The sequence below is a fragment of the Chiloscyllium plagiosum genome, unplaced genomic scaffold (assembly GCF_037043375.1).
Source record: "Chiloscyllium plagiosum isolate Xiang-an unplaced genomic scaffold, Cpla_swu_hap1 HiC_scaffold_13, whole genome shotgun sequence".
Classification (NCBI taxonomy): Eukaryota; Metazoa; Chordata; class Chondrichthyes; order Orectolobiformes; family Hemiscylliidae; genus Chiloscyllium; species Chiloscyllium plagiosum.
Genome location: NW_028270151.1, coordinates 72,256,905 through 72,328,993, shown reverse-complemented (window position 1 = coordinate 72,328,993; position 72,089 = coordinate 72,256,905). Strand labels below are relative to the sequence as shown.

General features: G+C 42.8%; 1 protein-coding gene across 1 annotated transcript; it reads left to right on the top strand.

Moving 5' to 3' along the window:
• The first annotated feature begins 33,551 nt into the window (after nucleotides 1–33,551).
• Nucleotides 33,552–59,392, top strand: LOC148148339 (uncharacterized). The gene is made up of 3 exons (XM_087993197.1): nucleotides 33,552–34,106; nucleotides 45,540–45,591; nucleotides 59,121–59,392. The coding sequence occupies exons 1-3, from the start codon at nucleotides 33,552–33,554 to the stop codon at nucleotides 59,390–59,392; spliced, it is 879 nt and encodes a 292-aa protein (XP_087849323.1).
• Nucleotides 59,393–72,089: the final 12,697 nt, after the last annotated feature.

The window sequence follows — 72,089 nt, the reverse complement described above, 5'->3', positions numbered from 1 at the left end:
CAGAACAAGTATTGACAGTAGATTTCTTTCCCCAAAAGACACTATTGAAGCATTTTTAAAAAAACAACAATTGACAGTGGTTGCTTGATCATCATTACACTAGCTTTTAATTGCAGGTTTTATTGAATTGAAATTGCCCCATCTGCCGTGGTGGGATTGAAGGCTATTTGTCAACCTGCACTTCTGGGATGACGCTGGTCTGTAGCTACCTCTGTGAGATGGAAACTCTTCATGAGAGCCTTACTTTTTCAGCTTTGTGGTTACAGAGCATCGAGCAGGCAGGAAGAAACCTCACGGAAGATTTGGGAAATTGAAAAAGGTTGAGCTAATAAATCGTTGCTGGAGATATGCATTTTTCTGAGTCCCTTCTTCAACTGATTCTGCTTTGTGAACTGCAGAGCAAGTGGGTGAAAAATGACAGTATTTATACCTGGCAACAAATGGTGTGAGCAGGATCGCTGAGTAAGGTCTAAGGCTTTTGCAATATACCACATGACTCCCAATTGATCTGGAATCAAAATTCAGCATCTAGGCTGGAATTTTAGGATTTTAGAATTTAGGAATCATACCAGTGACTCCCTCTTTCCAATGTACAAACAATGCAAAGTGTATACAATGCTGCGCCTGAGTCACTCATGTATGCTGATACTGTCAAAGAACCATGAATGCTGGAGATCTGAAACAGACAAAAACAGAAATCGCATGAGAAACCCAGCAGGTTTGGCAGCAGCTGTGCGGAGAAAACGCTTTTGAGTTACATTCTGAAGAAAGGTCACTGGACTCGAAAATATAACTCTTTTCTCTCCACAGATGTATGTCAGACTTGCTGAGTTTCTCCAGCAATTTCTGTGGTTGTTTGTACAGCTGTCCTACATTATTTCAAACCTGGTCCAGCCCTGAACAGGCTGTGACCTAGCCCCAGAGGATCATGGTCATTGTTCTGCCATATTGTCAAGGGGTTCTCATTCAGTCTCAGCAGCCATACTCCAATTTTGCCGCTAGTAACAGACAGGACAGATGACAGCTGGTATGACCACCAGGGCCAACAGTCTCATCTTCACTCGATCAGTATCAGTGATAATTTAGCAACTTGAGCAAGACCTTCCTGACCTCAGTAGTAGTCTGTTAACATCAGCGCAATGCCACCAACCTCAGTGATAATAGACTGTGAGTGAGGTTATTAAGCTAACTTCCATATAACTCCATTAAATTCAGTGACAAGTTACTAACCTGAGTGGCCACACTGTCAATCTGTCATGCTCAAAGACAGTTGATTAACTTTAGTATAACTCAGCCAACCTTCGCAACGATCTGATAAATCCATCAGAAGCGAGCTAGGTTGGATGCTGAGTTTAACTTGTGAATGTACTTGTTGAGGAGATGTTTGGTAGAATTGTTATTAAAAGTCTTTAACAAGGTTTCACAATAGAGTCATAGATCTTTACAGAATGGAAACAGACCCTTTGTTCTAAATCATCCATGCTGACCAGATATCCTAAATTAATCTAGTCCCATTTGCCAGCATTTGGCCCATATCACTTGGAACCTTTTCTATTCATACACCCATCCAGATGCCTTTTAAATGTTGCAATTGTACCAGCCTCCACCTCTTCCTCTGGCAGCTCACACACCACCCTCGATGTGAAAAAGTTGTCTCTTAGGTTCCTTTTATGTCTTTCCTTCTTACCTTAAATCTATGCCCTCTTGCTTTGGATTCCCCTACCCAGAGAAAAGACCTTGGCTATTCATCTTAACCAGGCCCCTCATGATTTTATAAACCAAGTAAATCCTCAGCCTCTGACACTCCAGGAGAAACAGCCCCATCCTATTCAGCCTCTCTCTATAGTACAAACCCTCCAATCCTAGCAACATCCTTGTGAATCTTATCAGAACCCTTTCAGGTTTCACAATATCCTTCCTATAGCAAGGAAAACAGAATTGAACGCAGTATTCCAAAAGTGGCCTAACCAATGGCCTATACAGCCACAACATGACATCCTAACTCCTATACTCAATGCACTGACTAATAAAGATCAGTGCACCAAACACCTTCTTCACTATCCTGTCTACCTGGGCCTCCACCTTCAAGGAGCTGTGAACCTGCATTCCAAGGTCTCTTTGTTTGGCATCACTCCCGAAGACCGTGTCGTTAAGTGTGTAAGTCCTGTTCTGATTTGCCTTACCAAAATGCAACACCTCAAATTTATCTGAATTAAACTCCATCTGCCACTCCTCAGCTCATTGGCCCATCTGATCAAGATCCTGTTGTACTCTGAGATAACCTTCTTTATCGTCCAATACACCACCTATTTTTGTGTCATCTGCAAACTTACACCCATTCCTCCTATATTGACACCCAAATCATTTATATAAATTACGAAAAATAGTGGACCCAGCACCAATCCTTGTCACACGTCACACAGATCTCTAGTCTGAAAAACAATCCTCCACCACCACCCTCTGTCTTCTATCCTAAAGCCAATTTTATATCCAATTGGCTAGCTCTCCCTGGATTCCAGTGCTCTAACCTTGCTAACTAGTCTACCAAACGGAACCTTTTCAAACACTTTGCAGAGGTCCATTTGACAATATCTGCTGCTCTGCCCTCATCAATCTTGTCACTTCTTCAAAAAACTCAATCAAGTTAGAAAGACACAATTTCCCATGCACAAAGCCGTGTTGACTATGCCTAATCAGTTCTGCCTTTCTAAATACATGTAAATCCCATCTCTCAGAATCCCCTGCAACAACTTACCCACCACTGATGTAAGGCTCACAGGTCTATAGTTCCCTGGCTTTTCATTACCACCTTTCTTAAATAAAGGCACCATTTAACCATCCTCCAATCTTCCAGCACTTCACCCATGGTTATTGATAATACAAAATATCTCAGCAAAGGGCCCAGCAATTACTTCCTGAGCTTCCCACAAAGTTCTGAGGTTCACCTGGTCAGGCCCTGGGGATTTATCCACCTTTATGTGTTTTAAAACGTCCAGCATCTCCTCCTCTGCAATATGGATTCTATTCCAGATATCACTATTTATTTCTTCAAATTCTCTCACTTCTTTATCCTTCCCCACAATAAATATTGGCACAAAATGCTCATTTATTATTTCAACCATCTCCATACATAGACAGCCATGTTGATCTTAAAGAGGCCCTATCTCTTCTTAGCTACATCAGAAATTCCTTGGTGCTTCCATTCCATTGGAAAGTCCTTCATCAGAAGGATACTGGAAAACACTCTCCTCCTGCCAGGAGTCATTGGCTAAACCAAATCAGTCAACATCATAAACACACTACAGCATCAAGTGAAGTAGTTTTGTCTTGGTTGATCCTTTAAAAACGCAGTTAGAAACATACGTTGACCTCACACCACGTTATTAAACTACACTGTGCAGCTCCAAATACCAATACTACGAAGTTTTCTATTGAAGATTAAAATGAAATGGAATTGATAATTAATTATCAATCCAATGAATCTAAATCATGGTTCACCCACAATGAAGTATCATTTTAAGCATCATTTTGGATTTTGGAGTCATTTTGACAGCTTTTAACAGTACAACAATTGTAACAAATGCTGTACTTTGAAAAAGCTTGTATTTGCGAGGTCTCTTTAAACCAAAAAGAAATTAAGATAATTCTGAAAAGGGGATGATTTTGTTTCCTAAACATTTCATAATTTCTGAGAAATTAGTCTCTTTCTATGGAGTCGATTTTCTTTTAGAAAGAGGTAATTAAAAATATTAAGATGGTGTTATGTTTCAGCCTGTTCTGGCATAGCTAGGTATGTTATAGTACACAGAATTCACGTAAGAAGCAAGCGAACCTCTCTATCAAAATGTTAGTTTTCTGTTTAACAGTAGGAAGAAACTAGAACTTCAGAAACACTTAGAGTCATAGAGTCCTACAGCAAAGAGGCAGGCCCTTTGCTCCAACCTGATCCATGCCATCCTTGCTAAACCCACTTCTCTGGCACTTGGCCCTTTTAGTCCTTTCCCATCCATGTATTTGTCCAAATGCCTTTTAATTGTCATTAATGTCGCCCACTTCAACCACTTCCATTGGCAACTCATTCTACGTGTACACCACCCTATGTGTAAAAAACGTTCCCCCTCAGGTTCCCTTTTATTCTTTCCTCTCTCGCCTGATGTCCTCTAGTTCTTGATTCACCAACTCTGGGAAAAAGACTGAGTGCATTCACCTTATCCATGTCTCCCACCATCTTATACACTTCTATGATACCCCCTCAGTCTCCTATGCTCTAATGAAAGAAAATCTAGTTTGTCTACCCTCTCCCAATAACTCAGACCCCTGAGTCCTGGCAACATTCTTGTAAACTTCTTCTGCATTCTTTCTGGTTTAATAACATGTTCCCCATAGCAAGGTGACCAAAATTGAACACAATACTACAAGTACAACCTCACCAATGTCCTGTAAAACTACAACATAACTTCCCAACTTCTATACTCAGTGCCCTAACTGATGAAGACCAGTGTGCCAAAAGCCTTCTTCACTGTCTTATCTTCCTGTGACTCTACTTACATAGAACTGTACATCTGAACACCATGGTACCTCCACTTTCACAACACTCCTTAAGGCCCTACCATTCACTATGAAACCCTTACCTTGATTTGACTTTCCAAAATGCAAGACCTCACACTTTTCTGTATTAAAATCCATTTGCTATTTCTCAGCCCACTTCCCCAGCTGTTCAAGATCTTGCTGCAATTTCTGATAACCTTTCTCACTGTCCGCAATACCTTCTATTTTGGTGTAATCTGAAAACTTACTAATCATGCCTTGTACATTCTTATCCACATCATTGATATAGACAACAAACAGCAATGGGCCCAGTGCCAATCCCTGAGGAACTCCACCACTCATAGGCATCCAGTCTGACAAGCATCCTTCCACAGTTATCCTCTGCTTCCTACCATTAAACCAATTGAGTACTCAGTACCCCTTGGATTTCATGGAATCTAACCCTCCAGAGCAGCCCATGATGTGGAACCTTATCTAAGGCCTTACTGAAATCCCTATCCACTATGTCTGCTGCCCTGCCCTCGTCAACCTTCCTGGTCACCTCATCAAGGAACTCTAACAAACTTGGTGAGACAATGTGCAAGCAAACCGAACCAAATCTCGTTTTAGTGAATAGCTTATGCATGTTAAAATTTTGAATGTTTATATCAGAGGACTACACCTTTGTCATCACAAAGCGAAACAAGATAGAAGAGACATTTAACATCATCAACAACACCCTCACAGGCATAAAGTTCACCAAGGAGGAAGAAACTGACAACAAACTCGCATTCCTGGACGTCACAGTCGAAAGAACGGACAACGGAGAACTACAAACCTGCGTATACAGAAAACCGACAAACACTGACCAAATACTTAACTACACCAGCAACCATCCCAACACACACAAACGAAGCTGTATCAGAACACTATTCCAATGAGCCACCTCACACTGCAGCACAGACAAACTTCGGAAAACAGAGGTGAACCACCTATACAACATATTCAAAAAATACAGTCCGCAGATTCCTCAAGGACAAGCCATGACAAGCAGACCAAACACAGCCAGAAACCCTAACCACCTTACCATACATCAAAGAAGTTTCAGAAATGACAGCCAGACTACTAAGACCCCTCGGAATCCTAGTAGCACACAAACCCACCAACACTCTCAAACAAAAACTAACAAACTTAAAAGCCCCAGTACAACCCATGGATAAAACCAACGTCATCTACAAAATTCTATGCAAGGACTGCAACAAACACTACGTAGGACAAACAGGAAGAAGGTTAGCCACCAGGATACACGAACGCCAACTAGCCACAAAAAGACACGACCCTCTCTCCCTCGTAGCCCTACACACGGAGGAAAAAAAAACACCATTTCGACTGGGACAACACATCTATCCTGGGACAGGCTAAGCAAAGACATGCCAGAGAATTCCTTGAGGCCTGGCACTCCAACCACAACGCCATAAACAAACACATAGATCTAGATACCATCTATCAACCCCTCAGAAAACGAACAGGAAATGACATCACCACAAACCCCAGGAACCCACTCCAGGACAAACATATAAATAGAAAGCAGGAGACAACAGCTTCGCTTCACATGGAGGTCGCCACTGATGATGTTACCTAGCCAGGTAATGAAACGTCTGGATATCAAACCTACAGCTCAGCGAGCAAACCTACACCTTAAATTCATTATATAATTAATAGGCTTCTATTTTGAGTTTGACCTTTGGTAGAGTGAGCAAACATTACACAAATTCTAAAATAAGACAAAAAACTGTGAATGCTGAAGATCTGAGCCAAAACCAGAAACAGAGATTGCTGGAGAAATTCAGCAGGTCTGGCAGCATCTGTGGAGAGAAAGCAAAATTTGGTGGCCCTTCTTCAGACACTGCCAGACTTGCTCAGTTTCTCCATCAATTTCTGCCTATATGCATTCTTCTGTTTAACAGCTGCCCATAGTTTTGCATGGTTATTCATTCCTCAGTGATGATCAATGTTCAGCTCTATGATATATCAGTAGTGAATCGTCAGCTCTGCTCATCATTATCTTTCATCAGTTATTATCTTCCCTTCCTGATCCGCTAATCCTGCATGCACAATAAGTTGTCAGTTGGCTATTACATAGTCCTTTCTCTAGGCACAGAAGTTTAGGTTTTGAACAAACTGAATGCACTCCCTGGGCTGTAAATTGAACCTTAATTTAAGGAGTGTGCTTGGAATGCTGCTGAAACTGGAGGGTTGACTCATCCAAGGCCTTGGACCTCACCAGCATAATTCTGGTCACCAACACACCAAACAGATATCCAGAGTTGCTCATCAGTTTCCTCCTCACCAATTTAGCCCAGTACTCAATTGATGGTGATAGTAGCTCATTTCTGCTCATAGACACTTCAGATAAAATTTTTAAATTCATATTCATCAATTGTGATTCCTTTCTTCCCAATATCTAAGTAAACTGAAAGCAAGCCAAAGTATTAAATAGAAAGCACGTGGCTACACTTCAGCAAGCTGAAGTTACCTTACATAATCCTGTTGACCTTACGAAGTGGTCACTATGCCTCAGGCAATGAACTGTGAAATACAATTATTCACCAATAATTGGACAATATGACAGAAAAAATGAGCCACTTTACATTTGCAGTCATTTGAATGTCTCTCTGTAGATGATAGACAATAATGTACCAATATATCTGCTGTTTGAATTCATATATCACTGGACATCCGAGTCCGTCTGGGAAAATTAACAAACAGTGAAATTCACAACTAATCTTAGAGGAACCTGTTTGGACGAAGTTCACAGCACAGAATCAGATAAGTTAATCATTATTTTAAGTCTGCCCAATAGAAAGGCTGCAGTAGTGGGCACAGTAGGTTATTTCTTGATTATATGTTTTTGGAGATAAGTCTATTGATTAAACTTAAAATACAAGCCATAGCTATTAATTTAACCTGGTGCAGTGTTCTGTAGAGGAATAAGACGGTGTTATTTTTTGGGTCTGTAGATTGTGAAGGAGCAAAAATGGCCTTTGCAGTGATATGTACTTCTTGTCAGATGTGGGAGTTTAAAGAGAGTTTAAGGGTTACTGCGGATTATATCTGCCATAAATGCAGTTGGATGGGAATCTTATCAGATCAAATGGATCGGTTGGAGAGACAGATAGAAGCGATGAGGAATTTGCAACAGCAACAGTACGTGGTGGATGGCAGTTATAGGAAGGGGGAAAAGTCTCAGATACAGTCACATAGATGGGTTAACTCCAGGAAGGTTAAGAGAGGTAGGCACCTAGGGCAGGAGTCTTTTGTGGATATACCCATTTCAAACAGGTATGCTGTTTTGGAAAATGTAGGGGGTGATGGATTTTCAGGGGAACGTAGTACGAACAGCCAATTTTCTGGTATTGAGACTGGCTCTAATGCAACGAGGGGTACATCGGCTTCCAAGAGATCAATTGTGTTAGGGGATTCTGTAGTCCAAGGTACAGACAGACATTTCTGTGGCCAGCAGAGAAAAAGCAGAATGGTGTGTTGTTTCCCTGGTGCCTGGATCAAGGATGTCTTAGAGAGGGTGCAGAATGTTCTCACGGGGGAGAGGGGCCAGCAAGAGGTCATTGTACACATTGGAACCAACGACATAGGAAAGGAAAAGGTTGAGATTCTGAAGGGAGATTACAGAGAGTTAAGTAGAAATTTAAAAAGGAGGTCCTCAAGGGTAGTAATATCTGGGTTACTCCAAGTGCTATGAGCTAGTGAGGGCAGGAATAGGAGGATAGAGCAGATGAATGCATGGCTGAGGAGCTGGTGTATGGGAGAAGGATTCACATTTTTGGATCATTGGAATCTCCTTTGGGGTAGAAGGGCCCTCTTCAAGAAGGATGGATTGCACCTAAATTGGAAGGGGACTAATATACTGGCAGGGAGATTTGCAAGAACTGCTCGGGAGGATTTAAACTAGTAAGGTCGGGGTGTGGGATTCAGGGAGATAGTGAGGAAAGACATCAGTCTGAGACGGGTACAGCTGAGAACAGAAGTGAGTCAAACAGTCAGGGCAGGCAGGGACAAGGTCGGACTAATAAATTAAACTGCATTTATTTCAATGCAAGGGGCCTAACAGGGAAGGCAGATTAACTCAGGGCATGGTTAGGAACATGGGAATGGGATATCATAGCAATTACGGAAACATGGCTCAGGGATGGGCAGGACTGGCACTTAATGTTCCAGGATACAAATGCTACAGGAAGGATAGAAAGGGAGGCAAAAGAGGAGGGAGAGTGGCATTTTTGATAAGGGATAGCATTACAGCTGTGCTGAGAGATGATATTCCCAGGAATATATCCAGGGAAGTTATTTGGGTGGAACTGAGAAATAAGAAAGGGATGATCACCTTATTGGGATTGAATTATAGAACCCCTAATAGTCAGAGGGAAATTGAGAAACAAACTTGTAAGGAGATCTCAGCTATCTGTAAGAATAATAGGATAGTTATGGTCGGGGATTTTAACTTTCCAAACATAGACTGGGACTGCCATAGTGTTAAAGGTTTAGATGGAGAGGAATTTGTTAAGTGTGTACAAGACAATTTTCTGATTCAGTATGTGGATGTACCTACTAGAGAAGATTAGATTACTTACAGTGTGGAAACAGGCCCTTCGGCCCAACAAGTCCACACCGACCCACCGAAGCGCAACCCACCCAGACCCATTCCCCTACATTTACCCCTTCCCCTAACACTATGGGTAATTTAGCATGGCCAATTCACCTAATCTGCACATTTTTGGATTGTAGGAGGAAACCGGAGCACCCAGAGGAAACCCACGAAGACACGGGGAGACTGTGCAAACTCCACACAAAGAGTTGCCTAAGACGGGAATTGAACCTGTGTCTCTGAGGCTGTGAGGCAGCAGTGCTAACCACTGTGTCACCGTGCCGCCCGTAAAGGTGCAAAACTTGACCTACTCTTGGGAAACAAGGCAGGGCAGGTGACTAAGGTGTCAGTTGGGGAGCACTTTGGGGCCACTGACCATAATTCTATTCGTTTTAAAATAGTGATGGAAAAGGATAGACCAGATCTAAAAGTTGAAGTTCTAAATTGGAGAAAGGCCAATTTTGACAGTATTAGGCAAGAACTTTTGAATGCTGATTCGAGGCAGATGTTCGCAGGTAAAGGGATGGCTGGAAAATGGGAAGCCTTCAGAAATGAGATAACAAGAATCCAGAGAAAGTATATTCCTGTCAGGGTGAAAGGGAAGGCTGGTAGGTATAGGGAATGCTGGATGAATACAGAAAATGTGGGTTTGTTTAAGAAAAAGAAGGAAGCATATGTCAGGTATAGACAGGACAGATCGAGTGAATCTTTAGAAGAGTATAAAGGAAGTAGGAGTATACTTAAGAGGGAAATCAGGAGGGCAAAAAGAGGACATGAGATAGCTTTGGCAAATAGAACTAAGGAGAATCCAAAGGGTTTTTACAAATATATTAAGGACAAAAGGGTAACTAGGGAGAGAATAGGGCCCCTCAAAGATCAGCAAGGCGGCCTTTGTGTGGAGCCAGATACTAAAATGAATATTTTGCATCAGTATTTACTGTGGAATAGGATATGGAAGATAAAGACTGTAGGGAAATAGATGGTGACATCTTGCAAAATGTCCATATCACAGAGGAGGAAGTGCTGGATGTCTTGAAACAGGTAAAGGTGGATAAATCCCCAGGGCCTGAGCAGGTGTACGCGAGAACTCTGTGAGAAGCTAGAGAAGTGATTGCTGGGCCTCTTGCTGAGATATTTGTATCATCAATAGTCACAGGTGAAGTGCCGGAAGACTGGAGTTTGGCAAATGTGGTGCCACTGTTTAAGAAGGGTGGTAAAGACAAGCCAGGGAACTATAGACTGGTGAGCCTGACCTCAGTGGTGGGAAAGTTGTTGAGGAGGGAATCCTGAGGGACAGGATGTACAAGTATTTGGAAAGGCAAGGACTGATTAGGGATAGTCAACATGGCTTTGTGCATGGGAAATCATGTCTCACACATCTTGATTGAGTTTGTTGAAGAAAGAACAAAGAGGATTGATGAGGGCAGAGCAGTAGATGTGATTATATGGACTTCAGTAATGCATTCGACGAGGTTCCCGATGGGAGACTGATTAGCAAGGTTAGATCTCATGGAATACAGGGAGAACTAACCATTTAGATACATAACTGGCTCAAAGGTAGAAGACAGAGGGTGATGGTGGAGGGTTGTTTTTCAGACTGGAGGCCTGTGACCAGTGGAGTACCACAAGGATCGGTGCTGGGTCCTCTAGTTTTTTCATTTACATAAATGATTTGGATGTGAATATAAGAGGTACAGTTAGTAAGTTTGCAGATGACGCCAAAATTGTACCTCTTATGCTCGGAATAGGATGTGACTTTTTTCCCTAGAGCATACGAGGTTGAGGGGCGACTTTGCAGAGCTTTATAAAGTGCATAACAAGAAGTTGGCATACAACTGATGCAGTGTTCATTACAATAGTGTGATCTATAAGTTCCCTCCTTGGTAGCTCCTGAATTTTTGCAGTTTAATTTAGAGACTCTACATTAATTTGCAAGGAATTCATTACCTGATGTTTCCTGGTCCCAGTTAGCTGAGTATTATGTTGTAGTAAAGTATAAAACTGCTTCTCTCCTTTGCAGCTTCTCTCTGTCCCACTTCCCAATTTACAGCACTTTACTCTCCTTTTGCAACAATAAACTACCACGTCCCCACTTTGCAGCGCCTCTTTCCCCATATTGAATGCTTACCTCCACCCTCGCCTGCAGGCCTGTGACCTCCCTTCCATCCTCAGCATCCTCATGCCCCCAAACCTTGCTGGCTTTGCACCTCAGCCTTGGCCCATTGCCCCATTGGGCTCAGTCCCATACTCAGCAGCTTCACTTCCTGTTTGCATTAGAGCTTCATCCTTTCTCCCTTCTGAGCCTATCTGTGGCAATTGCAAGAGAGAACCAGCCTGTGTTTGGAGCCTCAGCACCTCACTGGTTCTGTCCACTCGAGTACCCAGGCGATTTGGAGACAGATTTGCACTTCTGCCCAGTCTGTTTTGGATCCTGGGATTGCATATTAATTGGATAGCCAGGATGTTCCAGATACTTGAATGCGGGGCAGGTCTCTCTGGAAGCTTGTCTTTTCCTCCTCTTAAAGTTTTTGCACATTCGCATTTACGTTAATCAGAGAAATCCCAAAACACTAAGAAGCTCCAAATGAGATCCAAAATGATATTTAACATTGTTGTGTGACTGTACTCTTGATGAATTCCCAATTTAAAACCAGGAACTAGATGATACTGTGAACCGAATAGGTGTTTTTTTGTTTCAAGCTTGTTGAGTTTAGTGTGTGTGTGTTTTTTTAAAACCTGTGTTTAATTTTGTCGCAATGCACAAAAAAATCTTATAAATGTAAAACTACCACATACTAAGAACTGATCAAAAGCATATCCTGTCTAATGCAATGTGAACTCATAGAATCAACCACCATTTGGTCTTCCTGAACCTGACTGAATAGCTTCTCAAGGTTTTGAGTTGTTTTTAAAAGAATATACCTACCTGGTTAAAAATCGTACAACACCAGGTTATAGTCCAACAGGCTTATTTGGAAGCACTAGCTTTCGGAGCGCTGCTCCTTCATCAGGTGGTTGTGGAGAATAAGATTATAAGACACATACCTGTTGTTCATGTTTTCAAATGCTAACAATATTCTGCTTTGAAAAGGTGCAGAAAATTATTTTTTCAGACATTGGTTGAAAGTGAGAATGCATGTATTTTAAAAGCCACAAAGGGCTTTCAGTTTTCAGAGTGTAAAGAGAAGGAAATCACCTTCCAACAACACACTCTCCATATCTTTGCTTTCCCGATGAGGGTTGACTAATATTTGGAGTATTGTTTCAAAAGCTGCAGTAACCCTATGGTTGAGCCATTCTTTGCGACAATTATGACAGTCGATATTGACTTTATTTAGCATGGGAAGGCTTCGGAATATGTGGCAAATATTCACCAGTCAGTTATCTATAGAGAACAGTATGCTTAGACTGAATTTATGCATGTTTGTAGTCATTGCAGCATCTTAAACCTTTTATAACAACACCAAATCTCATTTCCATGGAGACCCTGACAATTCCGTATATAGGACTTAGTTAATACAAGTTGCTATAAATACTTGGCAGTGCAGAGCGTTTAGTCCTCCTAATTTTCCATGATTTGGAGATGCCGGTGTTGGACTGGGGTGTACAAAGTTAAAAATCACACAACACCAGGTTATAGTCCACCAGGTTTAATTGGAAGCACTAGCTTTCGGAGCGGTGCTCCTTCATCAGGTGGTAGTCACACTCGCTCTGAAAGCTAGTGTGCTTCCAATTAAACCTGGTGGACTATAACCTGGAGTTGTGTGGTTTTTAATTTTCCATTGTTTGCATTGTTGCGTTGTTCCTCTTTTAACTCCATGTTGCAAACTCACACCATGACAATATTGGACACTTTGTAATGCACTGCCACAATTTTACAAATTCTAAGTTGAAGAACGACAGAATGTAATTGGGGGTGGGGATTAAGTGGGTGGATACTCCTCTCTGCAACTGAGGGCATGAAGTCCCAAAGGTTGTGTAGCCTGCTTTGACCAGGGTCTGGAAAGCAGAGGAATTTATCGAGGTCATTGGGAGGATCCATTAGTTGTGGTTCTGCATGGACGTCAAAGGCACATGGCTAGGAAATGACTTCTTCTTGGAACCGATGAGTAGCTATGGCCTAAATTGAAAAACAGACTTACTGCTACGATCTTAACCATGAGCAAACTGGTGAAGGATAAATAAGATCAGGGGATTACATGTCTTTAAAGATTGGTGTGGGAGGAATAGTTTTCCATTCATGCCACACTACCACTAGTACTGATGAGTGAGTAAGCTTTTCCTTTAGGACTGTCTTGACCTGAACCAAGCTGTTTTTCAATGTCATATGCACTGTGGATCAAGAGCTGTGGAGTGGGCATTAAAAGAAAATTGTGGGTGTGGGGCATTGGGTGGAGGAGAATGTGGAGAAGGATCACAGAAAGAGACTTTTGCTAAGTTTTACAAAAAGGATAAAGCAATACAGCAAGGTGATGATATAGGATAGAATAACTGGAGTGTGATAACAAGGACAGAGTGTAGAAAGTTAAGAGTGTACCAGCAGATAAAGTTCACATGGAATGATGGCTAAAAAATTGAATTCAAGTCTCTGTAACTAAATGTACACAGCAATTGTAACAAAACAGATACAGACAGTTATTCTATTATGTGATGGTTGCGATCTTGTGCCTCCCCGCGTTATATAAAAGTCACACTTTAGAGACAGTGTTTAAAGTATTGACAATGGAATTGCATTACAGCCAGCACTCATTTTAAAAGTTTACACTTTCCAAGTAGCATCCCCAATTCATCAATCGTGTTACAGCGAATTTGTGGCAAATAACCGTATGTTATAACAGAATGATCTGTATACGAATGTGCAAATAGAAATCAGTAAGCAGTAATCAGTTGATCTGATAGGCAATACAAAGGCAAGGTTGCCAGGTGACCTCAGCTGGTATCTGAATATTAAAGGATATTTTGCAGTCCTGAAGGACAAGAGAAAAGTAAGAGGTAGTGGACTAACATTTTAATTTAAACTCTGAGATTAATGTAGCAGTGACAGATGATCTTGGATCAGGAGAGCAAGGTGCACAATTAGTTTGTGGAAGATAAGACATAGCAAAGGAAACAAGTCATTTTATAGGTTCACGAGCTGTGGTTTTACTTTGCAACAAAATATTCATGGAAAAGGGCTTATAAGAAATGTAATATGAGAGGTATGGGCGATTTTAATCTTTATATAGATTGGCCAAATTAATTTGGTAAATGCAGTAAGAAGGATGAGTTCATAACGTACTTAAGACAATTGTTGAGGGCAATATACTCTCAATGTCCCACTAGGTCACAAGCTGTTTTGATCTTGTGACATATAATGAGAAGGCATTAAATATTGATCTCATAATTGAAGATTCTCTAGGCAGCAGTAATCATAACATTATCACATTTCATTCAATATATGGATGTGAAATGTCAATCTAAGATTAATTTTAAGATTATGGAAGGAAATTACAATGGTTTGAAAACAGAGTTGACTAAAATAAACTGGGCCAAGTTTGGTCAATAGAGAATCAGCAGCAAGCATTTTGACAACAAAGGTGAGAAAGAAAAGATCTATGAAAAGGATGCATGCTCTGGCCAGCTGAGGAAGTTTAAGGATAGCTTCCAATTGAAAGAAAACATATACAATACTCTGAAGGTTAAATTTAAGTCAGAAGATTAGACTAATTTTAGAAACCTGATAAGATGATTAAATAAAATATGAATTAAGTAATGACAGAAAGCTAGCTGGAATATATAAAAAGACAGTACGTATGGGTATGCAAAAGAGAAAGAGGAACTCAAAGTGAATGTTGATCCCTTAGCACATGAGCCTCAGAAATTATTAATAGGAGACAAAGAAATATAAGGAGTGTTGAGCAAGTATTCTTTCTCAGTCTTCTCTGTAGAAGGCACAAAAAGCATCCTAAATATAGTTGAAAATCAAGAGAGAAAAGAGGGAAGAATTTTAAGCCAATTATGATCAATGGGGAAGATATTTCTGGAAAACAGAAGAATGTCAAGTTACCTGATGGCTTGTGTCCAAAGGTGTTAAGAGGACTGCCTTCCTAGTGGAAGCATTGATGATCATCTTCCACAATTCCCTGGATTCATGAAAGATCTCGATGCATTTAAAAATGCAAATATAGGATTTCTGTTCAGGAAAAGAGTGAGACAGATGCAGGAAGCTATGATCCAGTTAGTCTAACATCTATCTTAAAGAAAATCCTTGAATCCATTTTTGGTGAATTAATAGTGGGATATTTAGAAAATTATGACAGAGTCAGGATGAGTCAACATGGCTTTGTGAAAAGGAAAGCATCTTTGAGAAAACTATTGGATTTTCTTCAGCAAGGATAATGGATTCTCAATTGGCATGGTGCATTTGGATTTCTAAAGGCATTCAATAATGTGCCAAATAAGTAGTTACTTCACAAAAATGAGACCTTATATTATTACTGATAATTTATTATTTTGCTGCCCAAGAATGACCGTTAAAATGTAACACTTTTATACTTTATGAACATTAATAATGACGTATTCCTTAATCTATTGATGGCCTCATGTATTTAGAAGCAATAATGTTCTTCACCCTGCAACCCCATCAATTTGATTAAGAAAAGCCTCCATGATGCAATGGAGATTTTAGTTTATCTCTTTAATTGAGCAATACAACACGCAACAATGTGGCTTCCTCACAAATTACCATTACAGACATTGGAGGAGGCTTGTTCTATCAACGTTAAAGCAATTGGGCAGTTCTGAATTGCAGATCGTAAAAAAGCTAGCTTTCACTCTGTGGTATCAGTGTTGCCTCTGAGATAGAAGATCATGAGTTTAAATGCCACATAAACCAGACTGACACTTCACTGCAGTATTTGGGGAATCCTGCACTTTCAAAGGTGTCATCTTACAGAAGGTTTTTAAAACCAAGCTTTCATCTGCCATCTGAAGTAGATGTAAACCTACTGAGAAACAGTGAGGTGGTTCTCCCCAGCACTTATTCCTTAACTGATATTACTGAAAACCAAACCAGACTGTTTGATAGTTACTTACGAGTGTTGGTGAAACAGAGCAGAAATTCTCTTCCACATTTCTCTAGCTGTTACTTGTGCCTACTCTTCAGAAATTCCTCATTTGGTCTAAAGTGATGTGGGGCATTCTAAAGTTATGAGAAATACTATGAAAAGGCAAGTCCTACTTTCGCTGGCAGATCTGCTTTACTTTTATTACTTTTACTAATGCCTACCTACATGCACTGTACAGCAGTCTGTTCCATTATGCCCAGTTAGCCAGCTGAATTGAAAGGAACCCATTGTCTATGAAATTACATGTTGCAAGTTATGTGTACGCATTCACTCAGACAGTCTTTGTACTCTCCTGATCCACTCTGATATTCCCACCAGTGCCTTTGACATTTATTTCCTTAGGCAAGAAATTCCTTGTTACTGTCAATCCTGTACTAATATTTCATACCTCTGCCCTTCACTAAACACACAAAAATAAAGCCAGTCATGGATTAAAATCCCTTTTTACTAGATGTTACATTAGACTTGCTAAATACTTTAGTAATACATCAAGAAAGGTATAAAACTTGGGGAGAGTGTGCAGAATTTGATAGCAGAACCACACTAACAGATTTATTCTGCTTCTTTCCTAGCTATTGTCAAAGTCCTTAAGTTAAATTAGTCTTTTTTTAATCATTCCTTTTTACCATCTTTTTTGTCCAATTTAGCCAAAGGTTGGAATGGCCAATGCTATGTTAAATAAGGATCAATCATCTGCTGGCATTTTACTCCAATACTAAACTGCATTTTGGGCCAGTTTGTTTTTCTCGAAAGATTAGTACATGCTAGAATGTAGCCTTTTAACTGGTAATAGGTTTTGTTTTAGATCAGCTTATTGGAAATTAAGTAAAATATACATTGAATATTTTGAAGAGATGGTAGGGTCTTGCTAATATCACGAGGCTAGTATTCCAGATGTCCAGGCTTATTTTCTGGGAACATGGGTTCCAACCGTGGAAGATGATGGAATTTATGAATTAATAAATGTGAAATAGTGTTGTTGTGGTTCTGTTCGCCGAGCTGGAAGTTTTTGTTGCAAACGTTTCGTCCCCTGGCTAGGCGACATCATCAGTGCTTGGGAGCCTCCTGCGAAGCGCTTCTTTGATGTTTCCTCCGGTGTTTATAGTGGTCTGTCCCTGCCGCTTCCGGTTGTCAGTTTCAGCTGTCCGCTGTAATGGTTGGTATATTGGGTCCAGGTCGATGTGTTTGTTGATGGAGTTTGTGGATGAATGCCATGCCTCTAGGAATTCCCTGGCTGTTCTCTGTCTGGCTTGCCCTATGATAGTAGTGTTGTCCCAGTCGAATTCATGTTGCTTGTTGTCTGCGTGTGTGGCTACTAAGGATAGCTGGTCGTGTCGTTTCGTGGCTAGTTGATGTTCATGTATGCGGATTGTTAGCTGTCTTCCTGTTTGTCCTATATAGTGTTTTGTGCAGTCCTTGTATGGTATTTTGTACACTACATTCGTTTTGCTCATGTTGGGTATTGGGTCCTTCGTTCTGGTGAGTTGTTGTCTGAGCGTGGCTGTTGGTTGTGTGCCGTTATGAGTCCTAGGGGTCGCAGTAGTCTGGCAGTCAGTTCCGAGATGCTCCTGATGTATGGTAGTATGGCTAGTCCTTTTGGTTGTGGTATGTCCTCCTTCTGTGGTCTTTCTCTTAGGCATCTGTTGATGAAGTTGCGCGGGCATCCGTTTTTGGCGAATACCTTGTATAGGTGTTCCTCTTCTTCTTTTTGCAGTTCTGGTGTGCTGCAGTGTGTTGTGGCCCTTCTGAATAGTGTCCTGATGCAGCTTCGTTTGTGTGTGTTGGGGTGGTTACTTTTATAGTTTAGGACTTGGTCTGTGTGTGTGGCTTTCCTGTATACCCTTGTAGTGAATTCTCCGTTCGGTGTTCTCTGTACCATCACGTCTAGGAATGGGAGTTGGCTATCCTTTTCTTCTTCTCTCATGAATCGGATTCCTGTGAGTGTGGTGTTGATGATCCGGTGTGTTTTTTCTATTTCCATGTTTTTAATGATTACAAACGTGTAATCGACATATCTGACCCAGAGTTTGGGTTGAATTTGTGGTAGGACTGTTTGTTCTAACCTTTGCATAACTGCCTCTGCTATGAGTCCCGAGATTGGTGATCCCATGGGTGTTCCGTTGATTTGTTCGTATATCTGGTTGTTGAATGTGAAGTGTGTTGTGAGGCACAAGTCCAGTAGTTTAAGTATGCCGTCTTTGTTGATAGGTTCAGCGTCCTGTTTTCTGTTCTGTATGTCCAGTAGGTTGGCTATTGTTTCTCTGGCTAGGGTTTTGTCAATCGAAGTGAACAGTGCCGTCACGTCGAATGATATCATGGTTTCTTCTTTGTCTATGTGTATATTTCTGATGATGTCCAAGAATTCCTGTGTTGATTGTATAGAGTGTTTGGATCCGCTGACCAGGTGTTTCAGTTTCTGTTGTAGTTCTTTGGCCAGTTTGTATGATGGTGTCCCTGGTAGTGATACTATGGGTCTGAGTGGGATGTCTGGTTTGTGTACTTTAGGTAATCCATAGAATCTGGGGGTGTTGTTGCTTTCCGGTTTCATTCTTTGTAGGTCAGCTCTGGTTATCTGTCCGTTTTTTTGTAGATTCCTTAGTGTGTTATTTATCCTATTGGTGAGTTGTGGTGTGGGGTCAAATTCCTTCATTTGGTAGGTGTTGATATCTGCAAGTAGTTGTTGTGACCAGCTATCCTTAGTAGCCACACACGCAGACAACAAGCAACATGAATTCGACTGGGACAACACTACTATCATAGGGCAAGCCAGACAGAGAACAGCCAGGGAATTCCTAGAGGCATGGCATTCATCCACAAACTCCATCAACAAACACATCGACCTGGACCCAATATACCAACCACTACAGCGGACAGCTGAAACTGACAACCGGAAGCGGCAGGGACAGACCACTATAAACACCGGAGGAAACATCAAAGAAGTGCTTCGCAGGAGGCTCCCAAGCACTGATGATGTCGCCTAGCCAGGGGACGAAACGTTTGCAACAAAAACTTCCAGCTCGGCGAACAGAACCACAACAACGAGCACCCGAGCTACAAATCTTCGCACAAACTGTGAAATAATGTCCCAGACATCACCATCACCATCCCTGGATATGTCCTGTCTCACTGGCAGGACTTACCCTGGAGAGATAGCGACACAGTGGTATACAGTTGGGAGGGAGTTGTTCTGGGAGTCTTCAACATTGACTCTGGTCCCCATGAAGTCTTGTGGCTTCAGATTAAACATGAGCAAGGAAACCACACACCATCCTCCCCCAGCAGATGAATTTGCACTCCTCCACGTTGAACAACACTTGGAGTAAGCACAGAAAATAGCAAGGCAGAAAATGTCCTCTGGGTGGGTGGGTGATTTCAATGCCTACCACTAAGAGTGGCTCAGACCATGAATAAGAGACAATCTTACCACTGGCCCTTGGTATTCAATGGTGTTACCATCATTGAATCCCCATGATCAACATCCTGGCAGTTATCATTGATTAGAAGCTCAACTGGACTCACCACCTAAACATAATGGCTACAAGAGCAAATCAGAACCTAGGAATAATGTGGCAAATAACACACCTCCTGACTCCTGAAAGCCTGTCCACCATCTACAAGGTACAAGTCAGGAGGGGATAGAATACTCCTCATGTGCCTGGATGAGTGCAGCCCCAGCAACAGTCAAGAAGCTTGACGCCATCCAGGACAAAGCAGCCACTTGATTGGCACCACATCCACAAGCATCCACCCCCTCCACCATCAGTTCTCAATAGCAGCAGTGTGTACTATCTACAAGATGCACTGCAGAACCTCACTGAAGATCCTCAGACAGCACCTTCCAAACCACGACCACTTCCATCTCGTAGGACTAGGGCAACGGGTATATGGGAGCACTATTTCCAAGTTCCTCTCCAAACCACTCATTATCCCTGACTTGGAAATATATCGTCATTCCTTCACTATTACTGGGTCAAAATTCTGGAATTTCCTCCATAACGGCATTGTGGGTCAACCTACAGCTGGTGGTAGCTCACCACCACCTTCTCAAGAGCAACTAGGTAATAAATTCTGGCCAGTCAGCAATGCCGACGTCCACAAAAGGAATACATTTAAACAAAAAAGTTAAAATTCACACAACGCCAAGTTATAGTCCAAAAGGTTTATTTGGAAGCACGCTAGCTTTCAGAGCGCTTCTCTTTAACCACCTGATGAAAGAGTAGTGCTCCAAAACCTAGTGCTTCCAAATAAACCTGTTGGACTATAACCTGGTGTTGTGTGATTTTTTAGCTTTGTCCACCCCAGTCCAACACTGGCACCTCCAAATCAAAAAAAGAAGAAAGCTAATCTTAGTAATAGTGACCTCGACATTTTCATTGATTGTTGTAACAATTCAATTGGTTCAATGATGCTCTGTAAGGAAGAAAATCTGCTGTCTATTTGACCTGGCCTAAATGTGATTGCAGACCCACAGCAATGTGATTGACTCTTAAGTGTTCTCTGAAAAGACCAAGAAAGCCATCCAGCTCATGGGCGCTGGGGACAAAAATTACATGCTGACTTAACAGCAATGGTCACATCTCTTGAAAGAATAACAAAAAATGTGAAAAAATTGCTATGTGATAAAGTTCCTCTCAGCAATTTGGAAATAAAAGAACATAGGAATACACCTAATCAATTTGTGCTTTCACAACTGTTCATTTAGATTATTATTGTTCCGTAGCTCAGGAATGTTTTGACAGCTTTTGTGCTCTTGCCTAGCAATAACCTAACAATTTCAGTTTCAAAATTTTCAGTTGTCTGGTGCTTAATACAGTTAGGGGAGAGTGTATCAAACATACAAGAAATTTGTTCCTTGATATCACTAATGAATGGCAGGCGAATCGACGTTTCGGGCAAAAGCCCTTCCTGATGAAGGGCATTTGCCCGAAACATCGAATCTCCTGCCCCTTGGATACTGCCTGACCAGCTGTGCTTTTCCAGCACCACACTCTCAACTCTAATCTCCAGCATCGGCAGTACTCACTTTCGTCATCACTAATGAATGGCCTAGCAATGTCAACATGTAAGATTCTGTACTTCTTTGGGCTATACCCCTTCACTTCACCAACACCGACTAATACCAAAGTGAACAGATTCTGTTTTCCTTTGATTATTTTAGGTTAGGTAATCTTTTCATATATTCAAAGAGAATATACACCCTGTCTACTCTGTCTGTCTTTACCCCAAGCAAATGAGTTCAATGTTCAACCAGAACAGAATCTCTAATCCGTTTCACAGATCAACACATTTGTGCAAGTGTTAACTGGATACTTTTCAAAAACCCTCAACGCTTCTGTTCAAAATACTGTTGCACACAACTCCTCTAACTACTGTCTCCAATTTGGAGTTACAGTGTTTTGAAATGAAAAAGAAAAGTTTATTAATAATTCACCTTATTAAGCTAAAAATAAAAAAAAAACATTTTGGTGAAATGCTCCATAAAACATTTAAAGCTGAAAAGATGTTTTCAGATGGACAATTTATGGGTTTCACATTAATTAAAAAATGCCTTACTTGTTTCTTGAAAGGCATAAGGTATTGTTCTACGAGAGATGTACATTTTGATTTTGATTCATTACGGTGCAAGCATGTTGTTTTGTAAGTAAATGTAGTAATGCAAAAGTTTATTCTTCTTGCCCACATCAGGTACAGCAACATCACTCTGTTGTACAATTATAGAAACAATTTCCTGTGTTGCTCTGTGACCACACACAAAGGTTGCATTTTGCAGGATCTGCTGTCTAAAATTGTTCCCTGCGATACAATATTTGTTGGTTGCTACCAAGCAGCAGTCACAGTTTCTATGACGCTCCCATGGAGAAAGATCGCGTGTAGTTTCGAGTGGTCACAATTGAATGAATCATTATGATTGTGTGTGAAAGTGTTTTTGCCTCAAGTATTAGCAATCTTTATTCATACACATCATGTACATGACAGTTCAGATGAATACTGACTTGAAGACCATATTTGATTCGTCTTCTATTCAGTTCCTCCAAAGCAAGTGTCAGAACTTTTAAGAAATTGGTGGAATGTTGGTTGAGATAATTGCCTATCAGCCCTGGGCCCTATGTTCAAATCTTGTCCACAGCAATGGGATTTCTCTTGGTGATACGTGGGCCTTATGTAAAATGGGCTTTTTTGTATTTTCAAACCAGCTCCAAGTGGGAATGGGTTTACACATCAAAACTGTTCTTGCGTTCACTAATCTATGTCCAAAGTGTTTAATCTGTGGTCTGTGCTGAGGGATGCCACCTCAGCCTACACAGTATTGGAAAACTGAAATTGGGCGAGAGACAAAAATCAACTGCCATTCCTACTGCTGATTTTTATTGAGTATGTTCTACTCACTGCTGACAACAGGAGAGGTCATTCTTAAAAATCCATTTCCAGGTGATTTTGGCAAGGTTGGTATTTGTTATCCATCCCTGAGAAGGAGGTGATGAACCTCCTGCTTGTGTAGTTTGATATAACTGAATTGTTTTCTGTTTCATTTCAAAGAAGATTAAAGAAGAATCCAGAAATGAGTTAACACCATCAGGAAAATGACAGATGGGAAGAACTTGGAGAAACAATATATGTCGTTGACTAAATCTGGCCTCAGACTATTTTAGTGATGTGATTGATGACGGCAAAGTGACATTCATTGCTCATCTCTACAAAGGTGGTCGGTAGGATTAATTCCCCTTGAACCACTGCAGTCTGTGTACAAATGACCTTCTCACAATGGTGCCAGGTTACACAGTTACTGGTGTGTTCATATCAATTTCTGATACATTATTCAACATCAAACAAAGACAGCTGCCAGAAAAAGAGCACAATCAGCTCCAACTGAAAGCTGTTGGATTGCCTTCTTCCTATAACAAATGAGAAAGGGCAAACCGAGTGGCACAGAGGCTCAGTGATTAGCAGTGCTGCCTCACAGTGCCCGGGATCTGGGTTCGATTCTGTCCTCAGGTGATTCTCTGTGTGGAGTTTGTACATTCTTCCTCCGTTGACATGTGTTTCCTCTGGGTGCTCTGGTTTCCTCCCCGAATCCAAAGGTGTGTAGGTCAGGTGGATTGGCCATGCTAAATTGCCCGTAGTGTCCAGGGATGTGGAGGATAGGTGGATTAGTCATGGGAGATGCGGGGTTACAGAGGTAGGGTAGTGGGGGGTGGGGGTGGGGGTGGTCTAGGTGGGATACTCTACAGAGGATCAGTGCAATTTTGATGGGCCATATGCCTTGCTTCCACACTGTAGGGATTTCCTGACTTGCTTTTACGCAGTATTTTTGATGAACTCAGGATATTCCATAGTTTACAGCTTATGAAGTACATTTGAAGTGCATTCACTGTTGGAATATATTAAAATTGTGCATGTTATCGAAGGGTTAATTCCATCAACAGGTCTCACTGAATGCAGAATAAAGAGCACGCAAGAATCACGAGAGGGCATCTTTTAAGGTGTTTGCACAACAAGTGCATAAATGTTTCATAACTGTCAACTTTATTACAAGACCTTCAGATCTTTCTTATGTATATGTTAATTTTTAAATCATGTGTATTGTGAAGCCTATCAAGCAATTTTGTTGCAGACTTCATCTCATAATTTTACTGTCAGAGCCCCACAGTAGATAACTGCAGCAAAAGAACAACTCCATGTAATTGAAGTGCAAAGCTGCTTGGTGGATCAACCACTGATAGCACATTACCACAGTAGTTAGCAGGGTAATGACCCCCTTAGTCGGCAGGCAGTTAGAGACAACAGGAAATACATCAGGAAGTTTTACTGAGTGATTTCTGGCCACATGAAATTTGAGATGAAACATTTTGCTGAATGAAACATGGGAAAGGTTTATATCAAGGCCTGGTTGTAATAATGTGGGGTTGTGCTCACTCTGGGCCCAGTTATGTTGAGTCAAACATCTTTTCGCATTTGGTTATGGGATATGGGTGTCACTGGCTAAGCCGGCATTTATTGCCTATCCTTAATTGGCCAGGGGTCAGTTAAGAAACAAACTCATTGTTGTCACTCGTTGGCTAGACCAGCTGAGGTTGGCAGATTTCTTTCCCTGAAGGACATTTCTGAATGAGATGGATTTTTACAGTGATTTCATGGTCACCATTGAACTTACTTTATCTCCCAGATAATTCAGGGAATTCAAGTTTCACCATCTGTCATGGTTGAATCCAAACTTATGTTCCTGGGACATTAGCCTGGGGGTGCAGATTACTGCAATAGTGACATTATACCATTATCCTTCACCATATGCATGCAATCTCACTAGCTACATGCTTGGAAAGTGACCCAACACTATGCGTTGCTAGCATTAGCTTTGGCTCACCTGCACATCTTAAAGTAAGTCTAACCTTCGTAAAAGGAATCTGCACTCAGTGTACAGAAGTCATGCAAACTGTCGAGAGGAACACACAGAGAGGAACAAATTGTACAAAAATGAAGCAATGGCCAAGATAGGTTTTCTGATATACTTTTGGAGACATTGGTACAGTCAGTGAAAAGGAAGAGAAAACTGAAGGCAAGAGGTCCATTAAGCTTAAGAAGAGACTGGGCGCTGGTGGTTAAGGAGAACCTGGCCCTGGGGAGCTGACAGCAGTGCTGAAAGAAAATCAGTGACCTCACATAATCAATGGACACATTACAGCTTCTGCATGTCATTTGATCAGCCTCTCTCACTGCAATGTACCAGAGTTTTTCACCATCCATTAACACACTAGCAAATTGTACAAACGTTTATCACCCAAACACTCCATGTCTCTCTCACACATCTTTCCTCGATGCTAGCCTGATATTTACCTGTAACTGCTTCCATGAATATCCAGTATAATACTCAGTATAATAGGCACGACACCCAAGTACATTGCTGTGCGCAATTACTGATTTGCCTTACTTTCTCATATAAAACAACTTGGCCCATAACAGGACAGAGGTGAACAGATTTCAGGTGGTCAAGCATGCTTGTTTCACCTGAACCCTCCGACCAGATAGTCCTTTGCTTTGTAGTTTAGGCACTTATAAAACGTTTTTAAAAAACATTTAAACTTACTCAAATGGAATTAGTCAGAAATGGAGGTGAGTTGGCACACAGACTGGAGGCAGTCCCTATACTGAATTTGAGGCAGGTGCTGGGAGGCAAGTCCTTATCCTGAACTGGAGGCAAGTCCCCAGACTGGAGGCCATCACAAGGAGGTGAGTCCCCATCATGGACTGGAGATGAGGCCTTGAGTTTCGAAGCCCAGCATGGTCTAGAGACCTGTCCTGGTGTGGTCTAGAGACTTGGCCTGGTGTGGTCATGGGACTTGGATTGTTGTGGTCTAGAGCCTTGGCCTGGTGTGGTCGTGGGACTTGGATTGGGGTGGTCTGGAGACTTGACCAGTGTGGTCTGGGGACTTGGACTGATGTGGTCTAGAGAATTGGCCTGGTGTAGTCTGGGGACTTGAACTGGTGTGGTCTAGAGAATTGGTCTGGTGTAGTCTGGAGACTTGAACTGGTGTGGTCTAGTGACTTCGCCTGATATAGTCTGGGGACTTGGACTGGTGTAGTCTAAGACTTGGCTTGGTATGGTTTAGAAACTTGGCCTGGTGTGGTCTGGGGACTTGGTCTGGTGTGGTCTGGGGTCTTGGGCTGGTGTGGTCTGGGGATTTGGACTGGTGTACTCTTGGGACTTGGATTGGTCTAGAGATTTGGTCCAATGTGGTCTAGAGACTTGGTCTGGTGTGGTCTGGAGACTGGATGCTGACACGGACCGGGGTGAAAGGATTGTAAATTATGTATTTTTATTTTTAATTTTTAACTTTTCCTTTTCTTTCATATGGTGGATTTTTAAAAAATTTTATGCCAAATACTTAAGTTTCTATACCGAGGTATCTCTACCTAAGATGACACAATAAGTGCAACTTGTAGACTCTTCACTTACATACATGTGACAATAAAGCTAATTCAATTCAATGAAGTGATGAAAAGCAGATGTCTCTCACGTTCCTGGTTCACCTGAAAGCTGGAGGAGTGTTCCCTAAATCCACAACATGCGTAAGAATTCTCCTACCCTCCTTGAATTCTGTTTTGATTCTCTGTCCCCATACTCCATTTCCATAAGCAGCTCAGAAGGAGCTCCTCCCTTTACTAAAGCGGGTTTTCTCTTCACAGAGAGAAAGTACCTCTGATCTCACTGTCTGGGTGCAACATTGTTCCCTTAAAAATCCACATATCCAAGCTCCTTCAGGAATATTAAAGCATTTCCACAGACTATAGTAACAAAGCCAATTCAAAGTCTTCTCTGGCCAGAGAACATGTTCAGTTGGGATTTGTTTTATACATTTGTTCAGAGGATGTGAGCATTACTGGCAATGCCAACACTGATTACCCATTCCTAATCACCCCTAAGACAGCAGTGGGGAGTCACACTTTTGATTCACTGCATTCCATGTTGTGCGGGTACACGCACAGTGCTGTTAGGAAGGGAGTTCAAGAATTCTGACCTGATGACAATGAGGGAATGGCCTCATCATTCCAAGTCTTGTTAGTCCATGGTAGTGAAGAAAGCTTACAGAAAGTGATGCTCCCAAGCATTTGCTGCCCTTGTTCTTCTAGTTTTTGGGGAGGCAATGGCCACGTGGTATTCTCGCTAGACTATTAATCCAGAAACTCAGCCCTTGTTCTAGGGACCTGGGTTCAAATGTTGCTCTGGAGAAATTTGAATTCAATAAAGAATCTGGAATTAAGGGTCGAGTGATGACCATGAAACATAGCTGATTGTCAGGGAAAACTCATCTGGTCACTAACATCCTTTAGGGAAGGAATCTGCCATCCTTACCTGGTCTGGCCTACCTGTGACTCCAGACCCACAGCAATGTCGTTGACTCTTTTTTTTATAAATATTTTTATTGAGAAGAAGATTCTGAATTTTTTTACAAAAATATAAAATTACTACAAAATAATAGAACAATCTTGCAATATAATAACAATAACAGTAAACAAAATACTACTCTACTCCACAAACAATTTTGGAGGAAATAAAACTCGACACAAACTACAATTCAATAAATAACTAAATCAAAAAAAAAATTAAACCAAGGCAAATTAAATTAAATTACATTATGTTACAATACTCAGCGCAATCCCACCAAAGCTCCTCATCACAGGGAGCATCAGTTGGCAAACTCATATTTGTTCAGAAGTCTTCCTCCCAGGGGTCCCCGGCCCCCCAGACACAGCCCTCAGGGCTACACAAAGGCCCTGACCAATATAGCCAATAGGTCTGCGCCTATATAGTTAAAAAATGGCCGCCACCTCCTATAAAAACGTTCCTTTCTCTGGTGCACCATACCTTTCTGGAAGTCCAGGGGGATGGGCTCCATAACTAACCTACGGCACCCCAAGAGTCCTGAGGGATTTTCCAACACCCAGCTCATCACAATGTTCTTCCTCACACATAATGGAAGAATACTAAACTATTTCTTCCCATGCATGTCCAAAGAGGGGCGGTTTGGCAAACCCAAGAGGAGGGACACCAGATCTACCTTGACCTCAGTTCACATGACACCTTCCAAAACATTCACTATAGCACCCCAATGCCTATAAAGCTTGTGGCATGACCACAAATAATGAGTAAGAGTACCAACATCTGTTTTACATTTGAGGCACACTGGGGATGCTCTTGCCTTAAATTTCGTAAGCCGCTCCAGTGCCAAATAAACCCTGTGGAGTACCTTCAATTGCATAGACTGTGTCCTATTGCAAATCAAAATCTTCCTTACGTTCTCCCAAATATCTTCCTACTTCTCTGGTGAGATGTCCACCTCCAATTCCTGAGCGCAGATTCCACACAGCTACTCGATGTCCTTCGAGACACTAACTCCTAATAAATGATAGAGGGTATTAACTGAGAGAGTGCCCGTAGACCAAAGCACTCTCCTCTCCATATATAATTATAGGGACTAACCATTAATGTAGTCTTTTTCTGTATAAAGTCCCTAAACTGAAAGTAACAAAAGAGGTCCCTTCCTAGATACTTCATATTTCTGGCTCAGCTGCTGAAAAGATGTCATGACCTCCCCACCAAATAAGTCTCCCAAACAGGAAACTCCTCTGGACTCCCAGAGCCTAAAGCTGGAATTCGTCGTTCCTGGCCGGATTCCTACCAATCCTACTATGGGAGTAAAAGGGGAATTGCCCTCCCTTTGTTACATCATTCTCTATGCTTTAACTGTATTAAGGACAATCGGGTTTTTGCAATGGTCTGTAACAGTCCTCATCTTGTCCATGAACAACAGGTCAATGAAAGAACATTTTGCCTGGGAGGCCTTGATGTCCAGCCAGATTAACCGCGGGTTCTGGCAAGCCCAATCAGCCACATAGGATAGTAGGGAACTGAGTTGGTATTTCTTAAAGTCTGGAAAATCCACTGAAGCTGAAATTTGGCAAGCTTAATAAGAGGCCACCTGTGACGCCAGATGAAAAGGCCGAGCCAAATCTTAGCCTCCGTAGCGCCTGCCCGGGTCGTATCAAAGGGAGCATTCGTATGGGGCATAATAAACGAGGAAGAACGTTAATTTTAACCAGAGCTATTCTACCCAACCAAGATATCTGAAGATCCTACCAGCACCAAAGGTCCTGTCTTATTTTCTCTTGCAACTGCACAAAGTTAGCTTTATATAATTGATCAAAGGCTGGGGTGATAAAAATGCCTAAATACAGAAAACCTCCCTGTCATCACCTGAATGGGAATCGGTTTCCAGCCCCAAGCTCAGGTACTCTGATAAAACCCCAACAGGCATGGCCTCTGATTTCATAAAATTGATTTTATACCCCAAGAAAGAGCCAAATAAATTAATCGCTCGTATAAAACAAAGCACAGATATCGCCGGGTTAGTTGGAAAGAGAAGAACATCATCTGCATAATGGGTGATCTTATGCCTTCCTGATCCCACCTCCAGGGCAGTTATATTGGGGTCCTTCCAGATGGCCTCTGCCAACAGCTCAATCACCAATGTAAATAGTAACGGTGAAAGGGGCATCCCTGTCACTACCAATACTAAAATGGTTAGACCTTATACCATTCGTGGGAACCACTGCTTTAGGGTCACAATACAACACTGCCACCCTGGCAAAGAGCCCTTCAAGGCCAAGCCATTCCATAAAAGAGGTACGGCCGCACCACCCGGTCATACACTACCAAGCCCAGAATCAACCCTTGCTGGCACACCTGAACTATATTTAGCACTCTCCTCATATTATTAGAGGACCTGCGACCCCTAATAAAACCTGTCTGGTCCTCTTTCACAATGAAGGGCAAGACCTTATCCAGCATCAACACCAGCATTTTTGACAAAATTGTAAAGTCCATGCTGAATAACGATATGGGCCTATACAAAGTGCAATCCTTTGGGGCTTTCCCTCTCTTGAGAATAAGAGAAATATTTGCTTCTCTCAGAGAGGATGGGAGGCAGTCCTGCCTATACAAATAATTGTACATATCCAACATTGGCCTGGCCAGCATGTCTATGAACTCCTTATAAAACTCACTCCGAAATCCATCTGGGCCGGGTGCTTTACCACTGTGGAGCTGCCTCACCACCTCCTGTACTTCTTGGATTGACAGATGGACATTCAAAAGAGACGCCTGCTCTGATGTTACACCTGGGAGGTCTAAAGTCTTAAAAAAGGACTTCATCTTTGCCAATCAGTCCTTACAGCCCTCTGACCTGTACAACCCAGAGTAGAACTTCCTGAATGCTGCATTAATCTTTTTGGGATCGCAGGCAATGGTACCAGCATACTCTTGAATGGATGTGATAGATTGGAGGGCACTCTCTTCTTTCTGGCCAAGTACACCAGATACCCTACCTGGTTTATCACCGTACTCAAATAACCTCTGTTTCACAAAGGAAATCTCCCTCTTTGCTGTCTGAGTGAGCACAGTGTTCAGAGCAGCCTAGAGGGCTGTAATCCCCTGCAACTTAATTACAGATGGTCTGTCAAAATATGCTATCTCTGCTGCCTTCAGCTAGGCCTCAAGCATACGCTACTGCTCTCCCTTCTGCCACTTGTGGGTCGCCGAGTAAGAAATAATCAAACCCTGTGCATAAGCCTTGGCAGTCTCCCAGAGCAGCGATGGATAACAGGCCATACCCGAATTAATGTCCCAAAATATTTTAAATTCCTGTGAAAAATACTCAATGAACCTGCTATCCTTCGGGAGGAAAGCATCCGTGCGGCAGTGCCACAAACCTGTCCCATCGCCATTGGCTCTAACCTCCATGTACACAGCCACATGATCAGAAAGAGCTATGTTCCCAATTCTGCACGACAGCACCAAATTCAAAAAGGTCGATGGGGCAAAAACATGCCAATCCTGGTTTGGCACTTATGTGAGTTAGAGAAAAAAGTGAAGTTCCTACCCTCAGGGTGAAGACATCTCCACACATCCACCAACCCTGGCTGACTGGTAAGGTCCACCAACTGCCTGGATTGTGGGGAAATGCCTGCAATACCCCTGGGCATCCTATCCATCTCTGGGTCCATAAGTTGGTTAAAGTGTCCCCTTATAATTGTATGACACGCTCAAAGGGCCATCACCCTAGAGAGCACATTCCTTAAAAATTTGTGGGAGTGTACCGGGGGACAATATACATTCAAGATCCCATATTCCTCTCCATGTATTAAAGATTTGAGGATCATAAACCATCCACATTTGTCCTTAATTTGGTCTTACAAGTGAAATGGAATGTTCTTCTTAATGAGTGTAGCTACTCCTCTACTTTTCGAATTAAAGGATAAATAAAAAATCCGGCCGAACCCTCCCTGCTGAAACTTTAAGTGTTCCTTATCAGTTAAATGTAGTTCTTGCAGCAGGGCTAAATAAATCCTTTCCTTTCTAAAGCTTGGAAATATCTTTTTTCTCTTAATCGGTGAATGACTCCCCTTAATGTTCCAGGTGTACCATTTAAATGAGCAGTTAGCCATAGTCATCCAAAACAGCCCGTGACCCCCTGGAAGAAAGAACCCCATTTATAGCACACTGAGTGGAAGCAGTAAACAGTTTGTATAAACTTGAAAATACAACTACAAAAACTATCAAATCAAAATTTCTAACAACTACTTCTACAATGAACCAACATATAACACAAATAGGAGGAGACTTCCCCCTTGCCCACAGGGGGCGCTCATGCTACCCACTAGCCCCTCCATGACTCCTTTTAGCTGAAACCACGCCCCAGGCAAAACAAAGTACAAAAGAGTTACACGTGTCTTTCAACAAGAGAATTAAATTGGGCATTCAACACATCCCATCCATACTTTGATCCTACGCAATCCTGGTAAAAAAAAATGCAACCCCCTCCCCTACCCCGGTCTCCTGGTAATGCTTCTGCAGCATGGCTAAGATCGGTTTCAGCCTGGTCCAGGTCTCCTCCATCGCTGAATCGATCTTCTCTCAGAGTTTCACAAACTCTGAGACCAGGCTCTGCTGCACAGGTTAGTCCCCAGGAGCATTCGCGGAGGCCGATGCTGCGGCCACAGGTGTGTCTGTTGCTGCAGGGGAGTGCTCTGCTTGTTGTGATCTTCGTGGTCCTTTTCCCTTAGTCATTTTCCTTACTCATTTTGACAGATATACAACAACTCTGGCGATCAAATGCTATCGATTTTTACCACAATGAATAAGAAAGGGAGGGTGAATGCACCACTTGGTCTGGGTTCTGGTGCAGAGCTCAACAGGGCAGACCTACTGGATCGCCGCCATCTTGGATCTCCCCAATGTGGTTGACTCTTAGCTGCCCTCTGGGCAATTAAGGAGGGGCAGTAAATGCTGGCTGAGCTGGGGAAGGCCACATCCCATGAGTGAATAAATAAATCAAAAGTTTGGAGAGGTCACAGATTGGAAGGAGCTTTACTGTCAAAGGAGTCTTGGTGAGGTGATTAGGAAAGAGTGTTAACAGGACTGCATCAGGGAAATTAGCAGCACATGAATCAATTCAGCATTAGGTGTTGACTGACATGCAATCCACCCACTCTGCTGGACTGTAAGCACACAATCTCACCAGCGCCTTTTTAAGGTAACCCTAGGTTCTCTGGGACGCAGGTGACTGGAATCATTCGGACTACTGTTCTTTCTCTTGGACCTCTGTCGCCCTAGTGCTGCGAAAAGTATTGAGATCAGTTCTGTGGCCCAATTATTTATTTATGGTTTTTTTAGACCAAATTTTGAGTTCGAAAGGTACAGGAAAATGGAACATTCGCCTTGGATCCACAACCCATCTAAAAAAAATGAACTACTCCCACGGCAGACATTAGGGCAGCTAAATGACAAATAACGGTTCCTTTACTCCTTCCCAACCTCAAAAGAGCACAATTTTCTTGCTGCAGTTTGAGGTTTTTCCACTTGAACCATTTGCTTATTCTGAATGGAGTGAGTAATTGAGTATTGTGGCCTTTCAGAATGATGGAAGAATACGGCATAGTAAAGGTCATTTGGCGTCTTACAGCACTAAAATATCCTTCCAATAAGTTCCGTTCCCCTGCCTTTTACTCATAGACTTTGTTTTACTTTATTTATCTATTTTTATGCAAAACTGATTATGTACTGAGTTATATACTGTGTTTATTTCCCATGCTTCCTGACAAGACAGTACATATCCACATAACATTCCTGTGGAAAATAATCTTTTCTAAGCTTTTGGGTGACAATTTTACATTTGTGACCTCCAATCACAGACTAATGGGAATAATTCTATTCTTGACATTCTCATCCCACCAGAAATTTAAATAACTCACTCAGACCTCCAGCTGACCTTAACAGGAAAACCAAAGTGCTAGTGATCTTCCTGATCAACTGTAGGCCACAGGGTGTCGATGGTGGGGAATTAAGTGCTAGTAATGCTATTGAACATTAATAATAGGTGGCTAGATTGTCCCTTCTACAAGACGGTTATTGCCTCACACTCAGTGCTACTTCCCAGCCCAAGCTGAATGTTGTCAATCTTCTGTGGATGCGAACACTGACTGAATGACTATCGCAGCAATTGCGAATGAAATTCAACTATGCCAGCACTGTCACGGACTTCATCAGCAAATGTGTGGAGGACTGTTTACCAAATAAGGTGAAAGTGAGGACTGCAAACGCTGCACATCAGAGTCGAGGGCATGTTGCTGGAAAAGCACAACAGGTCATGCAGCATCCAAGGAGCAGGAGAGTCGATGTTTTGGGCAAAAGCTCTTCACCTGGGATGAGGCTTGTGAGCCGAGGGGTTGGTGAGATAAATGGGCCCAAAACTACAGAATTGATCACTGACTTCAGAAAGAAAGAAAGAGAACACATCCCCATCTACAACAAAGGAACTGAGGTTGAGAGGATAGAGAGCGTCAAGTTCCTAGGAGTGACAATAACCGTCAACCTGTACTGGATGTCCCATGGAGATGTGATGGTTAAGAAGGCACAACAATGCCTCTTCTTCCTCAGGTGGCTCAGGAAATTCAGCTTGTCCATAAGGACCCTCATCAACTTTTACAGTTGCACTATTGAAAATATACTGTCCGGTTGCGTGATGGCCTGGTACGGCAACTGCTCTGCTCAGGACCATAAGAAACTACAGAAGGTGGTGTACCTAGCCCAGACCATCACAGAAGCCAACGTTCCATCCATAGACTGCATTTACACAGCTCGCTACTGTGGAAAGGCTGTCAACATCATCAAAGACCCATCGCACCCTGGTAATGATCTCCTACAGTCTTTTCCATCAGGAAGAAGATACAGAAGCTTGTACACACACCAGCCGGTTCAGGTACAGTTCCTTCCTGGCCGTTTTTAGACTGATGATCAACTTCAAATAAGGGCTTATGCCCAAAACATCGATTCTCCTGCTCCTCGGATGCTTCCTGACTGGCTGTGCTTTTCTAGCATCACACTCTCAACTCTGATCTCCAGCATCTACAGTCCTCACTTTCTCCTTCAACTTCAAATGATGCTGATCTCGCTAGTGTTGATCTTGCCTAGCTCACGCTCTGTGTAATGTAACCTGTATACCTCTATCTAAGTTTTTTCTCACCCTATGATCTGTATGTCCTTGCTCACTATGATCTGCCTGTGCTGCTCGTAAACAAAGCTTTTCACTGTACTTAAGCACACATGACAGTCAATCAATCAATCAGGTTGTGTGCAAATTGTTCTATTACATTTTCTGCTGTGGGATGAGGAGAATGTTAGCTGGATTGGAGGATTTTAGTTATGAAGAGAGAATGAATAGACTGCAATTGTTTTGCCCAGGGCAGAGGAAACTGAAGTGATGCCATTGCAATGTTTGAGGGGCATAGACAGTGTAGACAAGAATAAACCATTCCCCCTAGTGTAGGAATCAATGACCAGGGGTCATAGATTTAACATAAGGTGAAGGAGGTTTAGAGGTGATGTGAGAATTTGTTTTTCGCTCAGGAGGTGGTGGGAATCTGGAACTCACTGTCTGTAAGGGTGGTAGTGGCAGAAACTCTCACAACTTTTACAAAGTATTTAGACATGCATTTGTGATGACAAGGCATACAAGGTGGTGGGCCAAGTGCTGGAAAAGACGCTTGTTTTTGACAGGAGCAGACTTGGTGGGCCGAAGGGTCATTATCTGTGCTGTAGAACTCGGCGACTCAATGACTACAACATTGATACTGTAATTACAAAAGCAGGTCAGAAAGTGAAAATTTTGTGGTGAGTTCCTGAATCCCCAAAGTCTGTCCACTAGTCAGAAGTCAGCAGTGCAGTTTCAACACCAAAGAAGATCAACACCAGCCAGGACAAATCTGTACACTTGATTGGTGTCTCACCCACCACCTGAACAAACCTTCAGTCTCTCCATTATCAGTATACTGAGGCAGCAAGATCTAGAAGATTAATTAAAGCAACTCGTCAAAGGTCCTTTGACATCACCTTCCAAAGCTGGGACCTCTATCATTCAGAAGACCAAGGGTACAATCATATGACAATGCCACCCATGAGTTCTCCTCCATATTATGCCACATGGAAATGTACCGCTGCTCCATCGGATCAAACTGCTGGAATTTCCTCTCATTGTGGGTGATTCTTTACCAGATGGATTGTAATAATTTAATAAGACAGCTTGCCACTACATTCTCAAGGGCAAATAGAGTTGAAAAATAAATGGTGATTTCATGATGCTCTTATCCTCAGAAGGTGATTTTTTAAAACCTGCATTTCATGTGGGCATCACTGATAGGATTGGGGCTACAGCATTTTAGCCTAAGAACCTTACATTCACTGTGAACCTATTCATTTTCTCTATCACTGCCTCAGCTCTCAACCTCCAACCAGCCCCATCCAAGCAACATGAGTTTGTTGAATTGACCCTTCAATGTTCTGGATCTGGAAGAATGACATACACACTGTTATGGGATTGCAGTAACTTGCATCAGCTGAGGGTATCACATACATTTTCACAGCTACCTCATGTTGTGGGACTTGCAACATGATATTGATGGAAGTGGTGACAGGATCTCACAGAGAACAGAAGCAAAATTACTTAGGAGTAATCAATCTGGATTGAGATGAAATTGACAGCAGGTTAGGTTTTGATGGCAAAGTAACAACCAGAACCCAATGTGAGTCACAGCACAACCAGGATGTAAGACTCATACTTTTATCAAGAAATCTATTTTGGTCAATTAAACAATGGATTTTAATTTTCACACCATTGAGGTCATATAGTGGAATTGTTGTTCGCATTGTCTATCAGAAGTGGAGGAAATCTCTTCACTGAGCTTACTGTCTTTACTAAACAGCACTCGATGACTGGCCAGAGATACCAGGAGGCTGGCAAAGACATGATGTCATGTTTAATCACAGAGGCTGGAGGTGGGGGAAAGCACTGGTGGTAACATTTAAATTGACATTCTATCTATTTGATCAAATGAAACGTGGTTCAAAATCAGTTACTGAAGCAACTTCAGGCGATTTTTTGACTTTAACGCATTCACTTTTTAAATTATTAACAAACTTGAAAATTAAAATTGAAAACCAAGCCACAATATACAACTTTACAAAGCAAATAGACAAAAATGAAGTGTGATCCTATATGGCACACTTTGATGCTCCATGATAATTCTCATGACCTTTCACACACCATATTGTTTACAACACATACGCCTTCTTTTTACATTCCCAGAAAGTCAAACATGTCATCATGCCTCATGGCATTAATAGCTCAGTCTACGTCTCATCATTGTAGCTGAGAAGGAGTAATACTAACAGAAGCATTACACAAATGGGCATTCTTTCCTCAACTATGGGTCGAGGACACTGAGACCTCACAAAGGCTTTTTATAAAAAATATTGTCTGATCCTTTCTTTCAAATTCCTTATTTTCTCACCTTTATTCCTAGAGGTGCCTCTGCTCATTATAATCTAACTAGGTCTCAACACGCTGGCTTCTGAAGAAGAGTCACAGGACCCAAAATGTTAACTCTGCTTTCTCTCCATAGGTGCTTCCTGACCTGCTGAGTTTCTCCTCCTATTCCTGTTTTCACTTTAGATCTCTGCATCCCTTCATTTCTGTTCCTGTACTCATTTCCATTTTTTTATTATCCATTCTCTGCCAGCCACACATTTAGCTGTTTAGATCCTTCAATCTGGAATTCCCCCTGAAACCTTTCAGTTTGTCTCCCTCTCCCACTTCATTGAAGATACTCCTAAAAAGGAACCTGTTTGAATCAGATTTTAGCTGTCCTTGTATCTCCTCGATGACCAGTGACTAATTTTGTCTGACAATGAAGTACATTGGAAGATATTAAAATTTAAAGACACCATACAGCATGTTGTTGCTCTTAGGGAGGATAATCTATCCTAAAAGATCAGGTTATTTCTGCCATTATGGCAGTGTGAAAGCTTTTTCTTTACTGCAGTCATTCAAGTCCTTTGTGATTTATCCAAAATCAGCTGTAAAATGTAGCAGTGTAAGAAGTAGAAGTAGGAGTGGACCATCTAGCCCTTGAGACTGCTCTACCTCTCAGCACAGCATGGTTGATCCTGAGCCTTAATTCCACTTTCCCTCCCACCCTGACTATCCCTTGATTTCCTGATATGCAAAGTCTGTTTGTCTCTGTCTTAAATACATTTCATGGAACGTTCTCAACTCCAAAGGTGGAGAATTCTGAAAATTTGCAAGCCTTTGAGCGACAACATTTATCCACAAAATGATCAGCCTGAGACTGCACCTCTGTGTAAGTGAATACACAAGTGATGGTAACATTTATTAATAACGGACTCTTCACCCACGGCTCAATGCAAATATTGTTCATATGCACTCTATTGCTACAGGCCCTTTCTCTTCTATCTAACTTCAGCATGTTCAGAGATTAGCAGAGGTTCCGTACATTGATATTGAAATAATGGCACTTTTGTAGATTGCTGTCCATCAACATCTAAATCCTGTTGCTTTCCAAAAGTTTCTTGCCCCTCACCATTAAGAAAATATTCCAAACTGCCTTTATAGACAAAAACATGGATGACTTCACAGGGATGGGAGGGTGGCTCAGTGGTTAGCATTGCTGCCTCAGAGTGCCAGGGACCTGGGTTCAGTTCCAGCCTCGAGCAGCTGTATGTGCGATGTTTGCACATTCTCCACGTGTCTACGTGGGTTTCTTCCAGGTGCTCCGGTTTCCTTCCACAGTCTAAAGATGTGCAGGTTCGGTGAATTGGCCTTGCTAAATTGTGCATAGTATCCAGGGATGTGCAGGTTAGGTGGATTAGCCATGGGAAATGCAATTTGAAGGGTCAGAGTGGACTTGATGGGCCAAATAGCCTGCTTCCACATTGTAGGGATTCTATGATTCTACAGAGCTATATGACAAACACCAGTTGCCAGAGTGGGGGCTACCTATTTCTCCCTATGTCCTTTTGGTACAATCATTTGCTGGTGCGTTTCCAATAATATTCCTACTTGAAGCTGCAATTTAACTTGCAATAAACCAAATATACATACAATGGGAATTTATGTGTTTAAATTGCACATAATAATCCAGATGAGTTTACAAAGAGGCACCACAACAAGTACAATGAATCTCAAGGAACTTTGTCTTAATCCATCTTCACTACATGACCAGAATTTATCAAGGATGGCATAATCTGATGTAATCTATTCCTGGATTTTCACCTTCACAGTGCAATCTGCACACAGACCAATAATGCCCGGAGCTGGAAATACTGTCAGCCTGGACAAGTTGGCAATCCTTAACTATCCACTAACATTGGGGTAAAGCTTTATTTTTTTAATTCACTAATGTGTATGAGTGTTGCTGGCTGACCAGCCTTTATTTCCCCTGCCTGGCTGCCTTTTAGAAGGTGGTGGTGAGCTGCCGTCTTGAACTCCTGCAGTCTATTTGCTATAGGTTGACCCACATTGCCTTTAGGGAGGGAATTTCAGGATTTGGTCCATCAACAGTGAGGGAACAGTAATATATTTCCAGGTCAGGATGGTGTGTGACCTGGAGGGAAACTTGCAGCTGTGGTGCTCCCAGTGTATCTGCTACCCTTGTCCTTCCAGGTAAAAGTGCTTGCACATTTGGAAAGTGCTGACTGAGGATTTTCAGAGAATTTCTACAGTGCATCTTGTAGATAGTACACACCCCTGCCTCTGAGCGTCAGTGGTGGAGTGAGTCACTATTTGTGGATGTGGTGCCAATCAAGTGGGCTGCTTTTTCCTAGATGGTGGCAAGCTTCTTCAGTATTGTTGAAGCTGTAGTCATTCAGGCAAGTGGGGAGTATTCCATCACGCTCCTGATTTGTGCTTTGTAGATGGTGGACAGGAGTCAAGAGTTACTCACTGCAGTATTCCTATGACCTGCTTTAGTGGCCATTGTATTTATGTGATGGGTCCAGTTGAGTTTCTGGTCAATGGTAACCATAGGCTGTTGATAACAGTCAATAGTCAACAATAGTAATTCAGTTGGGTGTCATGGGTATGTGGTTAGGTTGTCTCTTATTGGAGATAGTCATTACCTGGAATTTGTGTGGTGTGAATGTTACTTGAGGAACAAGATGATTGGATTTGGAATTGACCATTCAGCCCCTAGAAGCTGTTCTTCCATTCAGCTCGAACATAACTGATCTGAACTATTGTTTAGTGCTGAATTAATAAATGACACTAGGTTTTAAACATAGAACAGTGCAGCACAGTACAGGCCCTTCAGCCCTCAATGTTTTGCTGACCTTTTATCCTACTCTAAGATCAAACTAACCGACATATCCTTCATTGTACTATCTTCCATGTGGCTATTCAAGAGTCGTTTATATATCCAAGTCATTTATAAAATCACAAAGAGCAGAGGTTCCAGAACAGATCCCTGTGGAACGCCACCGGTCACCAAGCTCCAGCCTGAACACTTTCCAATCTACCACCAGCCTCTCTCTTCTATGGGTCAGCCAATTCTGTATCCAGACAGCCAGGTTTCACTGTATCCTATGCCTCCTTACTTACTGAATGAGTCTAGCGTGGGGAACATTATCAAATGCCGTGCTAAAATTCATGTACACTACATCCATTGTTCTACCTTCATCAATGTGTTTTGTCACATCCTCGAAGAATTCAGTAAGGTTTGTGAGGCATGACCTGCCTCTCATAAAGCCATGTTGATTATCTCTAATCAAGCTATGGTTTTCCAAGTAATCATAAATCCTATCTCTCCAAATCCTCTCCAATAATTTGCCTACCACAGACGTAAGACTGTTCAATCTGTAACTCCCAGGATTACTGTTTACTGTCCTCCAATCATCTGACAGTACTCCAGTGAAGAGTGAGTTCGCAAAGGCGATCGCCAAAGGTGCAGCAATCTCGTCCTTCACTTCCTGTAGAACCTAGGGTATATCCCGTCTGGCCCAGGGGACTTATCTAACCTTATGTTTTCCAAAATTTTCAGTACATCCTTCTTCTTAACATCAACCTGTTTGAGCATATCAAGCTGTTTTACACTGTCCTCACAAATGCAAAGGTCCCTCTCATCAATAAATAGTGAAGCAAAGTATTCATTAAGAACCTCCTTTACCTCCTTCAATTCCATGCACAAGTTCCCTCCACTATTCCTGATTAGCCCAGCCCTCACTCTGGCCATCCTCTTGTTCCTCACGTAAATGTAGAATGCTTTAGGATTTTCCTTAATCCTACCCACTAAAGTGTTTTCATGCTCTATTCTAATTCTCCTAAGTCCATTCTTCAGTTCTTTCCTTGGCTACCTTGTAACCCTCTCAAACCCTATTTGATCCTTGCCTCCTCAAAATCTTAAGTAAGCTTCCTTGTTCCTCTTGACTAGATGCTCCACATTCCTTGTCACCCACCGTGCTTTCAGTGTACCATCCCTTCCTTGCCTCAGTGAGACAAACCTGTCCAGCACTATCAGCAAGTATTCCCGAAACAACCTCTACACTTCTGCTGTGCATTTCCCTGAGAACATGCATTCCCAATTTAGTTCCTATCTAATAGCATTGTAATTCCCTCTCCCCCAATTAAATACTTTCCCATACTGTCTGCTCCTATCCTTCTTTATGACTATAGTAAAGGTCAGGGAGTTATGATTGCTATTACCAAAATGCTCTCCCACCGAGAGATGTGACACCTGGCTTGATTTGTTGCCAAGCACTAAATCCAATATGGTCTCCCCACTAGTTATTGAGTCAGGAATCCTTCCTGGACATACCTGACAAAAACTGCTCCATCCAAACTATTTGAACAAGTAGGTTCCAATCAATATTAAAGTCACCCTAACAACAACCCTGTTGTTTCTGCACCTTTCCAAAATATGCCAATCTGCTCCTCGGTGTCTCTGTTGCTATTAGGGGTTCTGTAGAAAACTCCCAATAAAGTGATTGCTCCTTTCCTGTTTCTGACATCCACCCATACTGACTCCGTAGACAAAGCCTCCTCGACGACCTCTCTTTCTACAGTTGTGATATTATTTCTGATTAGCAATGCCACCCTTCCCCTCCCCCCCCCCCCACACACACACACACCTCTTTTACTACCCTCCCCCATTCCCTTTGTAAAATCTAAACCATGGAATATTCAGCAAGTTTTGATACTCTATAGCTTGGGAAGAAATCAGTCAAAGACTGGAGAAAGTGTTTTGTAAAAGAGTTAAGTTGGAAAAGGCAGCTTATTGTTCACCCAACACTGTATTCTTCTCTGTTACTGAGCAAGAGAAAATAAGTTCCGCAAAGACTAATAAGTGGAATATATCCACTGTACTGCAGCATCAAAATTCCAAGCTGCTCATTCATCTCACCATTCTGAAAGTCTGATGCAAAGAAGCCTTTCCATACTCTAAACTTATATAGAGCATTCTATAGGACATAGAGGATTTAGACAGTCACCCTGGAGCCAGCTTATTTTCTTCCTTCTGTGAGTGTGTTACAATGCAATCTACTTGCAGTTTCTGGTGGAAATTGTGGTTCTGAGCTTGTGTTTCGATGTGCAAATGTCATAACATGAGTTATTTGTGTACTCTGTAAATAGCAACTGACAATAGTTTGCAACGGTAATGTGCTTGGAATGTTTGTCTCCCCAAATGTCCTACAGCCTACAGTGTTGGTTTGTGTATTATGTCCACTTCTGGTAGTAATAATGACCTGTGCTTTATTACTGCCAACATTTCCTATACATTACAGTCAGCTGTGGATTGAAATGTGCTCAGGAGCAAGGCAATAGCATGTGTCTGCTTTCACCTCAATGTTATTGAGCCTGTTTCCGTGAGGAAACTGTAACATTAAGGGTGAAACTGGATCATGGATCAAGCAATTCAGCAACGTTTCCTGACCAGTTGGACATGAAGACCCAGGCATCTTGCAGAAAGAGAGGAAGAAATCTTTTGGAAACTGGACCCTATTGAAGTATTTAGGATGTACAGTCTTACAGAGAGGGGGAGCGAAACAGTATATCTAAGGAAGTTTGGTTTATGAGTGGCCTAGATGTGGTTTTCATCCACACTTGTTGTGGCAGCCACACAACAGGTACTTTCCAATGAAGGACAAGGAGCCCGTCTATATTATAAACATTAATCCAAGGCTAGACATTTTAATAAAAGAGCTCATCTCACTGCCAATCCTTTCTTCAGTCCAACCATCCCTGATGAAGGGCTTATGCCTGAAACGCCGATTCTCCTGCTCCTTGGATGCTGCCTGACCTGCTGTGCTTTTCCAGCACCACACTCTCGAATCTAATCTCCAGCATCTGCAATCTTCACTTTCGCCTTATTTGGTAAACAGTCCTCCATGTATTTGCTGATGAAGTCCGTGACAGCGGTAGCGTAGTTGAATTCCATTCGTAATTGCCAGCATCTGCAGTCCTCACTTCCTCCGAGTCACTTTCTCCTATCCCGTAATGCGGCCCATCAAGACTGGGTATATTTATGTCTAATGCTTTCCTTGATGCCCCAATCAGGTCATACCCTCTGCTTGTGTTCACCTATCTACACCTCACCACGCTGCCCCCACCCCCAAAAGCTCCTTCACCTGTAGCTCCTCTTACACTCACACCCCATTCCTGAAGAAGGCTTACACCTGAAACATTGACTTCTCCATCTCCTGGCTTGCCTGGCTTGCTGTGTTCTTCCAGCCTCCTGCTTGTCTAACATGTACAGAAAAACATGCTTGCTAGTTGGTAAGATAAATGTGGAGGGGGTGGCACGATGTGTGAGGCTGCAAGGTATGTGGTGGGTTGTTAATTGTAGGGGAATAAATCATTAATAAATGATAAATGGGCCTTACTAGTTAAGTGTTACATGCTGTGCTAAAGTTAGTGATAGAATGAGGAGGCGATGGCCTAGCGGTATTGTCAATAGACTGTTAATCCAGAGACTCAGGTAATGTTCTCGGGATCTGGGATTGAATCCCATCATGGTAGATGGTGAAATTTGAATTCAATGAAAATCTGAAATTTGAAGTCTAATGATGACCATGAAACCATTTTCAATGTTCAGGAAAAATCCATTTGGTTCACTGCTGGCTTTTAGGGAAGGAAATCTGCCATCCTCACCTGGTCTGGCCTCCATGTGACTCCAGACCCACAGCAATGCCGTTGATTCTTAACTGCCTTCTAGGCAATGAGGGATGGGCAATGAGCGCTGGCCCAGCCAGAAATGCCCACATCCTGTGAATGAATAAAAAAATTAATGATATTATCAGCACTATCTTAACACAACGTTCTGAAGAGATCTAATTCAACTTTGTGGGTTCCACACAGCTGCGCATTAAGTCTATTTCACCAGTGCAGAGTCCAATTGAGGAAGTGATAAGCTTCTTGTGGTGACTATGTGGGCTGAAGGTTTTCGAAGTAAGATGTTCTGTCTGAGGTGGTAGAAGCAAGGTAAGGAAAAGCAGAAGGCTGTGTGAGTTGGACCGTTCACACCTTTTCTTGTCCTTCTGGCACAGAGTCAGCAACTCAGCGTGGAAAATTGCCCCAGTGAAGGTGGTACGTGATAACCAGAGGATGTATAAAATGCACATCGGGGATTACGCCAAGTAGTCATGATGTGAGGGGGCTGGGTGGGTGTGCTGCTCAGCAAAAGATTTTATAAAAAGTACAGTAACAAAAAGAGCACAATGCATGTTCCACAGCCTCCTCTGAGTATCTATAAGTGTCTTTGCATGGAGGTGGTGGTAGTCATGTGAAACAAATTTAGATTGCTCCACGCCTTTTTGCATTTTGTGGTAATGACCAGAGACAAATTTACAGACCCCCTTAAAGGCCTGACTGGCTTTTCCCTGTAAATACATGAATAGTGCAACCAAGAGGGTTGTAAACTGAATGTTTATGAGAGAGGCAAACCATGAGGAAGAAGAAACACAGGTACATACCCATGGCTCATTCCTTGATGATCTGTTATTCTGTATGAAGTGGTGAAGATACTGATTCTATCTTAGGCATTGGATTTAACAGGTTGCCCCGTGTCTTGACTAAAACATTACACAGGGGGACCCAACTCCTCCACACGAGTGCCGCACAGCTTTTAAATGAAGCAGTTGGCTATAATTGCGATTAGACATGCCTTTTGCCCCTCGGTAACCAAGAGTGACCAAGAGTGTGGTCTCCACTGGCATTGCAGCAATGCTGAGGGGAAACACGTGATGTCAAATTCGGCCCAACAAGAGAGTGCCCATGTGTTCTCATTGGGGCCATGTTGGCTGCCCCATTAGTGGGAGCGGGAAGGAAGCCTAGGAGTTTGGAGGGGGATGTAGGAAGTTTGACACCTTGTGAGAGGTCTGTCTGATGGGCCCAGGGCACTGATTGATAAGGGACAACGCCCAGCTTGTTACCAGCTCAACATGGCGTGAGCCTCTGCTACCACCACTGGCATGTCAGCAGTATAGGATGAGGCGCTTAAGCGGGATCTGTTGTCCACTTTTTACCCGCTGAAAGGTGGGTTGCCTGAATCCCCCCACTGATAAAGTTGCAGCGGGACAGATGTGGCTGGGTAGGTAGTCAGCCAATGACAACCCATTGGACTTAACATAACCACCCCCCTCCACCCCATCATTAAGCACACGGACAAAAGGAAATGTTGAATCCAGCATCGTTGAATGTAAAGGTACAATAGTGGAATGAGTGTGAATGATAAACTTAAAGTAGTGATTGGAACAAGGCCAGCCAGGTAGATCTCATAGGATAAGAGTTCCCTAACTGGGGCTGTTAACCTGTTCCAATCAGAGAGATCTAGCTGGCAGGTAAGAACAGGAGTGTCAGGGGTTCTGCTCACTCTAGAGACTGGTTCTGAGCTAGCTGGGTCAGTGTCATGTACTATGTACATGTAAATAAAGGGTGAAATAGTGATGAGATATTGACCTTAATGGAGTTATTTCAGTGGTAATGTGAGAAATACACACCCCTGAAGAGACTCACTTTCAACAGTGGTCTGTGAGTTGGGGTAAGCATTTTTGGCATCATACTGTTATTTGGGAAGCTTGACTTATTCGATTCTGCCATCAAAGACTGGGTCCAGCATATGGAAAGAAGGCATCTTTTTATTTCGTGCAAATGACATTGGGGCAGATGAAAAGCAGCAAGTAATTCTCCTGAAATCTTGTGGAGCCACAGCTTTTTCAGTTATTAGGAGCTTAACTTTCCCGGAGGCACCAAAGGCTAAAACATTTCAAGAGTTGACAGATTTAGATAAGGAATATGACAATCCCAAACCTTTTCTAATTCTGAGATGCTATTGGTTTTACTTGGCAGTTCGAGAAGCAGAGGAATCAGTATCGGTATTGTGGTGAAATTGAGACGACTGGTAGAAGCATATGATTTTGGTTTAACCCTCAATGGGTTGCTGAGAGGCCATTTGGTGTGTGGGGTTAATGACGTGACCATGTAAAAGCACCTACTAGCTGAAGCCCAACTGGACTTCAAACAGGCAGTATGACTGCCTTTGTCATTAGAAGATGCGGCAAGTGGAGCTTATGAGTTACAGGGTATGCTTATGGAAATGGACACTCTCACCAGTCTGACTGAGCTTGGGGAATGCCACTTGAGTGCATGCAATTGCATAGTGACATATCCTGAGCAGAGGGACTCCAGGTCAATGAAATCCCAAGACAAAGCCAAGCCTCAGCCAAATGGATAAAATTTTCTCAGGGATCTAGGCTGGCAGGCCATTGTAGTTGCTGCAAATATGTGGACTCAAGACAGCAAAAGAGTCTCGCTAGGCCTAAACTGAGTAAGAGAACTCTCGGGCCAGTATCCAGGAGAGTGCACAGCCTGGAAAGTTCCCCTACAGCTGGTTCAGAACAGTTACATTGCTTAACAACATCCAAATCAGAACCAATTAAAATAAACTTCTGGTTATATGGTCACCCAGTTCTAATGTAAGTCAATACTGGTGCGGCTATATCAGTGATTGCAGAATCAGTCTTTACCAAAATTCAACCTCCTACCCTTACATTTAAGTAAGACCTCAACCAGGCTGAGAACCTATACTGGGGAGCAACTGGGATACAACTTCAGTTCTGGTCTTATGAGAAGCTGCTGGTTCAGTTACCACTGTTTGTATAAATGGTTCATCCAAGCTTGATGAGGGGGAAATTGGGTAAGATAGATTCAACGTAATTGGCTCAACATTTTTCAATTGGAAAATGGATGCCTGAGTGAGGTCCTAGTTAAATACCTGGATGCTTTTTTTGGGATGGACTAGGGATTATTAAAGGGTCCAAGGCCACCTTGCATGTTGACCAAGAAGCATTCCACAATTCTGCAAATCCCGCCCAGTGCTGTTTGCCTGAAGTGAAAAAGTAAAGGCAGAAATCAGAAGGCTGGAAATCAAAGGAAGCATCAAACCAGCACAGTTTACAGAATTGGGCAGCACTGGTTGTATTGATTTTAGCCCAATCCATCAGTTTGCCTTTGTGGGGATTTCAAAATGGTAAACTGCATTTTGCAGCTGGATAAATGCCCAATCTGTAGCATAGAGGATTTATATGCAAAACTGGGGGGAGGTGGGTGGGTTAGTTGGGAGGGGACATGAGCCATACGTAACTGCAGTTGCGATTGGATGAGGATTCCCAGAAATATGCTACAATTCAACCCAGAAGGATTTGTACCAATATATGAAATTGCCTTTTGGGGTGTCACAAGCTATGCCATTTTCCAGTGGACAATGGAAAACATTTATCAAGGCCTACCGCAGATCGCCATTTATCTGGATGGTGTAATTAACAGGGATGACTAATAAAGAGCATTTAAAGACCTTGGACATAATGCTGAATTGTTTCACTAAGGCAGGTGTACATCTTTGAAGGGAAAAAAATGTGTGTTCCAGGCACCCCAGTGACCTACATGGACCACAGATTCAACAAGTCTAGGTAACACCCGTTGAAAGATAAAGTGAAGCTGATCAAATGTGCCCTGCCTCCCATGTCTGTACTGGAGCTTAGATCTTTCCTTGGGTTGGTGAATTGTTATGAAAAATTCATATAGAACCTGTCTCCATCCTGGCATGCTGACATTTGTTGCTGAAAAATGGTCAGCTTTCAACGTGGTCTCATAGCCAAGACACGGCCTTTAGGGAAGCAAAGAAGCAGCAAGTGTTGGCTCATGACAATCTCAAGTGCGATCTTTGCTGACATGTGATGCCTCCTGTACGGTATCAGGGTTCTTTTGGCTACCTGGTGGCCCAGCGGAGAGGAACACCCAGCAGCATATGCTTCCTGGACTTTGGCTAATGCCAAAAATATGCCCAGGTAGAGAAGGAAGGCTTTATTGTGAGGAAGTTTCACCAATACCTAAATGGATGAAACTTTATAACAGTAATGGACCACAAACCCCTGCTGAGACTACTTAAAAATGTCAGGGCTGTGCTATCCATAGCTTCAGGTTGAATTCAGCGGTTGTCTTTTATTCAGAACAATTACAATTACAAATTGGAACACTGCCTGGGAGACCAAGTGGCACATGTGGATACCCTAAGGTGCCTCTCACTGGCGGATACACCAGCGGTGGTACCACCTCTAGAAGAGTCCATTATGGTTTTAAACTTTCTGGGCACCCTTCCGATAACCTCTGACAATATCAGTGTGTGGACACAAAAAGGTCCAGTCCTGGCAGAACTAAAACAGCTGGTGGTGAAGGGGAAAACAAAATAGCCTTCACAACCAGAACTGAAACCTTTCCCGACCCTGTGAGACCAGATCATCAGAGTGGGTGATATATCATTATGGGGGCCAAGGTCTCATCACAAAGTGTTGTCCCTTGGTTTAGTCCCACCACCTGGTGTGGGAGAAAAATGAATACAATCTATTCTATTATCCTAGTTTCATTCATAATCGTTGGAATCTGGTTTCATTCCTGTTCAACTATGTGGCTCAGAAACCTCTGTCTGCCACGTTTGAACCCATTAAGTGGAGCAATAGCTCACTGTGGTCCAGCATCCAATTTGCAGCTTTGAGTTAACAGTGGTGTGCTGGCTTTCACAGCTGGAACAAAAGTATTCCTTTACAAGATATACTCACAATAGCAAGTAACCTGAGGGTATAATGGTCTCAGACTCTATCTTAACTGGGGTCACTTAAAGCTTGATATGCTAATGAAAGCGTACTGCTCTTTGTAACCAAATAGCTGGATATGAGCCCAGATTATATATGTGTCTGTAAATGTAATGTTTGTGTCTAACAGTGAGCTATAATAAACTTTATACTAGATTCTTCAGCACCATATCGAATTCTTATGCTTAAAGGGATTACATAATCATTGCCACATCAAGTGAAGATACTCTGCTGGAGGCAAGACACACATCAGAGAGTTAACTTAAGAGTGTCAGGAATTGTCCACCTGGCTGCGCTTTTGTTTCTTTCAGTACATGACCATTGCTTGTCTGTAACCTCAGATTGCAGATCTGAGCATAGCATGGAGGGCCTGACCAAAATATCTGCTGCTGTCATCACAAAGAACTTGTGATATTGCGTCTGAACCCCAATGCTATTTTTCATGTAAGGTATCGACTGCCATGGAAGTTAACTTTATTTTTATACCTCTAAGATACACTGTGTTGAATTGAAAAGTGAGCCTGTGAGTTATGTGCTCATTGTACTAGTGGTTCATTATATTTTCTGTTGTGGGATCCTGAAGTGGGGAAGGAGTTTGTTTCCTGGTGGGTAAAGAGGCTGAAGGAGAGGGGTCTGGTCCATATGAGGTAACATGGTGATGGAGGCTGTGGAGTCTGATGGACAGGCAGTACTTAGGCCACCACTGTTTTCAAACAGTGGTGGCCTAAATACTGCCTGGACATCGGAAAATCATATCTACCAGATAGCATGCATCTCTCACTGAAACAGGAAGTATGACTGTATCATGTTTTGCCACAGCAGCTGGGGCTCTCTGTCTTGGAATGAGGAGTGGGGCCTATTGCCGCAATTCACAAACAAGAATGGCAAGGTGACATGGCAAAGTAACATCACCTTTTGTTGTCAGTGAGTAATCATTATTAGTAATCAGCAAGCTTAATACAAAATGCTAACTTTTGTTTAAAACTTATTAAGGGTTTTTTCAAAGGACAATTTCTCATGTCTCATGCTGATGAGGATTTGGGGTGTTAAGGTGATGGGGCCAGATGGAGAACTTGGTGGAGTTGAGAGAGTGTTCATTGTTCAGGCTTTAATTTGAAATCCACTTTCATTCTTTCCAAACTTCATTCCCACTGTTAATTAGGGCCAACTGTGAGCTATGAATATGATTAAAAGTGGGATTGTGCTGAAGTATACTTCTATGTTAATTTCCAGGCACTGAGCCCAAATCTTCAATGCCATGATCAGTGTCAAGGACACATTTGTCAGGGCTGAGGTATTTGAATAAATTCTGCCCAGTGGAAGTTATACCTCCTCAGTAAATACTGTGTATGAATTAACAGACCTGTTAAATGCAACTATAGCTAATGTCTCAACATCCAGTCCTGTCACATCAGTAGATCTAGGCAATGGGATTTAGGGGCAGGGTCACACAGGAATTATGCTTAGCAAAATAACCATAACAAATAAAATAATGGTGCCAAAGAGAGACAGATCCTCAGGACCATCCTCACCTTAAAGGTTATTGCTGTCTCTTCATAGTAACTTTACCAAAATCCTGGAACTCCCTTCTATGCAATTGTGCCAAAGGACGACATTGGTTCAAGAAGTCAGCTCATCACCACCAAGATCTCTGATGAAGTTAAAGATGGAGAATAAATGCTGCAAATTCCTACTTCCCACAAGTGATCAAACTAAAGATGTGTCCTATCCCTGGGTATTATAGTGAAAGTAAGAATACTCATCCCTAAGTGATATCTTCCAAAGTTCTCTTGATTGAGAGACCATACATTCTGATTTTTTGATTTTTATGACAAAGTGGATCAACACTGTTTTGTGCAGCCAAGAACTTGAATCCAGAAGGTTCTGTTTTCTACTTGGTGCAAGTGTTTGGGACATCCTATCATGCTGGACAGAAATTTGGACTAGAACAGGAATGATCGGGTTGTCCTGGTCCATGTAGGTACCAAGAGCATAGGCATGACTGTGAAAAAGTTATAGCTTAGAGATGGGACAAGCTAGCTACCAAACCGAAAAGCAAACTTTTTAGGTAAAAGTCATCTCCAGACTTCTACCTGAGTCACGCAGCAATCGGCGGAAGGCTCATTGGTAAGTGACATCAATAGCTGGCTTGAAGACTGTTATAAGAGAAGTGGTTTCCAGTTTGTGGGCACTGGCATTAATACTGACGGAAGAGCAGGCTATACCCCGGGGGGCAATCTGCACCTGAACTGTATTGGGACCAATATTTTTTAAAATTCATTCAAGGGATGAGGGTCTACTAATAATTAGACATGTATGTTTACTTGCTCAGCTGGAAGGTTCATATCCAGGCGTTTCGTCACCCTACTCCATAACAGCTTCAGTGAGCCTCTGAGTGAATCACTGCTGATGATACTTGCTTTCTATTTGTATGTTTGGGTTTATTTGGATTGTTGATGTCATTTCTGCTGGTGATGTCATTTCCTGTGCTTTTTCTCAGAGACTGGTAGATGAGTGTCTAGCTCGATGTGTTTGTTGATAGAGTTCCGGTTGAAATGCCATGCTTCTAGGAATTCTCGTGTGTGTCTCTGTTTGGCTTGTCCTGGAATGGATGTGTTGTCCCAGTCGAAGTGGTGTCCTTCCTCATCCATATGTAAGGATACTAGTGAGAGAGGATCATGTCGTTTTGTGGCTAGTTGATGTTCATGTATCCTGGTGGTTAGTTTTCTGCCTGTTTGTCCAATGTAGTGTGTGTTACAGTTCTTGCACAGTATTTTGTAAATGACATTAATTTTGTTTGTTGTCTGTATAGGGTCTTTCAAGTTCATTAGCTGCTGTTTTAGTGGGTTTGTGGGCTACCATGATGCCAAGGGGACTGAGTAGTCTGGCAGTCATTTCTGAAGTGTCTTTGATGTAGGGGAGAGTGTCTAGAGTTTCTGGATATGTTTTTTCAGCTTGTTTGGGTTTGTTGCTGAGAAGTCGTCAGACTGCGTTCATTGGGTACCTATTCTTTTTGAATACACAGTATAGGTGATTTTCCTCTGCTCTGTGTAGTTGTTCTGTGCTGCAGTGTGTGTTGGCTCATTGAAATAATGTTCTGATGCAGCTTTGTTTGTGGATTTTGGGATGATTGCTTCTGTAGTTCAATATTTGGTCCATAGGTGTTGTTTTCCTGTAGACGCTGGTTTGAAGTTCCCCAGTGACTGTTCACTCTACTGTGACATTTAGGAATGGCAGTTTGTTGTTGTTTTCCTCCTCTTTAGTGAAGTTTAAGCCAGCAAGGGTATAATTGATGGTCTTGAAGGTTTCCTCTAATTTGCATCATTTTGTGATGACAAAGGTTCATCCATGTAGCGGACCCAAAGTTTGGGCTGGATGGTTGGCAGAGCTGTTTGTTCAAGCCTCTGCCTTTGCAAAGAACCCTGATATCGGAGATCCCATGGGCGTTCCATTGGGTTGTCTGTAGGTTTTGTTGTTGAAGGTGAAGAGTGTGGTAAGGCATAGGTCCACTAGCTTGAGATACTGTCCTTGCTGATAAAGTTAGTGGTGTTTGGTGTGTGTGTCTTTGGGTCTTCTAATAGTGTAGTCAGTGTTTCCTTGGCCAGGTTAATGTTGATTGATATAAACAGAGCTGTTTCATCAAAGGAGACCATTATTTCATCCTCTTCTATCTTAGTGTCTTTGATGATCTTCAGGAATTCTGGGTGGAGTGGATGGAGTGGCGTGAGTCTCCTACTCAGTGTTTTAGTCTTTTGTGTAGCTCCTTGGCCAATCTGTAAGTTGATGTTCCAGGTAGTGAAACTATGGGTCTGGGGGGGGGGGGGGGGGGAGTCCTGGTTTGTGAATTTTGGGTAATCCATAGAAGCGTGGTGTGTTGGATCTGTCTGGTTTCAGTTTTTGGAAGTCTGTCTTATTTATTTCTCCAGATTTCAGAAGTTTTTTGAGTAGGGCTGTGATTCTAGTTGTGGGGTTGGGTCTATTACCACTTGTTGGTAAGTGTTTGAATCTGCAAGAAGTGTGTTCACTTTTTCAATGCAGTCGCTTCAATTTAGAATGACTGTCAAGCATCCTTTGTCTGCAGGTAGATAACAATAATTTTATCTTTTTTTAGTTTCTTATCTTTTTATCTTTTTAGTTTTTCCCTGCTTTCCTTTCTTGTGTATTGATTGTGTATCCTGCCTTTTTTCTGCATAATGTTGGTGCAACTACCTGTCTGATAGTTTGCTGGGTTTCTTCTGTGAGTTGGTTGTCTTTTAGTATTGTTTCTAATGCTGCTAAGAAATCTTTCTTGTCTGCATCCTTGCAGTTGTAATTTAATCCTCTTACTAAGATGGATTTTTTTGTGTCTGTTAAGGATCGGTCAGATAAGTTTTTTTATCCATGCTTCTGTGTTGTCAGTGTTGTTACTTTGTGTAAGTTTGCCTAGTTTTTTCCTAGCTACTCTCCCTTACATCAAAGACACCTCGAAAATGACTGCCAGACTACTCAGACCCCTTGGCATCATGGTAGCCCACAAACCCACCAACACACTAAAACAGCAGCTAATGAACTTGAAAGACCCTATACAGACAACAAACAAAATTAATGTCATTTACAAAATACTGTGCAAGAACTGTAACAAACACTACATTGGACAAACAGGCAGAAAACTAACCACCAGATACATGAACATCAACTAGCCACAAAACGACATGATCCTCTCTCACTAGTATCCTTACATATGGATGAGGAAGGACACCACTTCGACTGGAACAACACATCCATCCTAGGACAAGCCAAACAGAGACACACACAAGAATTCCTAGAAGCTTGACATTTCAACCGGAACTCTATCAACAAACACATCGAGCTAGACCCCCATCTACCACCTTCTGAGAAAAAGAACAGGAAATGACATCACCACAGGAAATGACATCGCCAACCCATGATGGGGGCACAGTGGCTCAGTGGTTAGCATTGCTGCCTCACAGCAACAGGGTCCCAGGTTTGATTCTAGCCTTGGGTGACTGTCTGTGTGGAGTTTGCACATTCTCCCCATATCTACATGGGCTTCCTCCCACAGTCCAATGATGTGCAGGTCAGGTGAATTGGCCATGTTCAATTGTCCATAGTGTTATGTGCATTAGTCAGAGGGAAATGGGTATGGGTGGGTTACTCTTCGGAGGGTCGGTGTGGACTGGTTGGGCCAAAGGGCCTGTTTCCACACTGTAAGGAATCTAATCTAATAAAAAATAAGACATTTAAGAGCTGGGAGTCTGGAGTCACATAGTCTGGAGACCAGATCAGGTAAGGATGACAGTTTTCTTCCCTTCAAAATGCATTAGTGAACCAGATGGGTGTTTTCAACAATGGTTATCGTCAGACTCTGAATTCCAGAAGTTTGTTGAATTCAAATTCCACCATCTACCATGGCAGGATTTGAGCCAGTGTACCCAAGACATAATCCAGGTCTCTGGATTAATTGTCCAGCGATAATGCCACTCAGCCGTCACCTCCCCATCAGTGATGGTATCTAGGAAATGATATATCTTGGAATGTAGTGATGGCTTTAAACTAAATAGTTGGGATGAGGAATCAAACGTGGGTCATTGCAACAAATGAAGGAGTAGAGTTGCGCATGAAAGCCACACAGTGTTATCAGTAATAAAGATTGGGGAATGGCTGGAAGCGACTAAGAGAATAAACCTAAGAATACATAAACAACCAAGACTAGATGTTGCAAAGATTGCTTTCAAGGCAAAGCCAAAGACTCTATTCCTAAATATTTGCAACAATCTTAACAAAATAAATGAATTGTTAGCTCAGTTTGAAGTAAATAGATATAGCTGTTCGCCATTACGGAGATACAGCTGCATGGTAACAAGAATTGGATCCAGAAAGGTGAGGAGCACTGAGAGAGAAAAAGAATGGCAATCTAGATTAAAATGAAGGAGTAGCACTAGGGTTAATTATGGTTAGCATTGAAGCAATAATTGGTTCAGGCAATCAGGATGTAGAATCAATTTGGATGGAGATGAGGATGAGAAAGAGAAATAAGTCACTTGTGTGACCGGCCTACAGGCTTGGAACATTAATTACAATGTAGGACAAAGAATACAAGAAGAAATGTTAGGTGCTTTTGATAAGGCAGTAAATCATGTGTGATTTAAATCAACATATAAACTGTAAACATCAGATTGAAAACGATAGCCTGGATGAAGAGTTCTTAGAATGCTTTTGAGATAGTTTCTTGGAGCAGTCTGCTCTGGAACCAACCAGATAGCACAGCATGGTATTGTGTAATGTGACAACTTTAATTAGTGGCCTCAAAATACCAAGTAGCAGAAAATACAATATGATTGAGCTTTATACCCAATTTATGAGGTAGGAGAGTCAACCTATGATTAATATTTTAACATGTGTAAGGGCAATTTTGTAAGCATGGAGGGTGAAGTAATTGAAGTGATCTGGAAAACTAAGCTGGGGGATAAATCAATAGTGATGCAACGGTAAATGTTGAAGGAGATATTTCAGAATAAGTAGGCACCTACTAAAAAACAAATTACAATGGAAGGAAGTTTCATCCATTGATAAATAAAGAGGTTGAGCAAAGTAAAAAGTTAAGGAAGAAAACATACAAGTGTGCAAAGATAAGTGGCTGGTCTTATGATAAGACAATGTAAAGAACAGCAGAGAATGACTAAAAGATTAATTGGAAAAAGGAAATTAAAGAGTGAGAGGAAATCAGGTAGTTGTGCAAAAATGAATAGCGCAAGTTTCTACAGGTATTCAAGAAGGAAAACAAGTGAGTACTGGTTCTCCAGAAAGTGAGAATGTGGAATTAACAGTAGATGCTAAGAAAATGACAGATGGTGTGAAAAAAAATGCTTCTGTCTTCACTGGAGAGAATATGAAAACAATTCAAATGATCATGTAAATCAGGTAGTGGCAGAGACAGAGGATCTCAGTGAAATTGCAATCACTGGGGTACTGAGGAAACTGATGGAGCTGCTGGCTCACAAATCCCAGTTCCTACATTCGATGCCTCTAAAAGATGTGACTGTTTGACCATTCAATGAGATAATGGCTGGTGTATAATGTATTTTCATTTACCATTTCCAATGTATTTGCATTCCATATCATTTATCCTTTAGTTAACAAAAATGACCGTTTATAAATTTAATTCTAACAATTACCATTTCTGGAAAGAGTTTGACACTCTTATTACCCTTAACATCTAAAAGATGTGGCGACTGAGGTACTGGGTGTGTTATTGTTAATTTTCCAAAATTCATGAGATTCTGGAAAGATTCCAATGGATAGGAAAACAACAAATATAAGCCCTCTATTCAAGAAGGCAGGGAAGCAGAAAACAGGAAACTGTAAGCCAATTAGATCGACATCTGTCATTGGGAAGGTATTATGGCTGAGCACATAGAAAAGTCAAGGTAATTGGGAAGAAGGTTTCTCAAAGGGAAATCATGCTTAACTAATTCATCTTAATTCTTTGAAAAAGTAACGTACACTGTAGCTAAAGTGGTGCTTGCAGATATTCTGTACTTGGATTGCTGGAAGGCATTTAACAAGTTCCTACGTTAAAGGCTATTGCGATAAGCAAGAGCTCATGATAATATATCAGCAAGGATAGAAGTTTAGCTGTCTGGCAAAAATGTTTATATAAATAAATGAACTAAATAGTGTGAAATGTTTTGAGCTGGTTATAAAGTTTCGAATGAAGGGACATAGTTTAAAAATTGGTGCCAAAGTTTTCAGGAATGAAGTTAGGAAAGATTTCTACATGTAACAGATAGTAAGAGTCTCAAACTCTCTCCAGAAATGGTACTTGTTAGAATTAAATCAATAAATGGTCATTTGTTTGTTAACTAAAGGATAAAGGATATAGGATGCACGTGGGTAAATAGAAATATGTTGTACATCAGCCATTATCTCATTGAATGGTCAAACAGCCTCGAAAAGCGAAATGATCTCCTGCCAAGTTTCCATATTAACTCTGACAGTTTATGTTTCTTTCACTCTCCAGTTTGCATTTTCCACACCCTCTCACTCTTTTTCTCTTTCTACCCCCATGCTCCATCCCCATTTAATTTCTCTCACTCCATCCATGTCCCATTTCTCTTCTCACTTTCTTTTCTCTCATTTTCCAGTTTGTGTTGCTGCTTCTCGTCTTTGGCTACTTGTTTAGGGCGGCACGGTGGCTCAGTGGTTAGCACTGCTGCCTCAAAGCACCAGGGACCAGGGTTCAATCGCCCACCTCGGGTGACTGTGCACACTCCATGCAGACAATCTCCCTGTGTCTTGTTGGGGTTTCTGCTGGATGCTCCAATTTCCTCCCCCAGTCCAATGATGTGCAAGCTAGGTGAATTGGCCATGCTAAATTGCCCTGTGGTATGCAGGCTAGGTGGATTAGTCATAGGAAACCTGAGATCACAGGGTTAGGGTAGGATGCTGTTCAGAGGGTCAGTGCAGACCTGATGGGCTGAATGGCCTCTTTCCACACTGTAGTGATGGTATGATTCATGTTTCACAATGTTTGCTGATCCTGATGCCAGCATCCTCAAGTAATGTTGTGAACAGCAGTGGAACAGAAGGCTCAAACAATGTGGTTTTACTGAAGGCAATTACAGCCAGGGTACTCTGCATCTCCATGGAGAGTCCTGAGAACTCTAAATAGCAGAGATATTGAACTTGTGCATCAGTGCAAAAATAGGCAAAAAGCCCATTTTATCACCAACCATTGATTTGAAGAGGAAAGGAAAATAGGAGGGTGTAAAAGCCTACAATACAATATCAGCCATTTTTACACAACCATCCAAGACGAATTCCACCCACACAGTGCTTACATAACAATATAACATTAACTTATACAGCCCACTCATTACCTGGCCCTTTGTAGGTGTGCAGAATGAAAATTATTACCTCTTGTGCTCCAAATCTGAAGGCGTATTTTATCAATTACATTGCATGTGCAGGCCCACACTTCTCTCGCATTTGCCAAATAGCACTTTCTCATTTTGTTTGAACCTGACCTTCACTTGGTTTGTGTCCAGATCTAAAATTATTTTGCTGAGTTTACTTGTTTGAGTAGAAATCTGAACTGAACTGGACAAGGGAGAGCAGAACAAGATTTTTGTGAAGATTTACACAGAGTGAATTAGAGCTGAGATATCTCTAAGTCTTTTAGAGCTGAACATAATTCACATTATAGGTATACAAATGAGGTTTTGTACATTTAAGCATTAGGGAGGTTGTATGGGGGAAAGAAAGGGTGGGGAAATTGTTCCCCATGCACTTCTTTGTCCATTTTTAGTCACAAACATCTGCTGATTTTGATGTCGGTTTCATGTTAAATGGAGCCATTATCCCTGGAGTGTCGAAGACTGAGGTGTGACCTTATAGAGGTTTCTAAAGTCACGAGGGACATGGATATGGTGAATAGTCATGGTCTTTATCTGAGGGGCCCAGTGAAACACAAACTTCCAGCCATCGGGAACCAATGGTTACTCAGCACCGGGCAACCGAGAGCAGTGATGCAGGAGCAGAACACGATAGCCTCTCGGCCAGTCTCAGAACCGGACCTTTCTGGCTTTGTTCCAGCCTCGACGGCACGGAATTAGGGAATGCCCGCTATGAGGAACAGGACAGCTACCTCAGTTCGCCAACATTTTGCCCACTCTAAGGGAATGCAGGGAGTCCCTCAGTGACAAGGGTATGGATATTGGGACTACGGGCACTTCTATAAACTCTCAATGGGTTTTAAAACTGCCCATTTGCACAGGAGTATGGGATACCCTACCTCAGCAGTTACAGGTGATGGTCAAGCTTCTGGGCCCACCTGCCTTTGATTTGGTCAGGGGGAAGCGATTGCTGTTCTTCCAGCCTGGGGATTCTGCTACGAGGAAGCAACATCACCATCTCTAACGTTAAGAAGGTGATAGGCGGGTACCTCCCCATAGCAGATGTTGTGTACAGAAAGGCTTCCCAGAGACTAATTAACACACTCGCTGCAGTGGTACAGAATGAGTGGCTGGCCGTCCTGCAGCAGTTCCCATTGCTGCTGGCGATGTCCATGCCGGTCAGACTGGGCAAAGACCTCAAACTGCATCATCGATGCGGATGGACGATCTGGAGGGGCTGACAGCCATCTGGACACCACGTCCACATTCCTGATGGAAACGTTAAAGTCGCCAAGCTGCATGACATCTACTCCCCTGCAGACAGAGCACAGCATAGGTACACCTGCTCACAGCCAGACCAGTCTATCTACTCAAGGATAGATTTCCTGTTTGTATCCCACATGTTCTTGGTCAGATCCATCGATTCCAAGCCGGTGTTCCTCTCTGATCACTGCCTCCTGCTGACTGACTGTCACATTCAGGATGACCAGTGGGCTGGTAAGGGAATGTGGAAGCTGAACATGAAACTGTTGACCCCAGAAAACTGTGAGGAGCTCAGAAGGATTACACAGGTTGGAGAACAGTGAAGCCCCTCTTTGAGTCTCAAGCAGACTGGTGGGAAACAGTCAAGGGGAACATCAAGAGGTTCTTTATCCTCAAAGGTGTTGAGAAGGTAAGAGAGAGAGAGAGAGATGGGGAAAACTGTCCAAACTCCAGAAAAGCATGCAGAACCTACTCCTGCTGAAGACAATGGGGGTCAATGTCATGGAGAATCTCCAGGGCATGAAGAGCTAACAACCCTTGCCCTTTGCCTCAGAGGCCTCCAAGATAAGGACTCCAGGGTCTGCACTATGGAGCAGGCTGAGATGTGCTCACTTTTCTTTTTCCAGAAAGTGCACAGGGAGAGCTTGTCCTGAAGGAAGAAGATGGTTCAGTCACGCCATCTCAGTTTGATGTCCTCATGATCAGCAAATCCTTTTACACCAATATGTATGACATGAGGTCCACAGACAGTGCGGGATCCCAGTCGGTTCTGCCTATTATCACAGAGGTCTTAGACGACAGCATTTGGGAAAGGCTTCACCAGTCGTTATTGCTGGATGAGGCGATCAAGGCCCTCAAGTCTTTCGTAAAGACTAAAACTCCTGGAAGCGATGGCTAATTGGTTGAGTTGTATTCAGCTCTGGGGGACTTGATTGGCCAGGATTTCTTTGGGGTGTATTACAGTATGCTTCTGGCAAGGAGCATGTGCGAATCCATGAGGAAAGGTACCATCACCCTCATCTACAAGCAGAAAGGGGAGAGGGAGGAAATGGTGACCAACTTCACTGCTGAATGCAGATTACAAAATCCTGTCTGAGGTGATTGCTAACCAGAACAGAGGCTTTTCAAGGATTGGTAATTCACCCCGACCAAACCTGTGGTCCGGGCAGGATGCTCCTCAGGGATATGTTCGCCCACATGCAGGACAGGGTGGTGCAGCCTGCCTCATCAGCCTGGACCAGTAGAAGGCCTCTGACAGGATAGTGCACACCTACATATGATACACAAAGTGGGCTTTGGGGAGTGAGTCCACAATTGGACCTGTCCGCTCTACACCAACATGGTTAGTGTCGTCTTAATCAATGGGTAGGAATCAGAAAGCTTCCCAATCAGATCCGGGTCAGGGAAGGCTGTCAACTCTCTCCTGCCTTGTTTGTGTGCTGTACAGAGCCTTTTGCTGAGTCCATCAGGAAGGAGATGAGCCTGAGAGGGGTGACTATTCCAGGCAGTGGAGATCTGCAGGTCAAAGTCTCCCTGTACACAATGACATAACTATTTTCTGCTCGAATCCACTATCAGTGTGCAGACCCATGAGCATCTGCGACCAATTCGAACTGGCATTGGGAGCCAAGGTAAATCAAGGCAAGAGTGAGGCCATGTTCTTTGACCTCACTCTTTATCCCCTTCACCATAAGGACAGATGACCTGAAGGTGCTGGGAATATGGTTCGGAGGGGCTGGGCACGCACAAAATCTTAGGAGGAGGGTATCACCAAGAGGAGGCAGGAACTGGAGTTTTGGGAGTACTGTTGTCTCTCCATTGGGGTAAAAACCTGGTCATCAGGTGTGAGGTACTCTCTCTGCTGTTGTACATGGCACAAGTTTGCATCACGCGAGCCATCTTCCACTTCCTCTGTGGGTCCGGGATGGACCATGTTCGCAGAGACACCATGTACAAAATGATGGATGAGGAGGGCAGAAAAATACTCAACGTTCCCCTTATCCTGATGGCCACTTCTGTGTGCAGCTGCATCAAGCTGTGCATAGACCCTCGGTACACAAACACCAGTATATACTGACGTTCTTCCCATCCCTGAGTTTGCAAAGAATGGAACTGGCCTCATTGCTGCCGAATGTTTCAAGTTGTTGGACCGTTCCATATTGTTGGAGAAATTTGCAAAGAGAAACACGTTTGTGCACAAGTAAGCCTGCAGTGTCCTCAAACTCCTGTGGAGAAAGGAAAGGGTAGATCCTGTTGCATGATTCCCTGAGGATAAAAAAATTATTTGGCAGAATGCCTCATCACCAGAACTTTGTCAACAAGCATCGAGACATCATTTGGTTGGTGGTGAGAAGGGCACTACCTGTGAGATCCTTCATGTACACCTGGACTCTGTGCACCACCACATGCTGCCCTTGAAACAGCAGTGGGATGCTGGTAGACACTGTCACACACCTCCTTCTAGAATGTGCCTTTACCAAAGAAGTCTGGAGGAAAGATGCAGTGGTGTTTGGCAAGATTCATCCCGAGCAGCTCCAAGCCACAGGATTCTGGGCTCTACAGTCTGTTCCCCAGGATCCACATCGAGACAAATATCGACTGTGCGTGGAGGATCATCATCTCAGTGAAAGACACTCCTTGATCTTCCTGAAACTTTCTGGTCTTCCTGAGCAAGTGTTGCAGACTGGCACATTCCAAGGTCCAGTACTACAGGCTGAAGGACTCAGTAAAGCTTGGGGCTTGGAAAGACCAGGCAAAAGTGAGGACTGCAGATGCTGGAAACCAGAGTTTAGATTAGAGTGGTGCTGGAAAAGCACAGCAGGTCAGGTAGCATCCAAGGAGCAGGAAAATTGACGTTTCAGGCAAAAGCCCTTCATCAGGAAAGACTGCTGTCTGAGGTCCTCCTGCTGAAGATAAATGGGTGTTTGTTCGGTTATCAGATCCTCCCAGTGCCTCAAATATATGTAAACATAGTCTTGTACAAGTAAGAAAGTCCTTTGGTTTGTTTGCTGGATAGAGTCAAACTCCAAGGTTTATTTGTTTTTCCACATGCAACTGCACAGAACCGAACTGCTTCAGTGACTATGTATGTATATAAAGATGTTTTATGAATAAAGTATATTTTTGAAGCAAAAAAAAACAGTTCTCCCAGGTTTTATCCCATTGCATTTCAGGTGTGCTGACGCTTGCAATGTCCCCTCAAAAAAGAAAAGTATTACATGTCACAATATCTGTTGCTGCTTGTTCTTCTGAGTTGATTTCCTTTTTATGCTAATCTTCCAAGCTGTACCTTATGGGATGTGTAACTCATAGAAAGCTGCTGCTCATTTTCTGCTTGCTATTTCTTGTTGCCTGTCATTCATCAGGCTGTTTGCTTCAAAGCACTTATTCTCAGCTACAAATCCTGAAATCACAATCTTTTCTCAGCAATTTCCAAGAGTCCACTTTGGATCATCTATTCTTCCAACTCAGCTGTTTTGTATGTTCTCTCCCTTCCTGCCAACCTCTCCAGCTTTTCACACAAATTTCTTGAGCCCATTCTCTTGAACTGTTTTTCTTCACCATTTAAAAATCCCTCAAAACCTCACTCTTTGCAGAAACCTTCATCCAAAATACATAGTTTCTTGGCTGTGATCCTGAGGCAGTGAAGCACTTTTAAATATTTAGTGTCACATGAATCTATACCCTTTCTGTCTCTCTGGGAGGGAAGCAATGAAAATTCAATGGAAGAATGGTCCCTTTCTAGATTGCTAACTCGCTCATTTTACAACAACAACATTATGAAATATATTCCCTTACTGGGAATCAGGTTTGAAGGAATGGGCAGGGGTGACTTATTTACAACAGTGGTTCTCAAACTGGGTTTCATGGATCCTGCTGGACAAACAGTGACTTTTCGCAAGTGCTGTGATGCAGAACCTGCCTAACGTGTGGGTAAAGAGTGCTGACCCTTGATGCCATTGTCCAGAGTCAATAGACTTATGGAGTCATAGAGATGTACAGCACAAAAACAGACCCTTTGGTGCAACTCATCCATGCTGACCAGATATCCAAAATTAATCTAGTCCCATTTGCCATCATTTGACTCAGATCCCTCCAAACCCTTCCTATACGCGTACCCATCCAGATACTTTTTAAACATTGTAATTGTACCAGGCTCCACCACTTCCTCTGGCAGCCCATTCCATACACCCACCACCCTCTATTTGAAAAAGTTGTCCCTTAGGTCTCTTTTATATCTTTCCCCCTTACCTTAAACCTATGCCCTCTCGTTCTGAACTCACCTACCCTGGGGAAAGGCCTTGGCTACTCAACTGATCCATATCCCTCATGATTTTATAACCCTCTATAAGGTCACCGCTCAGCCTCTGACACTCCAGGGAAAACAGCCCCAGCCTATTCAACCTCTTCCTGTAGCTCAAACCCTCCAACCCTGGCAAAGGTCTTGTAATTTTTTTCTGCACCTTTTCAAGTTTAGCAACATCCTTCCTATAGAAGGCAGACCAGAATTGCTCACAGTATTCCAAATGTGGCCTAACCAATGTTCTATGCAGCCAGAACATGATCTCCCAACTCCATGCGCTGACCACTGAAGGCAAATGTGCCAAACACCTTTTTCCATTATCCTATTTACATGTAACACCATTTTAAGGAACTATGAACCTGCACTCTAAGGTCTTTTTGTTCAGCAACTCTCCCAAGGTCCTTATCGTTAAGTGTATAATGGAGACAGTGAGGTCTGCGGAGGCTGGAGATCAGAGTTGAGAGTGTGTTGTTGGAAAGTCGACATTTCGGGCCGGAGCCATTCATCAGGAACATCGATTTTCCTGCTCCTCAGATGCTGCCTGACCTGCTGTGCTTTTCTGGCAACACACTCTCAACATTAAGTGTACAAGTCCTGCCCTGATTTGCCTTTCCAAAATCCAGCACCTCATGAGTGATCAGAAGCATGTTCTGCTGTTCTCTTCTCCCTGCATTCTGACTCTGGGCTCCTGCACCCTTGTCCCAGCCCTCAATCTTCCATGTGCCCCTGCTGTTGTCTACCTCGGTCGTCTGTTCTCCCTGGCCTCCTCCTTTCTCCAAGTTCCTGTCCTAACCCCACTTCTGCCAAGGATAGACAGTCTGTTCTTTGAGAGGCAGTCAGAATTATCTGATTGGTATCTGGAAGTGAACATCTATTTACTTAAGATGTTATCAAAACATTCTTTGCATGCCGAATTTTCATTTTGTGACATTTTGTAGTATGTGTTGGACTGGGCGATCAGGGGTACTATTATCACTGACCTCTTTGAAAAGGCACCCTTCAACTAAGATGATTGAGAACCACTCAAGTACACCCACCACCCTCTATTTGAAAAAGTTGTCCCTTAGGTCTCTTTTATATCTTTCCCCCTTACCTTAAACCTATGCCCTCTCGTTCTGAACTCACCTACCAGTAAAGCATGGTGTATTTATTAGAAGTATTGCACAGTGGGTTTTCAACAAAACAATGCACTAGTTTCTCATTGCCGCTTCAGTATGGAAATTGTAAGAACACCATTGCTGCCACCTTGTGGAATATGTATGCACACACTTCCTGGAACAGCCATGATTTGGAGACGCCAGTGTTGGACTGGATGTACAAAGTTAAAAATCACACAACACCAGGTTATAGTCCAACAGGTTTATTTGGAAACAAAGATTGGAAGCAAAAATTTGGAAGCAAATGATTTTTAACTTCCTAGATCAGGGACAGCCCAGAGGACACAGTCATGGCACTACTGCCTTTTTGAAGAGTTGTTCTGTATGATGCACAATCATGTGCTGGGTTTGTACATTCCAACATAGGGCAAATTTTGATCTGCACCTATTCGGATGAAGCCTATTTTGTTAAAAAAAGTATTTGAATGCTTGGAGGTAACTTTAACATGACCTGCCTAATGGAGAATTGACTTAGTATGATTAGCTGCTCATTTCATACACAGGGCATAAATGTTAATTATAGCTTTACTCTAAGCATAGCTATTCAGCAAATGTTTTGTAGCGGGATAGCACAGTGCTATTTTCTGTGTCTGTGTATTGGAAGAAACAAAATGGCCTTTAGTATAGTGATATGCTCTTCTTGTCGGATGTAGGAGTTTAGCGAGAGTTTACATGTTAGTGAGGATTATATCTGCAATAAATGCCATTGGTTGCGAATCCTATCATATTGAATGGATCGGTTGGAGAGGCAGTTAGAGGCAATGAGGAATCTACAAGAGCAAGGGGATGTGATGGATGGCAGTTATAGGAAGGGGGAAACATCTCAGATACGGTCATATAGGTGGGTTAACTCCAGGAAAGGTAAGAGAGGTAGGCAGGTAGTGCAGGAGCCTTCTGTGGCTATCCCCATTTCAAACAAGCATGTTGTTTTGGAAAATGTAGGGGTGATGGATTCTCAGGGGAACGTAGCACAAACAGCCAAGATTCTGGTATCGAGACTGGCTCTAATGCAACAAGGTGTACGTTGGGTTCCAAGAGGTCAATTGTGATAGGGGATATTCTAGTCCAAGGCACAGATAGACGTTTAGATAAATGTGAGGTGCTCCATTTTGGGAAAGCAAACCTTAGCAGAGCTTATACCCTTAATGGTAAGGTCCTAGGAAGTATTGCTGAACAAAAAGACCTTGAAGTACCGGTTCATAGCTCCTTGAAAGTAGAGTTGCAGGTAGATAGGATAGTGAAGAAGGCATTTGGTATGCTTTCCTTTATTGGTCAGAGTATTGAGTACAGGAGTTGGGAGGTCACGTTACAGCTGTACAGAACATTGGTGAGGCCATGTTTAGAATATTATGTGCAGTTCTGGTCTCCTTCCTATTGGAAGGATGTTGTGAAACTTGAAAGGGTTCAGAAAAGATTTATAAAATCATGAGGGGCATGGGTAGGATAAATAGACAAAGTCTCTTCCCTGGGGTGGGTCTGTTTCCGTGCTGTACATCTCTATATTTCGATGACTCCATGTCCCGAAGAAAAATGTCAGAGTGACATTAAATCACATAACATTGGAACTTGAATCTGTTAGTTTTCAGAGATATCCTGTCTTACCTTGTCTGTAGTTATGTTTAACCCTCACTCTGACATGATCTGACATCCACACCCCACATTTTCACTTACTTTCCCATTACTAATATTACTTTTGATAAAATTCATAGCTATTTATATCATATCTTTAAAACTGGAAAGTGTTCCAAGGAGTTGAAAAGTTGAATTTGGACAAAAATTGATATTAAACTAAGAAAATAACACCAGGAGCTGGTGTTTGCCAAAAGCTTTCTAAATAAGTAGATTTTCCATAGCGATGCACAGGGAGATGGAGAAAGGAAAGAGTTTGTTGTGTTTTATCCAGTAACTGGATCATAATGACTGGGTTCATGAGTGATCTACAGTTATTTTCATCCACTGCTTTAATAAAAAAAACTATTCTCTTTCCTTCAGGAATAAAGATTTTTAAGCTTCAAAAGCAGATGAGTGTCAACACCTCTCCTGACCATTCCTTCAAGCCGTTTACCCCCAGATCTGGTTCCCATTCTCAATCTCACCCATGTTCTGAAATGATGGTACCCTCTGACCATCACATCCCTGACTCTGAATGATCAATCCTTAGTGAAGACCCGAACTTCATCAACCAATAATCCCTCCTGACCACCTCAATCAACCTCATGGTCAACATGTACTCATAGAAGACAGAACAGTACAGCACAGTCCCGGCCCGTTGGCCCTCGATGTTGTGCCGGACTTTTATCCTACTCTAAGATCAGACCAGCCTACACACCCTTCATTTTACTATCACTCATGTGCCTATCCAAGATTCTCTTAAATATCCCTAATGTATCTGACTCTACTACCACTGCTGGCAGTGAATTCCATGCACCCATCACTCTCTGTGTAAAGAACCTTCCTCTGATAGCTCCCCTGAACCTTCCTCCAATCACCTTAAAATAATGTCCCCTCTTGATAGACATTTCCACCATTGGAAAAAGTCTCTGACTATCCACTCCATCTATGCCTCTCAACATCTTGTACACTTCTATAAAGTCACCTCTCATCCTTCTTGGCTCTAATAAGAAAATTCCTAACTTCCTCAACCTTTCCAAATAAGACATGCCCTCCAGTCCAGGCAGCATTCTGGTAAATCTCCTCTGCACCCTCTCTAAACCTTTCACATCCTTCCTGTTGTGATGTGACCAGAACTGAATACAATATTCCAAGTTTGGTTTATCTTGGGCTTTATATAGATGCAGTATAACCTCGGGGCTCTTAACCTCAATCACCTGCTAATGAAAATGAACACACCATATGCCTTCTTAACACCTATCGACTTGAGTGGCAACTTTGAGGAATCTATGGAGATGGACCCCAAGACCCCTCTGTTCCTCCACACTTCCAAGAATCCTGTCTATAATCCTGTATACTGCAATCAAATTCAAACTTCCAAAGGGAATCACTTCACACTTTTCGAGTTGAACTCCATCTGCCACTTATCAGCCAGTTCTGCATCCTGTCAATGTTTTGTTGCAACCTATCACAGCCCTCAACACTATCTACCAGTCCATCAACATTCGTGGCATTGGCAAATACAAATCCACCTTTCCACTTCCTTAGGGGAGAAAGTGAGGACTGCAGATGCTGGAGATCAGAGTTGGAAATGTGTTGCTGGAAACGTGCAGCAGGTCAGGCAGCATCCAAGGAACAGGAGAATCGACGTTTCGGGCATAAGCCCTTCTTCAGGAATGAGGAAAGTGTGTCCAGCAGGCTAAGATAAAAGGTAGGGAGGAGGGACTTGGGGGAGGGGCTTTGGAAATGCGATAGGTGGAAGGAGGTCAAGGTGAGGGTGATAGGCCGGAGTGGGGGTGGGGTCGGAGAGGTCAGGAAGAAGATTGCAGGTTAGGAAGGTGGTGCTGAGATCGAGGGATTTGACTGAGACAAGATGGGGGGAGAGGAAATGACGAAACTGGAGAAATCTGAGTTCATCCCTTGTGGTTGGAGGGTTCCTAGGTGGAAGATGAGGTGCTCTTCCTCCAACCGTCGTGTTGCCATGGTCTGGTGATGGAGGAGTCCAAGGACCTGCATGTCCTTGGTGGAGTGGGAGGGGGAGTTGAAGTGTTGAACCACGGTATGGTTGGGTTGGTCGGTCCGGGTGTCCCAGAGGTGTTCTCTGAAACGTTCCGCAAGTAGGCGGCCTGTCTCCTCAATATAGAGGAGGCCACATCGGGTGCAGCGGATGCAATAGATGATGTGTGTGGAGGTGCAGGTGAATTTGTGGCGGATATGGAAGTATCCCTTGGGGCCTTGGAGGGAAGTAAGGAGGGAGGTGTGGGCGCAAGTTTTGCATTTCTTGCGGTCGCAGGGGAAGGTGCCAGGAGTGGAGGTTGGGTTGGTGGGGGGTGTGGACCTGACGAGGGAGTCACGGAGGGAGTGGTCTTTTCGGAACGCTGATAGGGGAGGGGAGGGGAATATATCCCTGGTGGTGGGGTCCGTTTGGAGGTGGCGGAAATGACGGCGGATGACACGCTGTATATGGAGGTTGGTGGGGTGGTAGGTGAGGACCAGTGGACCATCTCAGACTCCTCCCTCCCCTTCCTAGACCTTTCCATTTCTATCTCGGGCGACCGAATCAACACGGACATTTACTATAAACCGACCGACTCCCACAGCTACCTAGACTACATCTCCTCCCATCCTGCCCCCTGTAAAAACACCATCCCATATTCCCAATTCCTTCATCTCCGCCGCATCTGCTCCCAGGAGGACCAGTTCCAATACCGTACAACCCAGACGGCCTCCTTTTTCAAAGACCGCAATTTCCCCCCAGACGTGGTCGACGATGCCCTCCACCGCATCTCCTCCACTTCCCGCTCCTCCGCCCTTGAGCCCCGCCCCTCCAACCGTCACTAGGACAGAACCCCACTGGTCCTCACCTACCACCCCACCAACCTCCATATACAGCGTATCATCTGCCGTAATTTCCGCCACCTCCAAACGGACCCCACCACCAGGGATATATTCCCCTCCCCTCCCCTCCCCTATCAGTGTTCCGAAAAGACCACTCCCTCCGTGACTCCCTCGTCAGGTTCACACACCCCACCAACCCAACCTCCACTCCCGGCACCTTCCCCTGCGACCGCAAGAAATGCAAAACTTGCGCCCACACCTCCCCCCTCACCTCCCTCCAAGGCCCCAAGGGATACTTCCATATCCACCACAAATTCACCTGCACCTCCACACACATCATTTATTGCAACTGCTGCACCCGATGTGGCCTCCTCTATATTGGGGAGACAGGCCGCCTACTTGCGGAACGTTTCAGAGAACACCTCTGGGACACCCTGACCAACCAACCCAACCATCCCGTGGTTCAACACTTCAACTCCCCCTCCCACTCCACCAAGGACATGCAGGTCCTTGGACTCCTCCATCGCCAGACCATAGCAACACGACGGTTGGAGGAACAGTGCCTCATCTTCCGCCTAGGAATCCTCCAACCACAAGGGATGAACTCAGATTTCACCAGTTTCCTCATTTCCCCTCCCCCCACCTTGTCTCAGTCAAATCCCTCAAACTCAGCACCGCCTTCCTAACCTGCAATCTTCTTCCTGACCTCTCCGCCCCCACTCCACTTCGGCCTATCACCCTCACCTTGACCTCCTTCCACCTATCGCATTTCCAAAGCCCCTCCCCCAAGTCCCTCCTCCCTACCTTTTATCTTAGCCTGCTGGACACGCTTTCCTCATTCCTGAAGAAGGGCTTATGCCCGAAACGTCGATTCTCCTGTTCCTTGGATGCTGCCTGACTTGCTGTGCTTTTTCAGCAACGCATTTCCAACTTTCACTTCCTTATCCAAGTCATTTATAAAAATCACAAAGAGCAGAGGTCCCAGAACCAATCTCTGTGGAACACCACCGGTCACCGAGCTCCAGGCTGAATACTTTCCATTTACCACCACCCTCTGTCTTCTATGGGTCAGCCAATTCTGTATCCAGACAGCCAGATTTCTCTTTGTCCTGTGCCTCCTTACTCTCTGAATGAGCCTGCCATGGGGAAACCTTATCAAACATCTTGCTAAAATCCAGGTACACCACATCCATTGCTCTACCTTCATCAACATGTTTTGTCACATCCTCAAAGAATTTAATAAGGTTTGTGAGGCATGACCTGTCTCTCATAAAGCTATGCTGACTAGCTCTAATCAAAGTATGGTTTTCCAAGTAATCATAAATCCTGTCTCTCAGAATCCTTTCCAATATTTTGCCCACCACTTACATGAGACTGATTGGTCGTTCATTTTCAGGATTATCCCTATTCCCTTTCTTGAATAAGGGAATAGCATTTACTGTCCTCCAATCATTTGACAGTACTCCAGTGGACATTGAGAATACAAAGATTATCGTCAAAGGTGCAACAAACTCTTTGCTCACTTCCTATAGTAACCTAAGGTGTATCCCGTCTAGCGCAGGGGAAATATCTATCCTTATATTTTTCAAAATTTTCGGTACGTCCTCCTTCTTAATATCAATTTGTTTGAGCATATCAGTCTGTTTCACACTGTCCTCACAAATGTCAAAGTCTCTCGCATCAGTGAATAATGAAGCAAAGTATTCATTAAGGACCTCCTCAACTTGCTCTGACTCCTGGCACAAGTTCCCTCCATTATCCCTGATGACCCCAGCCCTCACTCTGGCCATCCTCTTGTTCCTGATATAAATGTAGAATGCCTTAGGATTTTCCTTAATACTACCTGCTAAAGCTTTTTTATGTCCCATTCTAGCTCTCCTAAGTCCATTCTTCAGTTCCTTCCTGGCTATTGTGTAACCCTCTCAAACCTTGTTTGATCATTGCCTCCTCAACCTTAAGTAAGCTTCCTTCTTCCTCTTGACTAAATGTTCCATATCCCTTGTCACACATGGTTCTTTCAGCCTACCATCCCTTCCTTGCCTCAAGGGACAAAACTGTCCAGCACTCTCAGCATGTGCTTCCTAAACAACCTTCACATTCCTGTCATGCAGTACCCTGAGAACATGTGTTCCCAATTTAGGCACCCCAGTTTTTGCCTAATAGCATTGTAATTCCCCCTCCCCCAATTAAATACTTTCCCATATTGTCTGCTCCTATCCTCTCCATGACTATAGTAAAGGTCAGGGAGTTGTGATCACTAACACCGAAATGCTCTCCCACTGAGAGATCTGACACCTGGCCTGGTTCGTTGCCAAGCACCAAATCCAATATAGCCTCCCCCCAGTCGGCCTATCTACACATTGTGTCAGAAACCCTTTCTTGACACACCTGACAAAAACTGCTTCATCCAAACTATTTGAACTAAAGAGGTTCCACTCAGCTCTCATAAATCTTGTAATCAGCTCATAAATTCTGACTGATATTATATTTTAATTGAAATGAGATACAGCAGCATTCTAGAAAGAAATGAAAATATCTGTTATTGAGATGGTGTGACATAATTCATGTACCCTTTCTCACCTGGTTGTAACTCCAGCAAACAAAATGCATTGTTCTTGGTCTCCACAGTCCAAAGCCTGCCATTATGTGGGATTTATGATAAATTCTTTGTTCTAGTTTTAGTATGCCTTAACTAATATCTCCCCAGTCAATTGATGACTGTAACGAAGCCACTTCCTTGCCCTAAAATGGAAAGTTTCCTCTTTTACTTGTTCAACACTGATATATTTTTAACTTTTTCCCAGTCCTAATGAAAGATGAAAGGCCTGAAATGTTAACTTGATTTTATTTTTCTCCACTGACACAGTCAGACCTGCTGACCATTCCCAAAATTTTCAGTGTAAATTACTTTTACACAGATTTCCAACATGTTGCTTTTTAACAATGCAAATAGTATTGACACAGCTCTAAAGATTATTTCCCATAGTGCTTAGCCCATCATGGGGATAGCCATAAGCATTACCCATCATGCTTCACCCTTTCTAACAGCATTGTGGATGTTCCTACATGCCAAGAATTACAACAGTTCAAGATGGCAGCTCACCACCAGCATCTCCAGGGCAATTAGGGATAGGCACCTGGTAAGTGAAGCCCACATCTCGTGACCAAGTATGAACAATATGACATTAGAAAATCAAACAAAATTCTTCTATCTTGAAATGATTCTCACAAACAAAATTGATCCAGCGTTAGAAATGAAATTTTCAAAGGCTGAGCTTTAGAGAGTGTGTGCAACTTTAAACTTTGGCCTTGCGCTTTCTTTACAGCACAGAACAAGGTTATTAAGTCCAACCCATTCACGCTGGATTTCTGAAGAGCAATCTAATCAGTTCCATTTGCCTGCTCTGTAGACTTGTTATTCTCAATGAGTGTTGCTGAACAAAGAGACCTGAAAGTGCAGATTCATAGTTCCTTGAAAGTAGAGTCACAGGTAGATAGGATCGTGAAGAAGTCAGTTCCTTTATTGGTATGTTTTCCTTTATTGGTCAGAGCATAGAGTAAAGGAGTTGGGAGATCATGTTGTGGCTGTACAGGACATGGGTTAGGCCACTTTTGGAATACTGTGCGCAATTCTGGTCTCCCTGCTATAGGAAAGATGTTATGAAACTTGAAAGGGTGGAGAAAAG

Coding starts and splice junctions, on each gene's coding strand:
- LOC148148339 (XM_087993197.1), top strand. CDS start 33,552: ATGAGGCTTGTGAGCCGAGGGGTTGGTGAGATAAATGGGCCCAAAACT. Junction 34,107..45,539: donor ACACACACCAGCCGGTTCAG/GTACAGTTCCTT, acceptor TTTACTTGGCAG/TTCGAGAAGCAGAGGAATCA. Junction 45,592..59,120: donor TGGTGAAATTGAGACGACTG/GTAGAAGCATAT, acceptor TTCTTTTTCCAG/AAAGTGCACAGGGAGAGCTT.